Consider the following 72,089-nt stretch of genomic DNA (forward strand, 5'->3'; position numbering starts at 1 on the left):
ATTTGAGCAGACCTCGCTGCCCTTCCTGGGCTAAATAGTGATACTGGTCTGAAGATGGATCCAGATAAGCTGTCAGCCGTACTGAAGTGGCTCCGTCTGGAAGGGTTGAAGGCTATACAGAGGTTCTTGGGATTCGCCAACTATTACCGGAAATACATTCCACACTTCTCGTCTCTGGTGCGTCCCATATCCTGTCAAACCTGCTGTGACGACGCATCAATACCATCCCTATTGTGCCTCATCAGGAAACACCGGAATCGGACGTCTAAGAGACTGTACCTGGCCTTAAAGAGACTATCACTTCTGGTCCCTGGCTGAAGTGCATTTAGGCTCTTTGGGGAAAGCACCACACAGTCCCTGTATAGAGGTTTGCTGCTGGTCGCTTCCTCAGGGGAGTCCGGTGCACGGTCCAGTGGGTTCACTCCCGGACGCTTGTCGCCCCTCGGTGAGCGTAACAGTATACAGCGGTCTATAGGTATCTTATGTGATGGATATACAAAAGTCTCAGTGTAGTGTCTCTTATGTGATGTTTATACACCAGTATCAGTGTATCCTATCTGATACAGTTAGGTCCAGAAATATTTGGACAGTGACACAATTTTCGCGAGTTGGGCTCTGCATGCCACCACATTGGATTTGAAATGAAACCTCTACAACAGAATTCAAGTGCAGATTGTAACGTTTAATTTGAAGGTTTGAACAAAAATATCTGATAGAAATTGTAGGAATTGTACACATTTCTTTACAAACACTCCACATTTTAGGAGGTCAAAAGTAATTGGACAAATAAACCAAACCCAAAAAAAATATTTTTATTTTCAATATTTTGTTGCGAATCCTTTGGAGGCAATCACTGCCTTAAGTCTGGAACCCATGGACATCACCAAACGCTGGGTTTCCTCCTTCTTAATGCTTTGCCAGGCCTTTACAGCCGCTGCCTTCAGGTCTTGCATGTTTGTGGGTCTTTCTGTCTTAAGTCTGGATTTGAGCAAGTGAAATGCATGCTCAATTGGGTTAAGATCTGGTGATTGACTTGGCCATTGCAGAATGTTCCACTTTTTTGCACTCATGAACTCCTGGGTAGCTTTGGCTGTATGCTTGGGGTCATTGTCCATCTGTACTATGAAGCGCCGTCCGATCAACTTTGCAGCATTTGGCTGAATCTGGGCTGAAAGTATATCCCGGTACACTTCAGAATTCATCCGGCTACTCTTGTCTGCTGTTATGTCATCAATAAACACAAGTGACCCAGTGCCATTGAAAGCCATGCATGCCCATGCCATCACATTGCCTCCACCATGTTTTACAGAGGATGTGGTGTGCCTTGGATCATTCCCTTTCTTCTCCAAACTTTTTTCTTCCCATCATTCTGGTAGAGGTTGATCTTTGTCTCATCTGTCCATAGAATACTTTTCCAGAGCTGAACTGGCTTCATGAGGTGTTTTTCAGCAAATTTAACTCTGGCCTGTCTATTTTTGGAATTGATGAATGGTTTGCATCTAGATGTGAACCCTTTGTATTTACTTTCATGGAGTCTTCTCTTTACTGTTGACTTAGAGACAGATACACCTACTTCACTGAGAGTGTTCTGGACTTCAGTTGATGTTGTGAACGGGTTCTTCTTCACCAAAGAAAGTATGCGGCGATCATCCACCACTGTTGTCATCCGTGGACGCCCAGGCCTTTTTGAGTTCCCAAGCTCACCAGTCAATTCCTTTTTTCTCAGAATATACCCGACTGTTGATTTTGCTACTTCAAGCATGTCTGCTATCTCTCTGATGGATTTTTTCTGTTTTTTCAGCCTCAGGATGTTCTGCTTCACCTCAATTGAGAGTTCCTTAGACAGCATGTTGTCTGGTCACAACAACAGCTTCCAAATGCAAAACCACACACCTGTAATCAACCCCAGACCTTTTAACTACTTCATTGATTACAGGTTAACGAGGGAGACGCCTTCAGAGTTAATTGCAGCCCTTAGAGTCCCTTGTCCAATTACTTTTGGTCCCTTGAAAAAGAGGAGGCTATGCATTACAGAGCTATGATTTCTAAACCCTTTCTCCGATTTGGATGTGAAAACTCTCATATTGCAGCTGGGAGTGTGCACTTTCAGCCCATATTATATATATAATTGTATTTCTGAACATGTTTTTGTAAACAGCTAAAATAACAAAACTTGTGTCACTGTCCAAATATTTCTGGACCTAACTGTATATACTGCACACATCCCATTGCTTGAGTTCTATAAATGTTTTGTGAGCAGTGATGAATTTCCCACTTCTGGTAGACTTGTATTGAAACATGCATCTGTATTTGGAACAATCTTTTAATTTTTTGCTGAAAGTAGTCCTTTTCAAAACTTTTTGCATATATATGGGTATATAACATACATATATATATATATATATATATATAAAAATATATATATATATATAATTGCTTTATTCTGTCTGTCTGTCTTGCTCCAAAATTGTGTCCTTACCGTGACATGTCCTTACGGTGACAAACAGCGGATTGGCCGCTGGCCTCGCCATGGCCCCGCTCGCCTCACCTTGGCTCCTCCCCCGCACAGATTGGCCGCACGCCTCGCCTCGGGTCCGCCCCCCCGCATGGATTGGCCATGTCCTTACGGTGACAAACAGCGGATTGGCCGCTGGCCTCGCCATGGCCCCGCCCCCCCGCACGGATTGGCCGCTCAGCTTCACGGATTTGCCATGGCCCCGCCCCCCGCACGGATTGGACGCTCGCCTCGGCTCCTCCCCCCGCACGGATTGGACGCTCGCCCAGGCTCCGCCCCCCACACGGAATGGCCTCTCGCCCCGAGGTGAGCGCATTAAGGTCCTGCAGCGGCGGACACACACACACACACACACATCAGATCACACTCACTCTCACACACACCTCACACACACATCAGATCGCATCCACGTCCTGCAGCGGCGGAACACACACACACGCACACACATAAGAACAGACACACACACACATCAGATCACACTCACTCTCACACACACCTCACACACACATCAGATCGCATTCACATACTCACAACATCCCGTGATATCGCTTGCTTCTCGGCAGCGATCCTGTGCGTGCAGTGATCTTCCAGGACCTGCCGGAGGATCACATGGCCGGAAGCATGTGGTATCTCCGGATGCTGTGATTGTGTCCGCGCGTATGTGCGATATCGTCAGTGTGTGTGTGTGTGTGTGTGTGAGTGTATGCGATCGGATGTGCGTGAGTGTGTTCTGATGTGTGAGTGTGTGTGTGTGAGTGTATGCGATCGGATGTGCGTGAGTGTGTTCTGATGTGTGAGTGTGTGAGTGTATGCGATCGGATCTGTGAGTGTCGGCAGAGGAGCACGGCGTGCAGCACAGCTGCTGGGACCGCACACCGGTGGGCACAGGGAGAAGTGGGGTGTGTGTGTGAGTGTATGCGATCAGATGTGTGCGTGTTTACTGTCTGATGTGTGACTGTGGAGCACGATGGGGGTGCGCAGCATGGGGGATGGAGTACGATGGGGGGTGCGCAGCATGGGGGATGGAGCACGATGGGGAGTGCGCAGCATGGGGGATGGAGCACGATGGGGAGTGCGCAGCATGGGGGATGGAGCACGATGGGGGGTGCGCAGCATGGGGGATGGAGCACGATTGGGAGTGTGCAGCATGGGGGATGAGGCACGATGGGGGGTGCGCAGCATGGGGGATGGAGCACGATGGGAGGTGCACAGCATGGGGGATGGAGCACGATGGGGAGTGGGGATGGAGCACGATGGGGGGTGCGCAGCATGGGGGATGGAGCATGATGGGGGTGCACACCTACCCCCCAAAACACACACACACACACATGTGGCGCCCCTGACCTGGTCAGGCACCACTGAGTACTGCACCCATGCTGGGGACAGTACAATACAGGTAATCCAGAAGGCTGACCGAGGTGTGACTACACAGGCGCATAGTGATCAGGTCTCACACATGTACCTTTGGGAGGACCCCTGGGGATCCCAGGAGGGGGCAAAGCCTTCACCTCCACTGGAATAGTGGAGGGGGTAAAAAGCCTCCATCTCCACTCAAGGGGTGTGGTGGAGAGCCTGGTTGCTAGGTGGCGTAGGCAAGAACAGGAGAGGAGGAGCAGTGAGCCGGTTTAGTGCAGAGTCCAGGGAGCTCAGAGGAGAGCAGACCCCTGGGGCTGTTGCAGTCTAACAGCGCCCGCGCAGTGGCTACCGACGGGGGAGAACGGTCACCTAGGAGTGCTACCCGAAATCCATCTTCAGCTAAAGAGAGAGCACGGAGTGGGAAGTAAGGAGACTGCTAGGGAGTACCAGGCCCAAACGGGTGGCAGATCCCGGAGCGGGGATAGATCCACCTTTCCTTGCTAAACCTGCCGGTGTGGGGCCCTCAAAGCCCACACCACAACACCCAAAAGCCGCAGCCACGTAGCCACAGTTAGGGCCCATAGTTCACAGGAGGCAAGCAGCTGGAGTGATCTGGTCCAGGCGACAAGCAAACGGCAACCAAACGAGGGGAGCAGTTACTTCCCTGGGTGACCCCCATAGGGACTAAAAGTCGGGGTTACCCCAAACCACCAAGGGCTAAGGAAGGCGAGTCGGTAGTCACCCTCATCAGTCAGCTTGAAGGATACCTGGTTCCAGCCTGGTTCATCCCAGCTACGCCCGGGTTACTCACCCTGCCATCAACTGTGAGTAAAACCCCTGAAAGACATTCTGCTTGTGTGGAGTTATTCTGCGCCTTGTGGTTCTACACACCTACACAGGGCCCTGGGGCTTGCCTCACTCTCAGGAGGCCATTACAACCGACTGCACCCACCATCAGCCCCAGGCATCCCTTAATCTGCAGTGGCGGTCCCCACTGACCGCAATTCTGAGAGTGGCGTCACGACAAAAAGAACATCTCCTACCTGTGACAAGATCCAGCCGAGTGGAGTCCCTGAAGGTAATGCACCGACACTGCACTTGTGGGGCTTCACATCTGGCGTCACGAACAGGATAAGGACTAGACCTGTCCAGACAGGTGACCATGTGCCTGGGCGGTCCGCTTGAAAAATTGGAAGCGCCGCCATATTGCCACCATGAAAAGCGCGCTGAAAAACAACAGCAGCCCGCGCTGGGAGAAGTTACCGCCCACGAAGAGGTGTGGCTACCCAGAGATCCCCTGCAGAGTCCTGACCTCGCAAGTGAAGAGAGCGGAAGCGTTCAGAGACGTCGGGACAGAAAGGGAGCCAGAAGTCTGCTGTTAGAGGAAAAAGACGCAGAGGAAATGGCGTCTGAACACAGAGACCCAGAGCCAGGCTCCGCTGCCTGGTGGTGTCGGGAGCTTGCCGAGTTCTGCGATCAACTGGAAGCCAGGGTCGGAAGGCAGATCAGAGAGGGACGTGCGGAGTTTCTGGAAATGACCGCGGCGGTTCAGGCCTATGAGGGGAGAGCCGCGCGCCGGGTGCCAGACCGGGCGGTGACGACTCAGACCCCGATGCTGCCAACGATGGGTGAGTCCAGTGTTGCCCCTGCCAGCGCGAGTGCCCCGATCCCTGCTGCCATGCCCGCGGTCCCTGAAGAGGCGTCCGGCGCGGCGACGCTGAAGCAGGCCGCAGCCACGCCAGGTGCAGCCCGCCAAGCCCAGGCCGCCGCAGCGATGCCCTGCTCGGCCCACCGAGACCCGGTCCCTGCAGCAACGCCCAGTCCAGCCCGCAAAGATCCGGCTGCCACCGCGACCCTCATCCATGCCGCGGGTGTGACGCTGACCCAGGCCGCCGCCTTGCTAGGCCCGGCCCGCCAAGACCCCACCGCAGCAGCGACGCTCGTCCGCGCCGCAAGTGAGACGCTGAACCAGGCCGCAGCCACGCCAGGTGCGGCCCGCCAAGCTCCGGTCGCTGCAGCGACGCCCAGCCCAGCCTGCACAGATCCCATCGCAGCTGCGACGCCAATTCAGGCCGCCGCCATGCAGGGCGCGGCCCGCCAAGACCAGGCCGCCGCCATGCCGGGCGCGGCCCGCCAAGACCAGGCCGCCGCCATACAGGGCGCGGCCCGCCAAGAAAAGACAGACGTACCATTGTTTACCCCGGCCTGCAAGGCCAGAGCAGACACCGCTCCCCAGTCTAAGGAAGTCCCTGCTAGGAAGTCCCTGATAGGTGCGGACCCCGAATACTGGAGACTGAAGGCTGACCTGGAGGCCAAGTTCCCACAGGAGATGGTGGACCGGTATCTGCTCCCTCCGCATACCCCCAAGGCGACTCCTGCAGCGACCACGCCAAAGAGTCCCCCGCCCGGGCCTGCTGATGAAAGTCCATCCCCAGCACTGCCACGACAGGAGTGTTCAGAAGAACTAAGGGGGAGGGGAGGCCAGAAGGCTGAGGAGCTGACTCCGGAGCCATCAGCAGTGGATTCATACCCCGAGCCAGAGATGTTGCCCTACTCCCGCTGGGACGAAGAAGACCCGATACCCTCCGCTGAAGAAGATCTGCCCAAAAGCCTCACCTGGGAGCTTGTAAGCTGTACCCCGCAGAATCCAGTCCGCAAGACACGGCGCCGTAGCAGATCCAAGTTCACCCCTGCACCACCGTCTCCAGAACAGAAAGACGAAGTCATGGCCAGAGACTTGGAAGAGAAACGGTTCCTGAGAAGGGCCAAATCCCAGGTTAGAGGTCCACTTTGTCGTGGTGTAGTAGAGGATTTCAGTTTGAAGAGTGGATATGGCTTCATAGTAGCTCCTGGTATAAAAGAAGGCATATTTGTGAATAGAAGGGATGTTAGAGCCCATTTGCCCAGAGGACATCCAGGAAGGAACTTACAGATGGGAGATACAGTGGAATTCACAATGCATCAGGGAGAAAGAGGATGGTATGCACTTAACGTTACGCCATGTACCAGAGATTCCTATAGAAACCCAGTTGTCTCCATACCACAAGAAAAAGAAACAGATACAGAAGAAGAAAGGAAAGATAAAGGACCCACTGATGAGACTACCTCCGATGATGAGAGAAATGAAGAAAACAACAGGTGCCGCAGCCCTACAGGCCCAAGCCCTGGTAAGGAGGAATCTATGTAAAGTAAAGTAAGAAGTACAACAAGTTCCTGTTTTGACCAGTTTGAAGTTTTGCAACGTTACTGTTTAAGCAATGTGCCCACATAAACTAATGTGAGAAATGAACCTTAAGGCTATGAACTGGCTATAGCCACAAACTCTCGCAGTGTAAATAGTTACACCAGAGGGTACCACCACCAGAGCCAGCCTGTTTAGGGGCTTGGCTCGTCTGCAACCAGGGAGCACGTCCATTATGGGGCCTTGGCTTACCTGCAACCAGAGAGCATGCCTGTTTATGGGGCCTGGCTCTCCACCACAAAGAGGGTACCTGGTCAGCACCAACTGTGGAGGCCGCCTCTACATCCTGCCAGAAGAGGCTGAAGGCGCGGATCCACCAGGCCAGGTATACCCTGAAACCACCAGACACTGAAAGCCGCCTCTACATCCTGCCAGAAGTGGCTGAAGGCGCGGCCAACGGGAGAGGCAGATTGGAGGAAAGGTCTGGGGAAGTAGATGGCCCAGATCTGGTTACCAAAAGGACCGGTGACCTGCCTCCTGAAAGGGTTTGGGTGGGTTAACGGACTTGTGGGTGGAGGGTGGTGATGTATGGTACCTGGTGGTTTTAAATGTTTTACCATGTTTTAATGTTTTATGCATTTTAAAATGTTGTCTTGCAGCCCGAGGACGTGCTGGTGATAACTAAGGGGGAATGTGGCGCCCCTGACCTGGTCAGGCACCACTGAGTACTGCACCCATGCTGGGGACAGTACAATACAGGTAATCCAGAAGGCTGACCGAGGTGTGACTACACAGGCGCATAGTGATCAGGTCTCACACATGTACCTTTGGGAGGACCCCTGGGGATCCCAGGAGGGGGCAAAGCCTTCACCTCCACTGGAATAGTGGAGGGGGTAAAAAGCCTCCATCTCCACTCAAGGGGTGTGGTGGAGAGCCTGGTTGCTAGGTGGCGTAGGCAAGAACAGGAGAGGAGGAGCAGTGAGCCGGTTTAGTGCAGAGTCCAGGGAGCTCAGAGGAGAGCAGACCCCTGGGGCTGTTGCAGTCTAACAGCGCCCGCACAGTGGCTACCGACGGGGGAGAACGGTCACCTAGGAGTGCTACCCGAAATCCATCTTCAGCTAAAGAGAGAGCACGGAGTGGGAAGTAAGGAGACTGCTAGGGAGTACCAGGCCCAAACGGGCGGCAGATCCCGGAGCGGGGATAGATCCACCTTTCCTTGCTAAACCTGCCGGTGTGGGGCCCTCAAAGCCCACACCACAACACCCAAAAGCCGCAGCCACGTAGCCACAGTTAGGGCCCATAGTTCACAGGAGGCAAGCAGCTGGAGTGATCTGGTCCAGGCGACAAGCAAACGGCAACCAAACGAGGGGAGCAGTTACTTCCCTGGGTGACCCCCATAGGGACTAAAAGTCGGGGTTACCCCAAACCACCAAGGGCTAAGGAAGGCGAGTCGGTAGTCACCCTCATCAGTCAGCTTGAAGGATACCTGGTTCCAGCCTGGTTCATCCCAGCTACGCCCGGGTTACTCACCCTGCCATCAACTGTGAGTAAAACCCCTGAAAGACATTCTGCTTGTGTGGAGTTATTCTGCGCCTTGTGGTTCTACACACCTACACAGGGCCCTGGGGCTTGCCTCACTCTCAGGAGGCCATTACAACCGACTGCACCCACCATCAGCCCCAGGCATCCCTTAATCTGCAGTGGCGGTCCCCACTGACCGCAATTCTGAGAGTGGCGTCACGACAAAAAGAAGATCTCCTACCTGTGACAAGATCCAGCCGAGTGGAGTCCCTGAAGGTAATGCACCGACACTGCACTTGTGGGGCTTCACACACACACACACACTGCCACACACGCACTGCACAACACACCACACACACACTAGGAAACACAAACACTGGCCTACACAGACACCCACACACACAGACAACGCCGCACACACACAACAAACAAACACCGCGGCACACACAAATATACGCACATACCGCACAACACGCACATTGCACAAAACATACCTCCCCCCAAAACACACACCCCACACCCACACAAACCGCGCAACACACATACACAACGATACAGACACCCAGCACTCCACAAATAACGACACACAACGCAACACACAAACAACACCCCCCGCCACACCCAGACAACACCCAGAACATGTACAGCTCCTACACAAACACTTGGTAACTACAGACAACAACATCTATATATATATATATAACAAAAATCATACATTAACTACACAATACGTAAATTCTAGAATACCCGATGCGTAGAATCTGGCCACCTTCTAGTATGTATATATATATATATATATATATATATACTGAGAGAGAGAGAAAGACAACTGCTCTCTAGGCCGACCGATGCAAACTAGGAAAATCGGGTGCAAGTTGCCAAATTATTAATCCCACCTAACTCCGCACAGCTCATCAAAAAGGAGCAGTTACAGCCATCAAATTAGGGGTAAGTAATGATATGTTTGACTAAATATTGATAGGTAATTTTTAAATTGATAGTTATGTACAGCCCTAAAATGAGATTATAAATAGCCATATGGCCCATGGCTGAAAAAGGGTTTCCCACACCAGAGCTACACAGTAGTTGCAGAGAGCAGTGAAGAAAGGATGGCGCTTTCTTTTTTCCCCTGCTTAGTGCTGCCTGCTTATTATCAGCCATTCTCATTCAGGGGAAGAAGTGCACACCTCCAGAAACAAATCTCTGATAACACCCAGTTGAAATATAACATAAATTATAACCTAAATTTTACAAGCTAATATCTCTGCCTGCAACAAAGGTGAGCAATTAAAAACTAAGAAACAATTTTTTTTACTCATCTCTATAGCCATATTCCATGTTGTAGCCAGTTTAAAGGGACTCTGTCAGCCGGTTTCTGCAATGTAATCTGAAGACAGCATACTGTAAGGGGGGCTTTACACGTTGCGACATCGCTACCGATATATCGTCGGGGTCACGTTGTTAGTGACGCACAACCGGCGCCGGTAGCGACATTGCAACGTGTAAATCCTAGGTGCGATGATGAACGAGCACAGAAGCGTACAATATCGCTGATCGTTCATTTCCATAATGTCGGTTCGACCGCTGGTACGATGTTGTTTGACATTCCTGCAGCTCCACACATCGCTGTGTGTAAACCCGCAGGAGCAACAAACATCTCCTTACCTGCGTCCCGACGGCAATGCGGAAGGGAGAAGGTGGGCGGGATGTTATGTCCCGCTCATCTCTGCCCCTCCGCTTCTATTGGCCGGCCGATTAGTGACGTCGCTGTGACGCCGAACGCACCTCCCCCTTGAAGGAGGGATTGTTCGGCAGTCACAGTGACGTCGCCGAGCAGGTATGTGCGTGTGAAGCTGCCGTAGCGATAATGTTCGCTACGGCAGCAATCACCACATATCGCATGTGCGACGGGGGCAGGTGCTATCGCGGTGGACATCGATAGCAATTGCTAGCGATGTCGCAGCGTGTAAAGCCCGCCTAACAGTTAAAACAGGGAATTCAGCCCTGTGTCTCTTATCTCAAACTCTGTTTTTGTTTACCTGCATTGTTAGTTTAAGCCTCTTTATCTTTATCATTAGTGCATCTCAGCAGCAGTGAGTTGTAGTCCAACTCTGCCCACTTCTGTGATTAGCAGCTTCTCTTTATGGAAATGTACACTGACAGCCTGATGTGGGCAGGGACAGCTCTGCAATCACTGCTACATACAAAATCTCCAGTTCTCAAATCTTGGCTTGTGTCAAAACGGTTGCTGTTATGGATGGTGTTTCTGTTGGCTTGGCTGTTGCTGGTTGGGAAGAGGTTAAGATTCTTCCTGATGATGCTTCTGGGCTCCCTCTAGTGGCCAGTGCTGAAAGTGTGTCAGGTTCTTTGCTTGTCACAAAGACAGGTGCAGGGCCTGGCTCTAATCCCAGTGGGCCAATCATTTCCAGCCCTTGTGTATAAAGGAATGAATTCTGCCTCAGACTGACAACAGTGATATCATTTTCATGTGTCAATCTAGCTCCAGTGAACATGTCTTGAACACTTGGTCCTCCTGTCATGTCCGCCTTGTACCTGTGTCCCGCCAGATATTTCTCCAGTGTGCTCCAGTTTTTTTGTTTTCCTTTGGAGATCTCCAGTGCTGCCTGCTGCAGTGTCTGCTTTTTAGATGCAATTTTTTGTCTTTGTTCCTAGTCATCTTGATCTTTCATTTTGGAGCCTTTGTAGTACTTTGTCTTTTTTCCTGTGACTGAATGGTTTTCATGCATTTTTCTCTTGTGTGCAATGTTTATTTTTTAACTCTGTTTCAATTCATTTTCAAAAGCTATGGAAACTGTTCATTCTCAGTGAAAAAAAAGCATAGTGGAGTTTTTTTCACTCAAATATACGTTTATGTTCCATTGTGTTTCCACTGATGATCTTTATCAGAAGGACATTGCTGAGAATCCAGTGAAGGCTTTTTTCCACCATTTTTGCATACTCACTTTTTATTGTATTTAGTATTCCACTTCTATGTACTGCTCATTATTAGTCGTGTTGGACATTGAATATTTTTCTGTCTATGGTAGTTGCTACTAATGCGGGCGTCACACGGTACTATCTATCGTGCGATCGCACGAGGAAACGTCGTTTGTGCGTCACGGGCAATTAGTTGCCCGTGGCACACAAAGTCGTTAAACCGCCGTCACACGTACTTACCTGCTGAGCGACGTCGCTGTGGGCGGCGAACATCCACTTCCTGAAGGGGGTGGGACGTTCGGCGTCACAGCGACGTCACACAGCGGCCGGCCAATAGAAGCGGAGGGGCGGAGATGAGCGGGACGTAAACATCCCGCCCAACTCCTTCCTTCCGCATAGCCGGCGGGAGCTGCATGATGCAGGTAAGCTGTGTTCATCGTTCCCGGGGTGTCACACGGAGCGATGTGTGCTGCCCCGGGTACGATCATCAACCGGCGCAAAGAAAAATAAACGATTTTTTTAAAAATGAGCGACGTGTCAACGATACACGATTTATAACCGATTTGCGAACGTTCAGAGTCGCTCGGAGGTGTCACACAAAACGACGTTGCAAACGATGCCGGATGTGCGTCATGAAAACCATGACCCCAACGACATATCGCACGATAGATCGTCTCGTGTGATGCCCGCATAAGCCATTTTTGTGATAACCTCCTTTAGATGCTAATCCTGCCTGGTGCCCTGCATAAGATTTCCCTGATGTAGTGGGTGGAGGATCGTGTGGTCCTAAGGGAATTTTCATCATCAGGAGTTGGCATATATTAGAGTTTTGCTGGCTGCACACAGTGATCTATCCTATCCTTTGTGTCTTAGTTAGCAGGGCCTCTCTTTGCTTAAGTCTACTCCTAACCAACTGTGTATTGTTTGCTTCTTATATCATCGTCAATATATGTTGGGGGCTTTGACTATCCCTTTGGAGCTCCTCTGAGGCAAGTGAGGATATCTTTCTTCATCTTTGAGGCTAGCTAGTTTCTTAGGCAGTGACGAGGCGTCTAGGTAGAGTAGGCTGACAACCTGCTGACAGATTCCCTTTAACATGCACAAAGGATAACTGTTGCTTTAACAATGTGCGTACCCTTTCCCATGTATATTTTATACTTCATACATGGAGTTACATTTTAAAACATGCTGACAAAGATTTCTATTTTATAAGACTAATTTATAAACAGCAGCAAGAACAGGTAGATAATGCATTTTATTAATTTAGGAACGATCTTGTCAAATGGACCAACAAAACAATGTGCTCTCTGTAAAGTAAGCAACATAAAGGGTCATTAATAAGTGTAGTCATAGTAGGTTATTGTGAACGCTACGAGAACCCTTAAAGGAAACACTTAAGCGATAAAAAGTAATAAGTATACTCTGCATGAATGCTGAGTCACATCGAGTGTATTTATTACTAAATATTATATTTGCTTAATGCGCAAGTTCTTTCAGGTTTGGTAATTAAAGTTGTCAGTGTGATAAACACCAGACAGTGCTCTTTGAGCTTAAGGGAAACCTGTCATCGGATTTATGCTGCCCAAACTGAGAGCAGGATGAATCATAGCCTTGCTGCCATACTCCGGGATTTAAAGGGAACCTGCCAGGTGCAATATGTGTGGCGCTGCTGAGGCTTCAGTCATCACAGGGTACTGCACCTCACCAGAGGTGCAGTATTCATCCTGGGTACAGAGGAGGTCATTGCCGGTAATCCACGACAATCCACCAAAACACACAGTTAGTTGCTCTCTCACCAGGACTGGGTTAGGGTAGGGTCATTTGGATGGTCACCACAAGGTATGGGACCTCCCACCCACTAGTTCAGGAGTCCGGGAATGGGGCTACAGAACGGGGAGAAAGCAACACATCTACACACACACAATAGTCAGTGACGGCCAGTTAGGAACGAGGGAACAAGTGAGACGTGAGGAGAACATGGTCGCTGAGGGGAGAGCTGCGCCATAGCTCCGTCAGGACTGAATGCACAGAACAGGGTGCGGAATCCTAGGCTGCTGGGCACTGCACGTCCCGCCAGCAGAACCCGCCGAGCAGAAGATTTGAAGTCTTCTGGCCCACACAATATAAAGCGAATGGCTACACACCAGTGACAGTGCAAGGGGTGCATAGTTTCATTTCTACATATAGCTGTATTGTTCATGTCAGTACTCACACAGGATTTTCTGCTTTACATTTATTCCCCTTGCACTGTCACTGGTGTGCAGCCCTTCTCTCTATATAGTGAAGGTTTTTTAGGGGTTTTGCACCCAGTTCAGAGTTAGAATGGTGTTCCAGACATTCTGGCCCACACAAAGCGCCTAGGGCACAGCAGCATATAGAGTCAGGAGTCGTGACAACAGAGCGGCACCAGTAACGGACTCGCGCTGCCACCACACGGGTCAGAACTGAGCCCATAAAAGGACTCGGGTCCCAGTGCAGCTTCAAGTTGCAGGGACTCACACCACACAGCGCAAGTAGGAAGGGCTCACGGAAAGAAACACCGGTTCTGACCTTTGAACTATCCGGGGTCGGCTGGAGCCCATGGCAGCGGAGTCCGGCAGTCCAAAGGTGGTGACATCTCAGTGAGTGAAGAACTTTAACTGCAACCCCTGTGTCATCCAATTCTTCCTGCGCCATAGCTGCATAGCAGCAGGAGACTACAACTCCCAACCTCCCTGTGGGCTAGAGTTCTGCCTGTGGAGAGCTGTACCAACATAGCTGCACTACCATCTGCCCTCAGAGGAAACCTCTTGCCGAAGCAGCTCCTATTTTAGCCGCACATCACAGGTGGCGTTGTTAGGGTGAACTCCTAATCAGAGATCACTAGTTGCCTACTGCCTAGCCTAATTGGTGTGGATCGAGTGCATGCTTGAAAAATGAGATCAGACACAGTCGGATATTCATCTTTCCTCGACAGACGTCAGCCCATGCTCTGCCTTTATTACAACTGAGCTTGCTCTGATATAACCTTGCAAAGGGGCATGTCCGGATGTGTTCATTGGTCAGTGGGTCGAACAATGTGTTAGTCCATGAGCTGATTGGTGGGCGTCATTGTAGGCGGGTCTATGACATCATTGGATGGATCCATGGTGATGGTGATGGGAGGGATGTCATGTGGTGGATCCATGCTGATGGTTTGGTCTGTGATGTCATCGCAGGCCATCTTTGCTTCCTCTGAAGAGTGACTGGCTTATGTATAGAGAATTCATTTAATTTAACACACTTCTCACAATGCTCTATGTCCAGAGGTTAATCAAGTATTTCATCTTATGGCTCTCCTCAACAGTCCCCCTAAATACTTTATTAACCTTCTGCCCCTACCGTGGTCCTCCTGACCCTACCGTGGTCCTCTAACACATCAGCTTTAATGCTTTAACTGCAACTTTTTTCATTTTGCTATCCGCTAAACAAGCAATGCTAAGCCTCTGCCCCCACTAGTACAGACTGTTGATCAGAGAGTTGATCACATCCCGCGCACACAGTTCACAGAGGCACAGGTAATGTCCCAGTCCTTAGAACAGACTATTTAATGCCAAAGAGCTCACCCAGATTTTGAGATTAATCGATTTAGAAAGAGTAAGGCAATTGTAAGAATAAGCTTCTTACCGTTATGCTGCAGCTTTTAGCATTACTTTTTCTGAAAGACTGATTCTCAGTCAACATCTGAGTGCTGTAATATAATATAATTGTACAAAATAATTGTATTATAACTCTAATAAATCTCTTCTTGTCTCGGGTACATAATCTATCACCAAGACGCCTTTAACAAGATTTCCCTTGCGCATGGATCCAATTACTTTCAGTAACACAGAGTAGCACTTTTACGGCTTCAAATACCAACAAATAAGACAATTCCAGTTACCTACAAGTGTATGTTATCCTTAAAAAGTCACTTAAACCCTTAAAATAATTGGTTGGTTCAGGTCAGATAATGTTTTTCCCACCATGAGCCCTTCTTTAGGCCCCGTCACACTAAGCAACATCGCTAGCAACATCGCTGCTAACGAACAACTTTTGTGACGTTGCTAGCGATCTTGCTGTGTGTGACATCCAGCAACAACCTGGCCCCTGCTGTGAGGTCGTTGGTTGTTGCTGAATGTCCTGGGCCATTTTTTAGTTGTTGCTGTCCCGCTGTGAAGCGCAGATCGCTGTGTGTGACAGCGAGACAGCAACAACTAAATGTGCAGGCAGCAGGAGCCGGCTTCTGCGGAGGCTGGTAACCACAGTAAACATCGGGTAACCAAGAAGCCCTGTCCTTGGTTACCCGATATTTACCTTTGTTACCAGCCTTCGCCGCTCTCACTGTCAGTGCCGGCTCCTGCTCTGTGCACATGTAGCTGCAGGACACATCGGGTTAATTAACCCGATGTGTGCTGTAGCTAGGAGAGCAAGGAGCCAGCGCTAAGCATTGTGCACTGCTCCCTGCTCTGTGCACATGTAGCTGCAGCACACATCGGGTAATCACACATCGGGTAATTAACCCGATGTGTGCTGTAACTAGGAGAGCAGGGAGCAGCGCTCAGTGTGCGCTGCTCCCTGCTCTCCGCACGTGTAGCTCCGTTCGCTGGTAACCAAGGTAAATATCGGGTTGGTTACCCGATATTTACCTTAGTTACCAAGCGCAGCATCTTCCACGCGGTGCTGGGGGCTGGTCACTGGTTGCTGGTGAGCTCACCAGCAACTCGTGTAGCCATGCTCCAGCGATCCCTGCGAGGTCAGGTTGCTGGTGGGATCGCTGGAGCGTCGCAGTGTGACATCTCACCAGCAACCTCCTAGCAACTTACCAGCGATCCCTATCGATGTTGGGATCGCTGGTAAGTTGCTTAGTGTGACTGAACCTTTTGTGTAATGTTCCTGTACCCATTGTTCCCTTATCATGGTTATTTCCCATGTTTCATCCCCAATCTAGAATTTCTCCATAAGGTTCTATGTGAGATAATCCAGCACTATGTGTGTTGTGACCCTCATTCTGCTGGTACTATGGACTCTTTACAGCGGTTGTTGTCTCCAGATGGGTTTTCCCTCAAGCTTCATGGAAGTTGCTGTGGTTGGGGAAAGCTGGATCGGCCCATCTGATTCTGACTCATGGCTCTTTCTAACTTGTCTTTTTAGGATCACCCAGTCTCCTGGCTTGAGACCACGTGCTCCTGACACTGATTTAGGATCTGGAATTGGAGGATACACATGTTTAACACACTATACAGGCAGTTGTATAAGGCTCGTACATCACTGATCAGGATATCACACTATCTGAAGTATCTATGAGAAATATAATCCCATTGTAGGTGCTAAACCAAAAATATCTTATGTAAAAGATCTAATTATTAAGAAAAAGGAAAACGAACATTTGTTACATGATTTGCCAGCGTCCACCATTATCTTGTAGATCCTTACATTTTTATGTTATAATCATTAAAATTCCAAACAACATACACCCATGTGAGTAAATATAGACACAATTAAATATTCCAATAAAGGAGGGGGCAGGGATTGGGGCAATAGCCCTAAACTCTCCCTACCTCGCAGTGGAGGTCGGCACCCTATAAGGCGAATTGGTGCCCCCGCTCACCGCTCACCGACGGCTCACCTTCCCTATTGTCACGCTCCCCGGGTCCCCTGCGCTGCCCTCCGGCTCACCTGTCACGCTCCCCGGCTCCCCTGCCTCGCTTCCCGGTTCCTCGGTCCGGTCACCGCCGCTCCCCGCCCTCCAGCATCCATTGCCGGCGCGTTCCCGGGGTCCTGGTCCCCGCTCCCGGCGCCCGTCGGCTTCTCAGCCCCAGCCCGGCCCTGCTGCTTCCTCCTCGCAGCTTCCTGCTCTGGCTTCTGGCACTCGGGCCGCGCGCATGCGCATTAGGGCGCGCACACGGTCATTGACCCTTTCTTAAAGGGCCAGCGTCCATTAACAGGAAATGATGCAAACAGGTACAGGGTATAAAGGGGTTTAATGTCCAAGGGGGCGGGGCCTGATCTTCGTGTTTCTTAAGCTAGGAGTCAGGTCTCCTGGTGTCTCTGTGATATACTCACCTATCTCTCTTGTAGAGCCGTGCCTGCCTCGCCATCCGGTCCTGCCGAATCCCGAACCACGAACGCTGTCCATCTGCCATCCTGACAGTCCGTACCATCTCGGATCCCTGCGGTGACCCGTCATCTCGCTCCAAAGGTTCCGGACCCCGCCTGACATCTTCTCGGCTTCCGAACCTGAGCTGCGTCACCCGGACTACCATCAGTGACTCCGTGGTCCCAGGGACTTCTCCGTTATACTCGTGTGCACGGACTGTTCTGCTGCCTATAGTGCTTCAGCTACCGGACCCCTTACCACCATCTAGGAGTTCGGCCCAGTGGATCCACCTCCTGGGTCTGCCCGTCCACCTGGCCCTGACAGTAAGATCAGGCCATGGATCCCGCTGCAGCACTAGCAGCCGTACAGGAGGAACTGCAACGCCAGCGTGAGACTCAGACCCGCATGCTGCAATTCATGTCTTCTGCGGACGCCCGCCTGAACACGCTACAAGCGGCAGTTACGTCTTCAACATCCCGGGCTTCCACTAGTCAATCCACGGCTCCAGCTCCCGTGGCGACTTCTTCAGATACTTCCCGACTTAGTTTGGCATCACCACCCCGGTACGCCGGAGACCCCAAGACCTGCAGGGGATTCTTAAACCAATGCTCCCTCCATTTCACGCAGCTGCCGCATTTGTTTGCCTCCGACCAAGCCAAGGTCGCCTTCATCATGTCCCATCTAGAGGGTGAGGCACTGGCGTGGATGAACCCCTTGTGGGAGAAGGGGGATCCTGTGACCACGAACATCCAAGAGTTCCTGCAGGCATTCCGTGGCACCTTTGATGAGCCCGGACGCGCCTCCGGGTCTGCTTCGTCTCTTCTCCGGTTACGTCAGGGGACTCTGACGGTGGGTCAATACGCAATCCGGTTTCGCACCTTGGCTTCGGAACTCGGGTGGAATAACGAGGCCCTAACCGCTGCCTTCTGGGAAGGACTCTCGGGGCGAATTAAAGATGAGCTGGCGGGTCGTGACGTACCGACCACCCTGGATGCCCTGATTGCCCTAGCGACTCGAGTGGACATTCGCTTTCAGGAGCGATCCAAGGAAGTGTCCCGTGAGAGACGTCCGGTACGGCATTCCTCTCCTCCGCAGAAGCCCTCCGTACTTCAGTCATCGACAGCTGGGGCCCCCGTCCACGAGCCCATGCAGATCGACCGAGTGCGGCAGTCTGAACAACGTCGAGCAGAGCGGCTCGCCAAGGGTCTCTGCTTTTACTGCGGAGAGGGCACACACCTGCTATGCTCCTGTCCAGAGAGGCCGGGAAACTCCAAAGCCTAGGGTTGGTAGGAGAGGCCACCCTAGGTGCTGGGACTCTCTCAGACCCGGTTACGTGGACTGTGCAAGTGACAACGGGAGAGACGCGGTTCACGGCTGAGGCATACCTCGATTCCGGGGCAGCAGGCAATTTCATCCAGCAGGCCACGGTGGACAAGTACCAGGTGCCTGTTACTCCACTCGACCATCCCCTAGTGATTGCCTCTGTGGATGGGAGACCCCTCTCTGACACCATCTCGTGGATCACCAGGCCGGTCGAACTGCGTATCGGTGCCCTGCACACCGAGAACATCGCTCTCTACGTCCTCCCACACATGTCCCATCAAATCCTGCTGGGACTTCCCTGGCTGCGGACACATGAACCATCAGTCAGCTGGGGCACTGGCGAAATCACCCGATGGGGCTCTTCGTGCCATGAGAAGTGTCTGAAGACCATATAACCCATCCGACGACCTCCGGTTCCAGAGAACCTACCAGGACTGCCCTCGGCCTATTGGTCCTTCGCAGACGTCTTTGATAAAAAGGAATCTGAGGTACTTCCGCCACATCGTCCTTACGATTGTGCCATCGACCTGCTCCCAGGAACAACACCACCTCGAGGACGGATATATCCATTGTCTCCAGCCGAAACAAGGGCCATGTCTACTTACATCACAGAGAGCCTGGCAAGGGGATTCATTCGGAGATCCTCCTCTCCTGCTGGAGCAGGCTTCTTCTTCGTCAAGAAGAAAGAGGGCGACTTACGCCCATGCATAGACTACCGGGGATTGAATCAAATCACCGTAAAAAACAAGTACCCTCTGCCGCTCATCCCCGAATTGTTTGACCGGCTTAGAGGAGCTTGTGTGTTCACCAAGCTGGATCTTCGGGGTGCTTACAATCTGGTACGCATCTGCTCTGGGGACGAATGGAAGACCGCGTTCAATACTCGCGATGGTCACTATGAATACTGCGTGATGCCCTTCGGCCTGTGTAACGCCCCAGCCGTCTTTGAAGAACTGGTGAACGACGTTTTCCGGGACCTTCTCTACGTCTGTGTGGTAGTGTATCTGGATGACATCCTTGTCTTCTCTCCGGACCTCCAGACCCACAGAGAGAACGTACAGCTGGTTCTACAAAGACTGAGAGAGAATCGTCTGTACGCCAAGTACGAGAAGTGTGTCTTTGAGCAGTCTTCTCTCCCCTTCCTGGGGTACATCATCTCTGATACCGGACTGCAGATGGATCCAAAGAAGGTCTCCTCCATTCTCAACTGGCCTCCTCCTTCTGGACTGAAGGCAATCCAACGCTTCCTGGGATTCGCCAACTACTACCGCCAGTTCATCCCTCACTTCTCTGCTCTGACTGCTCCTCTCTCCGCTTTGACCAAGAAGGAGGCTAATCCAAAGGACTGGTCACCTGCGGCCGACGCCGCGTTTGGCTCTCTGAAGCGGGCATTTGCCTCCTCTCCTGTACTCCACCGTCCGGAGTTAAACCGCCAGTTCACCTTGGAGGTGGATGCCTCCTCCTCGGGAGCCGGAGCAGTGCTCATGCAGAAGTCCTCCTCCGGGAAGATGGTGACTTGCGGTTTCTTCTCCAAGAGCTTCCCAGCGCCTGAACGCAACTACACCATCGGTGACCGAGAGCTATTGGCAGTCAAACTGGCTCTGGAGGAATGGCGTTACCTTCTGGAAGGAGCAGTGTACCCCGTGATTATTTACACGGACCACAAGAACCTGGAATACCTGCGGTCCGCTCAGCGACTGAACCCACGGCAAGCCAGGTGGTCCTTATTCTTTGCCAGGTTTGATTTCCAGCTCCATTTCCGACCCGCGGACAAGAATGTACGCGCTGATGCCTTGTCCAGGTCTTTCATGCCCATGGAGCATGAGGAGGAGACTATCCAACCCATCATCTGTCCTAGCAAAATCATTCCGGTGGCCCCTGTCACCCTGGCCCAGATACCGCCTGGGAAGACCTATGTCTCTGAGACTGACAGGCAAAAAGTGTTACACTGGGGTCATGCCTCGAAAACAGCCGGTCATGCTGGTCAGAAGAGAACATGGGGTGCGATTGTACGTCATTACTGGTGGCCATCCCTTCGCACGGACGTCGCTGCTTTTGTCTCTGCCTGCTCCTCTTGTGCCAGGAACAAGACGCCCAAACACCTGCCATATGGCCGTCTTCTGCCTCTGCCGATACCCTCAGTTCCGTGGCAACACATAGCGATGGACTTTATTACGGACTTGCCATTGTCCTCCGGACACACAGTCATATGGGTCGTGGTGGATCGGTTCTCTAAAATGGCTCATTTCGTCCCTATGGCTGGACTGCCCTCTGCTCAGGAACTCGCGGACGCCTATATACATCACATCTTCCGCTTGCATGGCTTTCCATCACACATCGTATCCGACAGAGGAACTCAGTTTACCTCCCGCTTCTGGAGGGCTCTCTGCAAACATCTGGGAGTGACTCTGAACTTTTCTTCTGCCTACCATCCTCAGTCTAATGGCCAAGTGGAGAGGGTCAATCAAATCTTGACCTCCTTCTTACGTCACTATGTCAACGCCCATCACGACGACTGGTCCACGCTTCTTCCTTGGGCTGAATTCTCCCATAACCACCACATCAGTGAGTCGTCCTCCAGCTCTCCCTTCCATGTCGTTTACGGACTTCAGCCCTCCGTCCCATTGCCTGTATCCCCTTCGTCGGATGTCCCTGCTGCTGATACTGTAGCCCGTGACTTTGCAACCATTTGGGACTCTGTCAAGGCGTCCCTTGGGCGTGCTTCCCTGCGGATGAAGAAACACGCAGACAAGAGACGTCTGGACCCTCCGTGTTTCTCTCCTGGAGATCTAGTCTGGCTTACTTCCAAGTACGTCCGATTGAAGATACCATCCTACAAGCTGGGTCCTCGCTACATCGGGCCGTTTAAAGTCCTCAACAAGATCAATGAGGTCTCCTACAAGCTACAGCTCCCGGCCACGATGAGGATACCCAACTCATTCCACGTCTCCCTGCTCAAGCCGGTTGTCCTTAGTCCCTTCTCCGCTGCTGCCAGTTCGGCTCCTCCTCCTATTGCCGATGACGACATCTATGCGGTAAGGGATATCGTGGCCATGAAGACCGTACGGGGTCGACAGTTCTTCCTGGTGGACTGGGCAGGGTATGGTCCTGAGGATAGGTCCTGGGAGCCCCGGGAGAATGTGGGTACTCCGCTGATCCGTGCCTTCCTGTCCCGGTTGCGGGGAGGGGGGCGTGGGGGGGGGGGTACTGTCACGCTCCCCGGGTCCCCTGCGCTGCCCTCCGGCTCACCTGTCACGCTCCCCGGCTCCCCTGCCTCGCTTCCCGGTTCCTCGGTCCGGTCACCGCCGCTCCCCGCCCTCCAGCATCCATTGCCGGCGCGTTCCCGGCGTCCTGGTCCCCGCTCCCGGCGCCCGTCGGCTTCTCAGCCCCAGCCCGGCCCTGCTGCTTCCTCCTCGCAGCTTCCTGCTCTGGCTTCTGGCACTCGGGCCGCGCGCATGCGCATTAGGGCGCGCGCGCGGTCATTGACCCTTTCTTAAAGGGCCAGCGTCCATTAACAGGAAATGATGCAAACAGGTACAGGGTATAAATGGGTTTAATGTCCAAGGGGGCGGGGCCTGATCTTCGTGTTTCTTAAGCTAGGAGTCAGGTCTCCTGGTGTCTCTGTGATATACTCACCTATCTCTCTTGTAGAGCCGTGCCTGCCTCGCCATCCGGTCCTGCCGAATCCCGAACCACGAACGCTGTCCATCTGCCATCCTGACAGTCCGTACCATCTCGGATCCCTGCGGTGACCCGTCATCTCGCTCCAAAGGTTCCGGACCCCGCCTGACATCTTCTCGGCTTCCGAACCTGAGCTGCGTCACCCGGACTACCATCAGTGACTCCGTGGTCCCAGGGACTTCTCCGTTATACTCGTGTGCACGGACTGTTCTGCTGCCTATAGTGCTCCAGCTACCGGACCCCTTACCACCATCTAGGAGTTCGGCCCAGTGGATCCACCTCCTGGGTCTGCCCGTCCACCTGGCCCTGACACCTATCCCTACACTGCTAAGCTAATACGTGCTGCTAATGTCAGTGAGGGAATATAGAAACCGTGAGATACAGGGGATAAAGACGCGTCAATATGCAAGTATATATATATCCAATTCATTCCCAAAGATTACATATTCAAACTCTGTATTTTACATAGCTGTTTGGTAGCTTAAATCAATATGATACAGCAAATTCAAGGACCAAACCCTAAAATAAATTGAATATCTCACATGTATAACGTACCCACTGTATAAATATAATAATAATGTACGTTGTACGTATACCCTCTTTCACTTGTAAAGCGCCATGGAATAAATGGCGCTATAATAATAAATAATAATAATAATAATAATAATAATAATAATAATAAGGCCAGGTAAAGTCATGATGAGATCTTGTCCAATCACAGACCCTCCACTGTCCAATTCACACTCAGGCTAATAAAAATAAACGCAAATTTGTCAAACACTTAGCATGAAAGAAGCCCAACGCGTTTCTCCCTTCTTCGCAGTGGCAGACAGGGGTTCATCAGGGGCATCCTCAGGTACTGTAAGATCTCTATAATGACCTCTGCTATAGAATATGCACTTTTACCACTTTTTGGAACTCCATTCTTACATACCACCAGCATCATGTGATTTTCAGCAGTAATGTTTTCCAAACTGGATATGTTTCAGAGCAGGCCTGAAAAGAAATTCACCCAACACACACAATACTCATATAAACCTACTCATGGTAGATGTATATGACTAATCTGCAATCACCGGAGCAGTAGAGCGGATGAGGGGGGTGTTTCTACGAGCTCTTTACAGTTTTTTCTACCTTAATAGGCACACGTCTTACAAGACTGAAGGTGTCTGGCCACCTGGGTACTGAAGTAGTGGTGCTGCCCATATCTTGTCCATCCCAACACCTTTGTCACATGTGTTACCTGGGCCATTATTGAGTAGAGCGCTCATGGCAGAGAAAGCTTACCGACCTTGATACACAGACCATCCTCAGTCAGCTGGCTTCCTGCGTCTCACACTCTGTCCCTTGCTGAATCGCTTGTTCCTGTAGGGATTTAAGAACACAAGGAGTGACAGATGTCACGGACGACATGACAGGAGCCATCGAGGTACTGGTACTGGTCATTGGTAAAGGACTCTCAACTCTAGGCCCATTCACTGCTTCTTTGTTGTTTTGCACCTGTACGAGCATCTTCTCTGGCTCCATCAGTCACCGGCTCTTTTGATAACAGGAGAGCGCCTCCACCTGGGCTCATACACATTCTCTACGGTCTTTATAGATTTATCACGTCACACTAGAAAAGATCCGCTGCCTATATGCACATTTTTCTATCTTACCGCCCCTCCGCTCTACGAACCAAAGCGATCGCAAATCTTCATCTCGTTCTCCTATTCCGATGGGAGAGGAGCGAGTGGTTTGATGTTTATTACCTCATGATGTTTAACCTCAGCATATCCAGTGCAGAATCAACCAGCATCTTGGTATCTGGATCCATCTACAAAAAAACTCAAAATCTGCATTAGCAATGGGCTCATCTGTGACCTGTTCAAAACCTGACAATTCTTGTTACATCAGAGCAATCATGAGATATATGTATGTCTGCTGTATCCTCCTCACAGATAAAAATATAAAGACAACTTAATAGAAAAACTCAATTTGATGAACAAATTAAAACCTTAAATAATATGTGTGATTTTTCCCCTTCATCTGTGATTTTCTCCATCATCTTCCCCCCCTTTTTGAATCTATTATCCAAAACATAATTAGATTCAAAAAAGTGTGTGGCCCCGGAGCTCTACATTTAGGCATGAAAGTCACATTGTATAGATTGTGCTTAATCGGGAACACCATAAATATCATGGTATGTGTAACCTTATAATAGAAAACTATTTCAATGGCTTTTTTAACCTTCGCTTGAACCACAGAAATCTGCATTACAATCTTTCTTTCTATAAAAAAGAAAACAGATGATTCAATACATTATATATCAAACACAGAATGCCATAAATCATCCACATACTTTTAAACCAAATTATTGTAATTATTAATAAATATATTATTAACAAAGATGATTATTATTATTATTATTATTATTAATAAAAACAATAATAACGTAACACAACCTCTGGATAACAGACTTCTATGCTCGAATATCTATCAATAAATCTAAACATGTCTGCAGTTAATTTGTATTCATTTGGGATTAAATTAGTAAAATAAACTTTATGCAATTACTTTTTCCACTATAATTTACAATGAATTAAATGTGGAAACCCCTTTTTTTTTCTTCTTCTTTTGGCCTTTTTATGACAAAACAATAGATAGGACGAACCCCCCTTGTAACCTGAAACTAGTGGAGAAACCTGTATTTCCCTCCTCCCTCTGATCCCTTTGAAGCCATAAGCACATTTTTTTTCCTCTCTCTCTGCAAGATACAAGTTGGGGTCCATCTCTTTCCTTGGATATATTATTATTATTATTATTATTATTATTATTATTATTTTATTTTAATTTAATTTATTTTTTTTTAAAACATGCAACTCTCAGGATCAATCTATCTGATCCATAACTGGAATATTTATTTATTTTCATCAGATCTGTTTTAAGGTACATTTATTTTAAGGTTTTTCTCTTATTCTTTTATTGCCTACTAATTAATAAGATATTGCTCCTTGTGACTGTCCTGACTCAATCTAACCTGCACACCGGATCTATATTAAGTGTCTTCCACAACTACCCAATCATTCAATATTCCATCTTTTAGTACTATAAACATTTACTAACACTTCATAGGTTATTCAGTGAGAGCAGTTTTGTCAACTTCACTGGAGGGCTCCATACAGATTTACTAACAAAATGGCCACTGCCAGAATAGCACATGGCTTCTTTGTGTAAGGGCGGTTCAACCACATGAGAGGGGGAAGGGAGAAACTGATTTTACTTCTGCTAAACTTGCAAGTTTAACCAATTATCCTTCCTGCCTATATTCCATACTCTATACATATACACACAGATTTACATATCCACAGTCCTGGTCCAACTACAGTTAAAAACACTAATTTTTCTGTCTAAGTATGTACTACTCCATTCAATCCATTGTTCAGACTTTCATACAACCTATGGTCTTCTGGTTAATTTACACATCCCCCTACTCACTCTCTGTCTTTGTCTCAATCATGCCTCAGCCATGTGCTTCATCCACCATTTTAAAATCTGTAGGAACATGTGGCAGAGAAAAGGGAAAACTGACCTCACATCTGCTCAAACTCTTTCTCCCCTCTTCTCTATAGTCTGTACTTATACATATATATTTATACACACACACACAAACACACACACACACACACACACACACATGTCCCAGATCTAAGTCTAATTATAGATAAAAACACTTATTTTTCTGTCTAAGTATATAGTACTCCATCCAATCCCTTGTTCAAACATTTACAGAGCACATGGTCTTCTTGACACATCCCCCGACTCACTTCCTTTTCTTTGTCTCAATCATGCCTCAGCCACCATGTGCTTCATCCACCATTTTAAAATCTGACCTAAAATGGCTGCCTCCATGACTAGCACATGGTTTATCACAGGATTGCGGCCTAGAGTCCCCACATCCCAACAAAGTCCACTCTCATCCGGATTTTTCCGGCACAACTAGACACAACATCAATTTCTCAATCTTTCTTTCAAGATAAACAACACCAACAAAACCAACAAACACAGGAGTAGATGACTCACAACTGACACACAATTTGAACACTAAGTAAAGTTTTTGTTAAGTCTGCAGCAGGCGCCTCGTCACGGTGTCCCTGCCCAGTTTCTACATGGTCCGTAATTCATAAAGACAAAGGTGCCCGTACCAGCCGATTCACGTCCAGCGCTCTTTCTAGACCCCAAGACACCTCATACCAATTATATCACCCAAGCTTGCGCTAAGCCCCAATGTTATCCGTACCAGCCATTTCACGTCCGGCGTTAGGCCCCAAGACTACCACGTACCAGCCACAACGCGCAACTTAAACGCTATGCCCCAATGGTATCTGTACCAGCCATTACACGCTACACTGCGCTAGGCCCCAAGATTACCACGTACCAGCAGTCCCACGTATTTCCTCACAGAGCCATAAACTGTACCACAGGCGACAACCGTATACTATACCACAGACAATATCCTTTACCATATCAACAAATTTGAGAGCCAGTGAAAAAACACGTGCCTAACCTGACCAATTAAAATCTGCGCTTTATCTCCAGTCATTACATACTAGCCTCTTATCTAGGCCTTGTACAAAACAATATCAACAAATTTGAGAGCCCGTGAAAAAAACACGTGCCTAACCTGACCAATTCAAACCTGCGCTTTATCTCTAGGCCTCTTGCCGAGTCATTCACTCTAGGCCTCGAGCCACAACTCTATTTAAATCTCCACCAGAACCGCAAAACATATGACAGGCAACAACCAAAAACCGTACCACATGGAGCGACCTCCACGTTTCCAAACACTGCTCAAAAACCCACATGCTCTCTTAACTACCAGTCAATCTCCCCTCTTCACAAATACACACAACAGGCAGCAGGCAACTGAACATGTGACGTTCTTCTGAGATTAATATGGCCAATAGCCGTGAGACCCGTCTGCCCATCAACAGATACCCCAACAAACCGGACACAGTCAGGCAATCAGTGCTACACACCCCACCAAGACCACGGGAAGACTACAGATTATGAAAAATCAGCAGACCTACCGTACTCTCGTTAGGAGATGCTCAAATTCCTGGGGTGTCCAGCACGTCATGCCATTCCAGTTGCCGGTTCATCAGGATTTCAGGTGTCTCCGTCTATTGGCCCCACGTTGGGCACCAATAATGTTAGGGTGAACTCCTAATCAGAGATCACTAGTTGCCTACTGCCTAGCCTAATTGGTGTGGATCGAGTACATGCTTGAAAAATGAGATCAGACACAGTCGGATATTCATCTTTCCTCGACAGAAGTCAGCCCATGCTCTTCCTTTATTACAACTGAGCTTGCTCTGATATAACCTTGCAAAGGGGCATGTCCGGATGTGTTCATTGGTCAGTGGGTCGAACAATTTGTTAGTCTATGAGCTGATTGGTGGGCGTCATTGTAGGCGCGTCTATGACATCATTGGATGGATCCATGGTGATGGTGATGGGAGGGACGTTATCTGGTGGATCCATGCTGATGGTTTGGTCTGTGATGTCATCGGGGGCCATCTTTGCTTCCTCTGAAGAGTGACTGGCTTATGTATAGAGAATTCATTTAATTTAACACACTTATCACAATGCTCTATGTCCAGAGGTTAATCAAGTATTTCATCTTATGGCTCTCCTCAACAGCGTTACAAATAACTACTATCCCCATCATCCTCCCCCATTTATTGACACTGACGGGGTCATGGAATCAGGACTGGCCGCTGTGACAACCCCAATCCTTACACCGACCCGGTGACGAGTAACCCCCAAAGACCCCGTGGGCGCGTCAACTTGGCATCACAAACAGGATTTCGTGTTTGCAACCTCGGGTACTGTGCACCTAAACAAACTGTGTATATAACGTTCACTCACAACAACGGTCACCATTAGCTGCGCAGCGCGGGAAGAAAAGGGGCAAGTCATCATGGGTGGAGCCCAGGGAAGCGCACAAAGAGAAGCCTCACTGCCATAGATAGGCGAGTTGGCCGGATATGTCATCCGGCGATACTGATTGCTTTTGAGCAGCATAAGGACCTGTGATGCTGTGCAGTGGAGCTCCAGGACCTGTGGATGCAAGGAGGACCCTGTGGCACGCATCATAGAGACAAGCGAGCAGAGAGTTCCCTGCTGGCTGGAAGCAAGTGGTATCACCGGATGTGGTGAGTGTGTGTGCACGCGATTGTATGTGCAATCTCATGAGTGTGTGTGGGGGTGTGTGTGTATGTATGTGATCTGATGTGTGAGTGTGTGTGTATGTGATCTGATGTGTGAGTGTATGTGTGTATACAATCTGATGTGTGAGTGTGTGTATGTGATCTAATGTGTGTGTCAGCCAGAAGGAGGGGAGGACAATGTGTTGCATACCTGCTGGGAGCGCCCGCCGGAGATCACAGGAGGATCTAGGAGCCACGCAGATACCCGGAGTCTGGTAAGTATGACGATCCTGGGAAGGGGGAATCTGCATTTTTTGGGGGGTAAACTTACACCCAACAATGTCTCCCCAAGAATAAGCCCTCCCCTGAAAATAAGACCTAGTGCTTTTTTGGGGACAAAAAAAAAATCTTTATCTTATTTTTGGGGAAACAGGGTATATACGATTAGGGACAAAGATAAAAGCATAGGATAGAAACGTTTTGTGCTGAGCGAGAGGCTCTTTCTCTCAGCACCCAGCGTTCCCATGCTCTGCTATACATCTTTCCCACAGCACCCAGCTTTCCCATGCTCTGATATCATGGGAAAGCTGGCTGCTGAGGGAAACATGTATATCAGAGCATGGGAAAGATGCTTGCTGAGGGAAAGATGTATAGCAGAGCAAGGGGAAGGTGCATGCTGAGGAAAAGATGGATATCAGAACATAGGAAAGCTGAGTGCTGATATAAAGAGGGATTTCAGATTATGGGAAACATGAGTGCTGAGGGAAAGAGCCAAATGGCAGAGACACTATCCTGTTCCCCGAGTATCGGTGTCATTATCCCGTACACCGAGTGTCGTGTACAGTTGGGGGGGGGGCAGGTCCAAACTTTGCAACAGGGCCCATCAAACTCTAGTTACGCCACTGGATGCAAGTGAAATATTGGACTGCACTCAGATGACAACCAAGTGCAGTACGATATATGCATAGCCTGACAATGGAGGAGATGGAGAGATTAATCAGCTGTGATCCGATCGCAAGATCAGATCACAGTATAATAACACTCGGCTCAAACTCACAGCAGAGTGGAAACCGAGGGGCATTAGCATATCACATTCAATGCTCCGCATGAGATGCCATACGCTCATTTGGCTAGTTTCTGTGTTGAGACTCCTAACAGGGGCTCCACGGACTTTTTTGATTTGCATATTTACCAGGGGGCAATGCACCTAGGATTTCACTGTCTTGAGCGCCCTTGTTGGCTGCTGGCAGTGTTTTCTTTGGCTGGTCTCCCCGAGATCAGTTATTGTTTTGTCTTGTTGGTCTACTAGGCATTGCTCCCATCTGGGCAGAATCCTACTGTACACTGATGAGGCGCAATACCCCAAAACAGCTGTCTGTGGATGGATACCTGGCCTTGGTAATTCCCTTGTCATATCTTTAAACTTGTCAAAGAGTTGGATATTGACTGAAAGGGCCACTTAATATGGTGGTTATGGTGGTTTCCTAAAAAGAGCCACTCCTTGGCTAGGTCCTTCCCAGAGGGATATCTGGCTAGTTTCTGTGTTGAGACTCCTAACAGAGGCTCCATGGACTCTTTTGATTTGTATATTTCCCAGGGGGCAATGCACCTAGGATTTCACTGTCTTGAGCGCCCTTGTTGGCTGCTGGCAGTGTTTTCTTTGGCTGGTCTCCCCGAGATCAGTGATTGTTTGACCTAGTAACTGAGGAGCCCAGCTCCTAACCTCCTCCAACTAACTTGTGACCTCTCCTCTCGAGAGTCACCACTCAACTGACTACTCCTGACACTCATGACCCTCCCTAACCAACCCCCCAAGTGGGCGGCCCTATTACCTTCAGGCTACCCATTGGTGTGTCTGGTGGGTGTGGTGCAGAGTGTTTCTAGGATTTTTGATTGGCTTGATCTTAGCAACACCAAAGGCCAGGGACCCGTAAGCAAGGAGGAGATGGATACCACGCAGAAGGGCAGATTGCACAATGTCCTGTAATGACCTGATAGGCCAGGGCGTCACATACACAGACAATGGAGTAGATGGAGAAATTAAGTACTTGTGCTAGTATTCTGTCATTTGAGGGAATCGGATCACACTATTTTGACACTCTGGTAAGAGTATGATCGGAGTGTTATAATCAGCCTGCTTCTTTTGCTTGAGAGAATCTACGGCCATGTGAGTGAACCCTTAGGATAGGTCATTAATACCAGATTGGTTTTGGTGTGACATTGTCAAGCTCCCGGGGCCACGGCGCCGCTCGTCACAGCGCCGCTTATCTCGGTGCCACTCCTCACTCACCAAACCAGTCCTTGTGCGCTCTGACCGCGGCTGCTGTCCCCCTCCTCAGCCTCCTCCGTGCTCCCTGCTCCCTGTCCCCGCCGTCTCGCTGCAGACCGGGACTCTGCCTCCAGCTCTTCTCCTGCATCTCCTCCTGCACTGATCTCCGGCTCCCGGGTCTCGCACATGCGCACTAGGGTGTGGGCGCACTCACTCACCTTCTCTTAAAGGGCCAGCATCTCTGAAACAGGATATGGCTGAATACAGGTACAGGGTATATAAAACTTCCTTTTCCATATGGGCGGTGCCTGTTCAACGTGTACTAGTAGCCTCGTCTCTTGTGATAGGTGTTCAGGTCCCTCTGTGTCACGTACCCAGGTTAACCCTGTCTCTACCCACAGATCCCGACTGCCAGCCTGTGTGTGTCCAGCACACCGGGATTCCATCACCTTCCGTCAGCCTGTACCCGACGACTGTTCTGGACTCCACCCGGTATCATCTGTCTGCACCTTGGCTGATACTGGACTCTGTCTGTGACCACCAGTCGGCACCTGTACCCGGTTCCGCTCATCCATCTCGATTTCCTTAGCCTACTTCCACCCTCGGACCAGCCTCCCTATCCTGCACGGACATCTTAAGGATCCTAACCCGTGTTCCTGTCGTATCTCGGTTGCTGTGCATCTAGGCCTTCTGGGGTGGCCGCCAGACAGCCCCTGTATAGGGGTTCGCTCCTGGTAGCCTCCCTGGGGGAGTCCGGTGCACAGTCCCGTGGATCCTCCTTTGAACCGAACATTACAGACATTTGGCACCTCCACCGATCATCTGTTCTCACCGATCAGTTGTGTAGTGAAATAATACAGCACCATCCCTCTATATTGGCTGTGGCTGGGATCTGCAAAACCCCGCTATGGCCACTATGCATGTCTGCTGTTCTACTATGCAACTGATCACGTCTAGCCGGCATCAGGAACAGCTGGTGTTGAGGACTAATCCCAATATTAAACTACTGGACAACCCTTGTAAATAATCCTTTACAGATATCTAGTAAGTAAAAAAAAGGTAACATCCCCCCCCTCAAATAAGAAACATTTTGTAGAATCCTAATAAAGGCGCACCCATGATTCCGCGACTGTAATCACACTCATGTTATGTGCAGCCATTCTTATAATGGAGCTGATAGTCCACACAGGTCTTATTGTTGGTCATGTGGGGTCTATATGGGAAGCTGAAGACCCTTTTTATAGACCAGTGTCACTTGTATCTCACCAACATTTTGTTTTTCTATTGAATGTTATCTGATGTGACCTTTCAGTAGCTCTGAGTAGTTTTCTGATTGTTTTCCATGCATCTGTGACGCCCTGGACTAGCCAGGTAGTCACATACATACCAACACACACACCCCCACCCTAAGTAGTTACAACAGTCAATCAAAAATCGTTGTTGCCTCCCTCCAGAGTCTGATGTCCACACCAGGTGGGGCGGAGCCAGGCAGTTGGCCCCACCCACCGAGGAGTTCACAGGCCTGGAGGCGGGAAAAGTTTCAGTTTAGTCTTGGAGGTGAAAGTAGGAGGACATGAACTGCAAGTGTCTGGGTTGGAGCCCAGACACTGACAGCAAGGTTGGCAGATGGTGGTGGCCATCTGCAGGAGTTGGTGGAACTCCGAAGAGCCGTAAGGACCAGGGTCAGGCGTCGGCCCGCCGGTACCGGACTGGGGAACAGAGTGAAGCTAAGCACACAGGCAGGGCCATCGGACCCCGACCAGGCTTGGAGCCACCGTTAATAGTCAAATCCGAATGTGACAGGAACCCCAGGGGTTTCCCAACTACTAAGTCCCGATTAAAGGCAACCGTCCACCCAGAGAGGATATACAGCCACCGCCACAGGCTAGAGATCCAAGGGCCAGCGCCTGCGGGCAAAAACGGGCTCCTACGGCACCTATACGCCGGGGAGCGGACTACCGGTGGGCAACCACAGGAGTCAAGAACATTCTCAAAGGTGCAGGGAAAGACAGCCACCATCAGCCATCCGGGGAGAGCACAACAACAACACTGCGGCCGGCTGCGGGACCCGTCCATCCAGCCGTTTTGGTTTACCTACGACTCTGTCAGTGATTGTCTGAGTGGGTACACCAGTGCCGTCCTGCACCGCGCCACGCAGTCCCTGCACCCCAGCCATCCAGCCTCCTGATTACACCATCGGGCCCCGGGATCACCAACCCCCTACCCACGGAGGAGACAACATCTCAGCTGCACCCTACCATTTTTCCCGGGATCCCCGTTACCAGCAGCGGTGGTGCCATTATCACAGCTGCTAGACTCCCCGGGTCCGGTCCCACTCGAGCTTCTTCCCCGAGCAGGGAAGGCGCGAAAGTGAAGCCCCTCCCCCAACAAGCGGAAGTGCTAGAAAGAACCAAGGGGGGACGGGAAAAAGATGTCTGTGCCCGACGGAGCCATTAGAGGAGCGGCAGTCGCAGCCGCAGCAGCGCCCGTAGATGGAAACGGGATAGCCCGTGCTCCGGCCGCAAGAGCGGGAGAGGCCGCGGGTCCAGCGGTCACCCAGGTAATGCCGTTCTTCCTGCCCTATGTGCCTGGTGCTACCTGGCTGCCGCAGTACGATGGGAAGCCTGATGCTTTGCAGGTGTTCCGGAAAAAGATTAGCCCGGTCCTCGATTTATATCCCTTGACTGATGGGCAACGGGCAGCAGTAGTGCTAGGGCAGCTAACCGGCGCGGCTGAGCAGGAGACGGAGACCTGGACCGACGCGAATCGGGCCTCGGTGACAACCATTTTTGAGAAACTCCAAATCGCTTTTGAGACCCGCACGGAAGCAGAATTGCGGATGCAGTTCTATCAGTGTCGACAGCGGCCTGCGTTTAATATAACAGACTATGCCCTGTGCCTGAAAACAGCCCTCCGTACGCTGAAGTGGGTGGACACTATTAATGATGCAGACAGTAATAAGATGCTAGTGGAACAATTCCTGCAAGGGCTGGGGTCTGCGGTAGACCGCAAGCAGCTACAGCTATGGGCCCTAGAACACCCCACTCTGGATTTTGCAGTGCTGAAGGAGCGGACCATCAAGGCCCTGCAGGCCCCAACGCCAGATGCTCCTTAGGCGGCCCCATGGCCGGCTTAAACCGCTCCCATTATGGTGGCACCTCCTCTCCCGGCTCTACCGGCCCCTGCAGCGCCTGTCGGGATAATGGAGGAGCTAGCTGCCCAGGTCCGCCGCATGGATGGAGACCTAGCCAAGATCCTCGCCGCACTCCAGCTTCTGGCGAGAGTCAAGCCCCCAGGGAGGATCCAGCTCGCCGACAGCCCGGAAGACGTCCCCTGGATGCAGCGGAGAAGGACCAATGACTCACGGTATGGGCCTCCTATTTGTTACAGGTGCAGCAAGCCTGGCCACTACTCTAGGCGGTGCCCGTTAAACAAGCAACCCCTGGGGCCAAGGGCCAATCCTCAGGAGTAGACACAAACGCCCCCCCACCCCGAGACCGGTACGTCGGAGCTCGCCCCATCATCCCCCTGGCAGTGGACGGCGTCCCGCTCATGGCCCTCTTGGACACAGGATCACAGGTAACCACTATCCCATATACACTGTACCAGCAGTATTGGGGTACTGACGAACTTGCCCCCTCTGATGATAGCCTGACCCTTGTCACAGCCAATGGACTCCCGCTAACCCAGGTGGGATACAAGCAAGTGACCCTGACTGTGGGACGTGCGGAGTTAAAGAATCAAGGGATGATTGTGGTAATGAATGAACCCAGTGATCATACCCCGAAAGTAATCTTAGGGACCAATGTGATGGAGCATTCTATGAGTGAGGTGCTGAATCTGTTGCAGCAGTTGGCCACCACAGCAGGAGGAGGCCGACAGAGGGCTGTGCAGCGTGAGATCCGGGCCCTTCTGTATCGGCAGCAAGTGAACTCAACTGGTGGAGAGATTGGTGGAGTGAGGGTGATGGATGTGGCCCCCTTGGTAGTGCCACCCCGAAGTGAGATGATGATTTGGTGCAGGGCAGCAGTAGGCCCCCAGGGGTGCGACTACCTGGCAATGGTGGAGCCCACGCCTTCCGAACACTGGCCCACGGTGATGGCGGCCAGAGGAGTGGTTGACGTCAAAAAGGGGAGAGTGCCTGTGAGAGTGCTGAATTGTGGGGAGGAAGAAGTTAGGCTCCCCCGTTACGCTACCCTTGCCAAGTTGCTCACCCTAGACACTCACACCATTCACGAAGCCGTCCCTCCTACCTCAGCATCCCCTGCCAGTAACCATACACCCCCTGAACAGTTAGAGGAGTGGTGCCAGGAATTACATGTAGGCACTGACGCCACACCCACGCATCACAAAGAAGGGGTATACAGGGTGGTGCAAGAGTATGAACAGATTTTCAGCAAGCACCCATTAGATTTCGGGAGGATTAAGGGGGTTCAACACCACATACCTACAGGTGTACATCCACCCATTAAAGAAAGATATAGGCCCATCCTGCCAGCACATTATCAATGCGCCAAAGACATGTTGAGGAACATGAAGGAGGCAGGGGTCATCCGGGATAGTTGTAGTCCCTGGGGAGCCCCACTGGTACTGGTAAAGAAGAAGGACGGCACCATGCGAATGTGTGTGGATTACCGTAAGATCAACCAGATCACGCATAAAGATGCCTATCTTCTCCCCCTTATCAAAGAGTCGCTAGCTGTGCTGAGAACTGCTAACTTCTTCTCTACCCTTGACCTTACCAGCAGGTACTGGCAGGTAGCGGTCGCACGAGAGGACCGTGAGAAGACTGCATTCGCAACTCCCATGGGACTCTGTGAGTTTAACAGTATGCCGTTCGGGCTGTGCAATGCCCCCGGAACCTTCCAACGGCTCATGGAGTGTTGCCTGGGACATCTCAATTTCGAAACAGTCCTACTATACCTGGACTATTTGATCGTATACTCCCAGACGTACGAGGCCCACCTGGAACATCTGGCTGAAGTGTTTGCGTCCCTAGCCAAGTATGGGATGAAACTGAAGCCCTCCAAGTACCACCTGTTGAAGTACCTTGGACACGTGGTGAGCGCAGAAGATGTCGCCCCAGATCCCGAGAAGATCACTGCTATCCAGGACTGGCTGAGACTGACCACAGTGAGAGAGGTGAGACAGCTCCTGGGCCTGGTGGGCTACTACCGTCGCTTCATCAAGGGGTACACGAAGATGGCCGCCCCCATGCAAGACCTCCTCGTGGGACAGACCAAGGGTGGCAGGTCCCCTGGATCTCCGTTTGTGTGGGAGAAGAAGCATGAGGAGTCCTTTCACCAGATGAAGACGGCCTTGACGAGAGAGGAAATCCTGGCGTATCCTGATTACAGCCTCCCTTTCGTCCTCTACACTGATGCCAGCAATGTGGGCTTGGGAGCGGTCCTGTCCCAAGTCCAGGACGGGCGAGAAAAGGTGATCGCCTATGCCAGCAGAAAACTCCGGCCCACAGAAAGGAACCCCGTAAATTAGCTCTTTCAAGCTTGAGCTCCTGGCCCTGGTGTGGGCAATCACCGAGAGGTTCCGACATTATCTCGCAGCGGCAAAATTCACAGCCTACATGGACAATGATCCGTTAACTCACCTGGACACGGCCAAACTGGGCGCCCTGGAACAGCGGTGGATGGCCAGGCTATCTAATTATGACTTCACTATCAAATACAGAGCCGGCCGCAAGAACACCAACACGCATGCATTGTCTCGGATGCCCCACCTGCCGGATGGGGGGTCAGAAGACGATGACCTCGAAGAAATTGAGTTGCCCGCATTCCATCGGCCACCGGTCGAAAAATTCCATGTCAAACAACAACAGGCGAACCTGGACCCGCTACCCAGCCAGGGGTGGCGAGAAGCCCAAAACCAAGTGCCTGCCATCCAGTTGGTCAAGACCATGATTGAGCAAGGCTCCTCCGGAATGGATCCGGCAGCGCCTCCTGAGGCACAGCGGCTGTGGAAGGAATGAGCCCGCCTGTACCTGCACGAGGGGAAGGTGTATCGAGGGCTGATCAACCCGAAGACTCATGAAAAGGTTTGTCATCTGGTGGTCCCTCAGGCCAGCGTGCCCAAAGTTCTCCGGGCATATCATGATGGCGCTGGGCATTTCGGCTGGAAGAAGCTAGAGATGTTGTTGAGGGAGCGGTTCTATTGGAGTGGGATGCGAGAATCTGTGGAGGCTTGGTGCCGAGAGTGCGGCCCCTGTGCACTGAGAAGAAAGGATGAAGACAGCCAAAGAGCCCCTCTACAGCCGATCATCACCCATCAACCGCTGGAGTTGGTTGCCTTGGACTACGTCAAGCTTACACCCAGCCGGAATGAGTATACCTATGCCTTGACCATCGTGGACCACTACTCCAGGTTCAAGGATTTGACCAGCCGTACCGCAGCCAGGGCATTCCAGGCCTACTTCTGTCGACCGCACGTATACCCGGTGAGGGTGCTCACGGACCAGGGTTCAGCCTTTGAAGCGGAGGTGTTTCAAGAGTTCTGCCAATTGTACGGTTGTAAGAAGATCAGGACCACGCCATACCATGCCCAAACTAATGGGATGTGCAAAAAGATGAACCATCTGGTCCTAGATCTCCTCAAAGTGATACCGTTGGAAGAATGGAACCTGTGGCCAGACAAGCTGCCCGACCTGGTCGACATGTTCAACAACATCCCCAGTAGTTCTACCAAATGCACCCCGGCGTATCTGATGAGAGCCCGACCGGGCCGGCTGCCGGTGGACCTAGAAATGGGCTTGGAAGCTCCTGAGGCCCTTCATTCGACTGCTGGCTTGGATTCTCGGCGGCAAATCCAATACCGGCAAGTCCAGGAGTATGTGGAGAAGAATCTCGGTCAGAGCCGAGAGAAACAAGTGCAACACTTCAATAAGCAAGCGTCAGCCGTCCCCTTTGGGCCGGGAGATGTCGTGCTGAAACGGAAGAGAAGGACCCATAAGCTGGATGACCAGTGAGAAAGGACCCCGTATTTCATACAGCCCACTGAGTGGGAGAACGAGAAGGCTTATGTGATCAGTCGCGACCAGGGGAAGACTGCCACTACGGTTTCCCGGGACCATCTGAAAAAGTGTCCTCACCCCTTGAGAGTGACAAACGAAGTTCCGGTTCCTACGCCGAGCGGAGAAGAGGAGAAGAAGGTGATCCACACAGTGATGGGTGATTTTCCAGCAGACTGGCCTATGCAAAACGGTGCGGTGATTGTTCCGGTGATAATGTTCCCACAACACGTGGAAGAAATGGAGACGGAAACGCCCGCCAGTGAACCGCTCGAACAAGCGCCCAGGGATGCACCTATACCCCCTCCCTTTGGGTCTCCACTTGCTATACCTGCCATAAGGGAAGAGGAACTGACTGTTTCCTCTGTCCCCTTGCCCTTCACTGATGACATTGGGCCCAGAAGATCCACACGCCCCAACCTAGGTCGACCCCATACCATGCCCAAACTAATGGGATGTGCAAAAAGATGAACCATCTGGTCCTAGACCTCCTCAAAGTGATACCGTTGGAAGAACGGAACCTGTGGCCAGACAAGCTGCCCGACCTGGTCGACATGTTCAACAACATCCCCAGTAGTTCTACCAAATGCACCCTGGCGTATCTGATGAGAGCCCGACCGGGCCAGCTGCCGGTGGACCTAGAAATGGGCTTGGAAGCTCCTGAGGCCCTTCATTCGACTGCTGGCTTGGATTCTCGGCAGCAAATCCAATACCGGCAAGTCCAGGAGTATGTGGAGAAGAATCTCGGTCAGAGCCGAGAGAAACAAGTGCAACACTTCAATAAGCAAGCGTCAGCCGTCCCCTTTGGGCCGGGAGATGTCGTGCTGAAACGGAAGAGAAGGACCCATAAGCTGGATGACCAGTGAGAAAGGACCCCGTATTTCATACAGCCCACTGAGTGGGAGAACGAGAAGGCTTATGTGATCAGTCGCGACCAGGGGAAGACTGCCACTACGGTTTCCCGGGACCATCTGAAAAAGTGTCCTCACCCCTTGAGAGTGACAAACGAAGTTCCGGTTCCTACGCCGAGCGGAGAAGAGGAGAAGAAGGTGATCCACACAGTGATGGGTGATTTTCCAGCAGACTGGCCTATGCAAAACGGTGCGGTGATTGTTCCGGTGATAATGTTCCCACAACACGTGGAAGAAATGGAGACGGAAACGCCCGCCAGTGAACCGCTCGAACAAGCGCCCAGGGATGCACCTATACCCCCTCCCTTTGGGTCTCCACTTGCTATACCTGCCATAAGGGAAGAGGAACTGACTGTTTCCTCTGTCCCCTTGCCCTTCACTGATGACATTGGGCCCAGAAGATCCACACGCCCCAACCTAGGTCGACCCCCACTTAGGTACAGGGAAACTACCATTTAGGGGTACCGTATGTTAAAAGTGTAAATAGCTGAATGAATGAATCCGAATCAACCGAAGTTTTCACCTGATTGTCGACAGTGATTACCCGGCCGTTGCCGGCAAGTTGTCCCCGGGGGGACTCTATGTGTTTTACCACCCACATGAGAAACTGCTCATGAACATGGCCGAGAACTTGCAGGCCACCCACGAACTAGTGGGTTTGTAAATAGTTTGGTGGGCTGGTTTCCGTCCGTGCCACCTCCGGAGAGGCAGATTGGAGGAAGGGCCCGCAGCAGAGGAGGCTGGGGCCCGGCCACCACCAGGATCAGTGGCCATCCTCCGGGGGTCAGGGGTCCCCCTGGACGTGGGGTCCCCTGAAGTGACTGCCGGGTGCAAGACACCGTACCCGTTCCCGCTTGGGTAACCTGGACCAGGACTGGGGGTAAAGGGGTGCTGCCTGTTTCTTAGGGGCAGCATCAAGGATCAGGTTATTTGGGTGGGAGAGCGGATGACCGTGAACCCGTCCGTTTAATAAAAATGTTTGAAACGTTAAAAGTAATGCACCTCCCGTAAGGGAAGACTTGAAAATATGCGTATGTTGAAGTTTTAATATGTTATTTATCTTTTTACAGTTCGAAAAATAAAACCGGTGATGGACGGGCAGCCCGCGGACGGTCTGCATTTTACCAAGGGGGAGTGTGATGCCCTGGACTAGCCAGGTAGTCACATACATACCAACACACACACCCCCACCCTAGGCAGTTACAACAGTCAATCAAAAATCCTTGTTGCCTCCCTCCAGAGCCTGATGTCCACACCAGGTGGGGCGGAGCCAGGCGGTTGGCCCCACCCACCGAGGAGTTCACAGGCCTGGAGGCGGGAAAAGTTTCAGTTTAGTCAGGGAGGTGAAAGTAGGAGAACACGAACTGCAAGTGTCTGGGTTGGAGCCCAGACACTGACAGCAAGGTTGGCAGATGGTGGTGGCCGTCTGCAGGAGTTGGTGGAACTCCGCAGAGCCGAAAGGACCGGGGTCAGGCGTCGGCCTGTCAGTACCGGACCGGGGAATGGAGTGAAGCTAAGCACACAGGCAGGGCCATCGGACCCCGACCAGGCTTGGAGCCGCCGTCAATAGTCAAATCCGAATGTGACAGGAACCCCAGGGGTTTCCCAACTACTAAGTCCCGATTGAAGGCAACCGTCCACCCAGAGAGGATATACAGCCACCGCCACAGGCTAGAGATCCAAGGGCCAGCGCCTGCAGGCAAAAACGGGCTCCTACGGCACCTATATGCCGGGGAGCGGACTACCGGTGGGCAACCACAGGAGTCAAGAACATTCTAAAAGGTGCAGGGAAAGACAGCCACCATCAGCCGTCCGGGGAGAGCACAACAACAACACTGCGGCCGGCTGCGGGACCCGTCCATCCGGCCATTTTGGTTTACCTACGACTCTGTCAGTGATTGTCTGAGTGGGTGTGTAACGGGGTGCCAGGGGCGCCTCTGGGCTTGTAGTCGTGGCCCCTTCTGTCAGGCTTACCCCTGGCTCCGCCGTCACTATCGGGACGGGAGATGTCTTGGTGGGGCAGAGTGTGGTGGTGCAGATGTCGTCCGACGTATAAACACTCTCCAGGCATGGTTCAATGCAAATAAAAGACATTCTTTATTTCACAACTCTTTCCAAAAACCGTCAGTTACAGACGACTTCACGTTCTTTTCTTAGCTGGGGAAAGCCTGCCCTGACGTCTCCTCCAGTGGGGATGTGCCCGGCTACTCTACTTCACCTGGCTCCCACTTATGGCTACCCACAGCCCGGACCCACACCGGGACTGCTTCGCACTATGAGGTTCCGCCCGCTCCTTTTCTCTCCGGCTTCCCTGTTCTTCCAGCTCCCTTCTTTCTTTCTTTCTTTCTGCCCACTCAGCTCCACACTCTGCCCCTGGCTGTTTCTTCTCTCCCGTCCCGGACACAACTGCCTTCAGTACACACTTCCTTTCCCCCTAAGCTGCCGGCTCCTCCTCCCTCCTCTACAGTTTCTATGGGGACAGTATTAACCACTTCAGAGAAAACCTGTGATTCCTTGTAAGGGGTCTGCCCACCCCTTACATACCTCCCCTCTTTAAGCCTAAGCCTCCCGGCAAGTCACAAATCTAAAATCACATTTTAAAACTAAACAAAGTCATTTTAATGAAACTGCGAACATGTTCACCTGAGGGCACCCGCAAGGGCACACCAGTCCAGCGCCCGGAGTTCCTCCTGGAAGCTCCCGGTCTTAGTCGTGCCCGGAGGCCGTCGGCAGGCACTCCCGGTCTTAGTGGAGTTTCTGCCCGGAGGCTTTTGCAGCACTCCCGGTCTTAGACGTTAGCTGGCAGGAACACAACTCGGCAAAAATCTTCTTAATGACGCGGAGGGAGCCCCTGGCTCAGTCCAGCATCAGGCTCTCTTCCGGGCTCAACAACTTGAACGGTTACAAACAACACACCTTCTTCCGGCTCAAAACAACGCCGGTGTTAAACAAAAACAGGCCCACCATCTTCCGGTCTTGAAAAGTCACTCCGGATGATATGCACGTTGCCATTCGGCTCGTTGGGCCTGCACGTACTCCGACAGGGACTATCCGGGCAACCGGCGCAGCCTCCGGAAGGGCTCGTAGTTGGCGGGTTGCTCCAACGTCTCGGGTGGGAGAGTTCAGCTAGCACCGGTCTTTGCTGCGACCACCGCCGGTATTGGCATTCCTCCCACTCGATTTCCTGTTGCCACTGTGCGGCCTCTTGTGTAGTGGGCCGCTCCGGTCCTCCTGGCACAGCCGGTAGGTTAAGGGTGGGTCCTTCCGCAGCCGCAGTCTGCTTCGGGCGTCCTCTGCCCAGGCTAGTCGCTACTAGTGCGGCTACCGCAGCTTGCTGTCTTCCTGGAGTCTCCATCTTGCTCGGAGTCAGCGTTTCTGGTAATGGCGTCGGGGTCAGTGGAGATGCTGGAGGAAGTGGAGGCGGGCTTACTTTTCCCGCTCTTGGGTATACTCCACCCCCAGTCTCACACATCAGGTCGACCCCTACGCGGCGGTTCTTCTTTTTCTCTGGAACACCGCCCACTTCACATATCTTCCTTCGTGCCCTGGGACCGGCACCTCCCCTCTTTGGGCGGAGTACTCCGAACTTCTTTTTCGGCACCGGCCAGCCCCAGGCTCTTCTTTTGGCGCAAATTCTGCGCACGCTTTCTGTGTCTTCACAGACAACGGCCATCTTGCCGCCATCTTGTGCCCGGTCCAACGCCTTAGGCACTTCTTCCTCTTCCCACCATGGGATCGGGACTCTTTTCCAATAATCTGGATCCAGTGTCCTCGGCATCACTTGATCTCCTTCTTCTTGGAGCGGGACCCCTTGCATATGATCCGGATCCTGCCGACTACGCCACATGTAACGGGGTGCCAGGGGCGCCTCTGGGCTTGTAGTCGTGGCCCCTTCTGTCAGGCTTACCCCTGGCTCCGCCGTCACTATCGGGACGGGAGATGTCTTGGTGGGGCAGAGTGTGGTGGTGCAGATGTCGTCCGACGTATAAACACTCTCCAGGCATGGTTTGATGCAAATAAAAGACATTCTTTATTTCACAACTCTTTCCAAAAACCGTCAGTTACAGACGACTTCACGTTCTTTTCTTAGCTGGGGAAAGCCTGCCCTGACGTCTCCTCCAGTGGGGATGTGCCCGGCTACTCTACTTCACCTGGCTCCCACTTATGGCTACCCACAGCCCGGACCCACACCGGGACTGCTTCGCACTATGAGGTTCCGCCCGCTCCTTTTCTCTCCGGCTTCCCTGTTCTTCCAGCTCCCTTCTTTCTTTCTTTCTTTCTGCCCACTCAGCTCCACACTCTGCCCCTGGCTGTTTCTTCTCTCCCGTCCCGGACACAACTGCCTTCAGTACACACTTCCTTTCCCCCTAAGCTGCCGGCTCCTCCTCCCTCCTCTACAGTTTCTATGGGGACAGTATTAACCACTTCAGAGAAAACCTGTGATTCCTTGTAAGGGGTCTGCCCACCCCTTACAGGGTACACCAGTGCCGTCCGGCACCGCGCCGCGCAGTCCCTGCACCCCAGCCATCCAGCCTCCCCGTTACACCATCGGGCCCCGGGATCACCAACCCCCTACCCAAGGAGGGGACAACATCTCAGCTGCACCCTACCATCTCTCCCGGTATCCCCGTTACCAGCAGCGGTGGTGCCATTATCACCACGACCCGTGGGTGGCGTCACGAACAATCTCCCTAAACATACCATCCCCATTTCACTCACGGGTGAGGAGCACTGCTCGAGTCCCCGGGTCCGATCCACCGCTCGAGCCACCGAGCAGCAGAAGCCCCGGACCCGAGCATGGCGAGCGTGGCGAGCGCGTCCCCTCCGCCCGCGATACATCTATTGTACAGAATACAGTATAGCGAATTATGGAGGATTCTCCACTAACTGTATTGGAGCGTTATATTTGCATATTAAAATATCTCTGCAATATCTACTTTGTGTGAAAACAGCTGAAGCGTATGTTTAGCCTGGACTAATTTAAACTGTCACCATTTCTCCTCTTCACAGATTTAATGGTTGAACCCTGTGTGTAGTGACACATGTTTTTCTCATAGGAATAATAACACCCAGTTGTCAAATTGTTAAGGCTGTTTTTACAAGTCGTTTTCACAATTTGTTTTTTTGTTTTTTTTACGCCGTTAAAGCAAAAACACACTGTCTTGACATAATTTTCAAAAACTGCAGCAAAAAACAGAGAAATATGTGAATGCAGCCTAAAATTATTGCTCACTTCTGCATCAAGAGGTGAGTAGTGCTGGTAATGTCATGTCTGTGTGACGCCCTGGCTTAGCCAGGTAGTCACAGACACAACATCATACACCCCCCCTTCCCTGGACAGGTCACACCAGTCACACATTAAATCCTTGTTGCCACCCTCCAGGGTTGATGTCCACAATAGAGATGAGCGAACCGGTCGCGGTTCGGCTCCAGTTCGGTTCGCCGAACCGAGGTCTGGTTCGCGTTCGGTTCGGCGAACCACTCGAACCGCATAGGAAACAATGGGAGGCAATCACAAACACATAAAAACACCTAGAAAACACCCTCAAAGGTGTCCAAAAGGTGACAAACAACTCACAACACAACACAAACACATGGGAAAGTGACAAGGACATACAGTTAGGTCCAGAAATATTTGGACAGTGACACAAGTTTTGTTATTTTAGCTGTTTACAAAAACATGTTCAGAAATACAATTATATATATAATATGGGCTGAAAGTGCACACTCCCAGCTGCAATATGAGAGTTTTCACATCCAAATCGGAGAAAGGGTTTAGGAATCATAGCTCTGTAATGCATAGCCTCCTCTTTTTCAAGGGACCAAATGTAATTGGACAAGGGACTCTAAGGGCTGCAATTAACTCTGAAGGCGTCTCCCTCGTTAACCTGTAATCAATGAAGTAGTTAAAAGGTCTGGGGTTGATTACAGGTGTATGGTTTTGCATTTGGAAGCTGTTGCTGTGACCAGACAACATGCGGTCTAAGGAACTCTCAATTGAGGTGAAGCAGAACATCCTGAGGCTGAAAAAAAAGAAAAAATCCATCAGAGAGATAGCAGACATGCTTGGAGTAGCAAAATCAACAGTCGGGTACATTCTGAGAAAAAAGGAATTGACTGGAGAGCTTGGGAACTCAAAAAGGCCTGGGCGTCCACGGATGACAACAGTGGTGGATGATCGCCGCATACTTTCTTTGGTGAAGAAGAACCCGTTCACAACATCAACTGAAGTCCAGAACACTCTCAGTGAAGTAGGTGTATCTGTCTCTAAGTCAACAGTAAAGGGAAGACTCCATGAAAGTAAATACAAAGGGTTCACATCTAGATGCAAACCATTCATCAATTCCAAAAATAGACAGGCCAGAGTTAAATTTGCTGAAAAACACCTCATGAAGCCAGCTCAGTTCTGGAAAAGTATTCTATGGACAGATGAGACCAAGATCAACCTGTACCAGAATGATGGGAAGAAAAAAGTTTGGAGAAGAAAGGGAACGGCACATGATCCAAGGCACACCACATCCTCTGTAAAACATGGTGGAGGCAACGTGATGGCATGGGCATGCATGGCTTTCAATGGCACTGGGTCACTTGTGTTTATTGATGACATAACAGCAGACAAGAGTAGCCGGATGAATTCTGAAGTGTACCGGGATATACTTTCAGCCCAGATTCAGCCAAATGCCGCAAAGTTGATCGGACGGCGCTTCATAGTACAGATGGACAATGACCCCAAGCATACAGCCAAAGCTACCCAGGAGTTCATGAGTGCAAAAAAGTGGAACATTCTGCAATGGCCAAGTCAATCACCAGATCTTAACCCAATTGAGCATGCATTTCACTTGCTCAAATCCAGACTTAAGACAGAAAGACCCACAAACAAGCAAGACCTGAAGGCTGCGGCTGTAAAGGCCTGGCAAAGCATTAAGAAGGAGGAAACCCAGTGTTTGGTGATGTCCATGACTTAAGGCAGTGATTGCCTCCAAAGGATTCGCAATAAAATATTGAAACTAAAAATTTTTTTTTGGGTTTGGTTTATTTGTCCAATTACTTTTGACCTCCTAAAATGTGGAGTGTTTGTAAAGAAATGTGTACAATTCCTACAATTTCTATCAGATATTTTTGTTCAAACCTTCAAATTAAACGTTACAATCTGCACTTGAATTCTGTTGTAGAGGTTTCATTTCAAATCCAATGTGGTGGCATGCAGAGCCCAACTCGCGAAAATTGTGTCACTGTCCAAATATTTCTGGACCTAACTGTATACTCATGCGAAAACAAAAGAGCTGGACAATGAAAAAGAGGAGGAGACATAGATATAGGCATGGCACGCCCTTCTAAAATGATGTAAAACACTGCAAGGTGACTCAAAGCGGAGTCTCCCTTTTTTCCAAAAATTGGGCCACACAGACACCCACCCCTTCAGTGGCAGCACTTGTGCCCCAGTTGTACACTTCACAGGTAGATTTGCATCAAGCACATAAAAAAATATGCCATCCTTAACTGTCCCCAGGATGGCACCGGGGTAGGTAGCAAAGTCTTTGCTGAAACATGACTTGTTCATCTTGGCTCCTTTTTAAAAACACAGCAAGCAAGGGTTACTCCAAGCAGAGTCTCCCTTTTTTCCAAAAATTGGGCCACACAGACACCCACCCCTTCAGTGGCAGCACTTGTGCCCCAGTTGTACACTTCACAGGTAGATTTGCATCAAGCACATTCAAAAATATGCCATCCTTAACTGTCCCCAGGATGACACCGGGGTAGGTAGCAAAGGCTTTACTGATCCCAGATCTGTTCATCTTGGATCATTTTTAGAAACACAGCAAGCAAGGGTTACTCCAAGTGGAGTCTCCCTTTTTTCCAAAAATTGGGCCACACAGACACCCACCCCTTCAGTTGGAGCACTTGTGCCCCAGTTGTACACTTCACAGGTAGATTTCAAGCACATTCAAAAATACGCCATCCTTAACTGTCCCCAGGATGGCACCGGGGTAGGTAGCAAAGTCTTTGCTGAAACATGACTTGTTCATCTTGGCTCCTTTTTAAAAACACAGCAAGCAAGGGTTACTCCAAGCAGAGTCTCCCTTTTTTCCAAAAATTGGGCCACACAAATGTGGCGCCCTGGACTAGCCAGGTCGTCACAGGTACTACAACACACACCCCCACCCCGAGACAGGCACATCAGCCAGACACAAAATCCTTGTTGCCTCCCTCCAGGGGCTGATGTCCACACCAGGTGGGGTGGAGCAAGGTGTTTGGCCCCACCCACTGAGGAGTTCACAGTCCTGGAGGCAGGAAAAGGAAGTCAGATCAGTTAGGGAAGTACAAGTGAGAGGAGTGAAGTAGTGGTGAAGGAGTAAACTGACCGTGTCTGGGTGTGTGGCCCGGGCACTAAGAGCAAGGTTGGCAGACGGTGGTGGCCGTCTGCAGGAGAGGCAAATCAACGTGGAACCGTAGGACCGGTACCGAACCGGGGAGCGAAGTGAAGCCAGCACACACCGGCAGGGCCTGCGGACCCCGACCAGGCTTGGAGTCGCCGTTAAGAGGTCAAATCCATCAGTGACCGGAACCCCCGGGGTTTCCTAACATCCAAGACCCGATAGAAGGCAACCGTCCGACCAGTAGAAGGAAATACAGCTACCGCCACAGCTAGAGTTCCAAGGGCCAGAGCCTGTGGGCAAAAGGGCTCCTCCGGCACATATACACGCTGGGGAGCGGGTTACCGTTGGGAAGCCATCGGGACCGAACATACACAAAGGTGCAGGGAAAGGCAGCCACCACCAACCGTCCGGGAGAATCCATCCAGCCGTTTGGTTTCCCAGAGACTTTGCGTACATTTGTGGCTGAGTGAGTACAACTGTGCCATCCGGCACCGCGCTGCGCAGTGCAGGCGACCCTGCACCTTGCCAGCCCTGCCTCCCCGTCACCTCACCGGGCCCCGGGACCACCAACCCCTACCCACGGAGGAGGAAAACAACATCCCAGCTGCTCCCTACCATCGCTCCCGGGATCCCCGTCACCAGCAGCGGTGGTGCCCAACCTCACCACAACCCGTGGGTGGCATCACGGACTAAAATCCCCCAAACCAACCACCCCTTTCACTCACGGGCGAGGAGCGCCGCTCGAGTCCCCGTATCCGGCCCACCGCTCGAGCCACTGAGCAGCCATCGCAGCAGCGCGGGACTCGAGCGTTAGCAAGCGCAGCGCAGTGGCGTCCTCCCCGCCCACGACAACTTGGCGTCACGAACAGGATCTTACCGTTCTACCAACTGGTAGAAGTGCGCCTTGTGCCCCGCCGGCGGTGTCCGGACGAAAAATTTCAGAATCCGCCATCTTGGGCGCGAAGATTTTCCCGCTCGAGCGTCTTCTCGGGCAGTGGAGGCGCGAAAGCCGAAATCCCGCCCCTGAAGAGGAGGTGCCGAGAAAAGACCAAGGGGGGGTGGCAACAAGATGTCTGCTCTCGACGGAGCCGCTGGAGGAGTGGCGGTCGCAGCCGCAGCGGCACCCGTGGATGGAAATGGGCCAGCCCGTGCTCTGGTCGCACGAGCAGGGGAGGCCGTGGCCCCCGCCGTTGCTCAGGTGATGCCGTTCTCTTTGCCCTATGTGCCCGGGGCTACCTGGCTGCCGCAGTACGACGGAAAACCTGATGCTTTACAGGTCTTCCGGAAGAAACTTAACCCGGTCCTTGAACTGTATCCTCTGACCGATAAGCAACGTGCAGCGGTAGTGCTGGGGCAGCTAACCGGCGTGGCTGAGCAGGAGACGGAGACCTGGACTGAGGGGGACCAGTGCTCCGTGGCCACCATCTTTGAAAAGCTTCAGATTGCCTTCGAGACCCGCACCGAAGCCGAGCTGCGGATGCAGTTTTATCAATGTCGACAGCGGCCTGCAGATAGTATTAGAGACTATGCCTTGCGCCTGCAAACTTCCCTCCATACACTGAAGCGGGTGGATACCATTAATGATGCAGACAGCAACAAAATGTTAGTCGAGCAGTTCGTGCAGGGACTGGGATCCCCGGAGGACCGCAAGCAGCTCCGGCTGTGGGCCCTAGAACACCCTAACGTGAACTTTGCCGTGCTGAAAGAAGGGCCATCAAAGCTCTACAGCCCCCAGCGTCCAACGTCCCTGAAGCAGCCCCATGGCCAGCTGAGACGGCTCCCATCTTGGTATTCCCTCCTCTCCCAGCTCCCTCGGCCCCTGCAGCCTTTGGCGGAATGATGGAGGAGCTGGCTGCCCAGGTCCGTCGCATGGATGGAGACCTCGCCAAGATCCTCGCCGCACTCCAGCCTCCGACGAGATCCAAGCCTCCGGGAAGGATGCAGCTCGCCGACAGCCCGGAGGACATCCCCTGGATGCAGCGGAGAAGGGCCAATGACTCACGGTATGGACCTCCAATTTGTTACAGGTGCAGCAAGCCCGGCCACTACTCCCGACGGTGTCCGTTAAACGAGCAACCCCTGGGGCCAAGGGCCAATCCTCAGGAGTAGAACCCAGTGGCCCCCCAGACTGGCGGGACCGGTACATCGGAGCCCGGCCCATCATCCCTCTAGCAGTAGACGGCATCCCGCCGATGGCACTCCTGGACACTGGATCCCAGGTAACCACGATACCATACACACTGTATCAGTGGTATTGGGGGGATGATGGACTTGCCCCTCCAGACGGTAGCATGACACTGATCGCAGCTGATGGACTCCCCTTGACCCAAGTGGTATACAAACAAGTGGCCATGACCGTGGGACGGGCTGAACTGCAGCACCAGGGAATGATTGTGATAATGAATGAACTCAGCGACCATAACCCGAAGGTAGTGCTAGGGACTAATGTGATGGAGCACTGCATGAGTGAGGTGCTGACCCTACTGCAGCAACTGGCCGCCACCGCAGCAGGAGGCCGACAGAGGGCTGTGCAGCGTGAGATCCGGGCCTTGATGTATCGGCAGCAAGTGAACTCAACAGGAGGGGAGATTGGGGGAGTGAGTGATGGATGCGTCCCCTTTGATTGTGCCTCCCAGGAGCGAAATGATGATTTGGTGCAGGGCGGCGGTAGGTCCCCAGGGGTGTGATTACCCAGCCATGGTAGAGCCCATGCCCTCCGAACACTGGCCCACAGTAATGGCCGCCCGAGGGGTAGTAGACGTTAAGAAGGGGAGAGTGCCCGTAAGGGTGTTAAACTGTGGGGAGGAGGAGGTCAGGCTTCCCCAGTACGCTACCCTTGCCAAGCTGCTTACCCTAGATCCCCACACCATCCAGGAGGCTGTTCCCCCGACCTCACCGCCTTCTGCCAGTCACTACACACCCCTTGAGCGGTTAGATGAGTGGTGTCAAGAGTTACATGTAGGCACTGATGTTACCCCCCACACATCACAAAGAAGGGGTATACCGGGTGGTACAGGAGTATGAGCAGGTTTTCAGCAAACATTCACTAGATTTTGGGCGGATTAACGGGGTCCAACACCACATCCCCACCGGCGAGCATCCCCCCATTAAAGAGAGATACAGACCTATCCCACCCGCACACTACCAATGCGCCAAAGACATGTTGAGGAACATGAAGGAGGCGGGGGTTATTCGGGATAGCTGCAGTCCCTGGGCTGCCCCACTGGTGCTGGTAAAGAAAAAGGATGGCACCATGAGGATGTGTGTGGATTACCGGAAGATTAACCAGATAACGCATAAAGATGCCTATCCTCTGCCCCGTATTGAAGAGTCACTGGCCGCACTGAGAACCGATAACTACTTCTCTACCCTGGACTTCACCAGTGGGTACTGGCAGGTGGCCGTGGCGCCCGAAGACCATGAGAAGACTGCCTTCGCTACACCCATGGGACTCTGTGAGTTCAACAGCATGCCGTTCGGGCTGTGCAACGCCCCTGGAACATTCCAACGGCTGATGGAATGCTGTCTGGGACATCTGAATTTTGAGACCATCTTGCTGTACCTGGACGATGTAATTGTATACTCACAGACGTATGAAGCCCACTTGGAGCACCTAGCTGAGGTGTTCGCGTCCCTTGCTATTGAAGCCCAGGGTGCAGTACCTCGGACATGTGGTGGGCGCAGAAGGCGTCGCCCCAGATCCCGAAAAGATCACTGCCATTCAGGACTGGCCGAGGCCGACCACAGTGAGAGAGGTGAGACAGTTCCTGGGCCTGGTGGGCTACTATCGCCACTTCATTAAGGGATACACGAAGATGGCCGCCCCCATGCAAGACCTCGTCGTGGGACAGGCCAAGGGTGGCAGGTCCCCTGGAACCCCGTTGGCGTGGGAAGAAAAGCATGAAGAGTCCTTCCGCCAGCTGAAGACGGCCTTGACCGGGGAAGAAATCCTGGCGTACCCCGACTACAGTCTCCCATTCATCCTCTACACCGATGCCAGTAATGTAGGCTTGGGAGCAGTCTTATCCGAGGTCCAGGACGGAAGGGAGAAGGTGATTGCTTATGCTAGCCGGAAACTCCGACCCACGGAAAGGAACCCTGAGAACTACAGCTCTTTCAAGCTTGAGCTCTTAGCACTGGTGTGGGCCATCACCGAGCGATTCCGCCATTACCTAGCAGCAGCCAAGTTCACCGCTTATACGAACAATAACCCGCTAACCCATCTGGATACAGCTAAGCTGGGTGCATTGGAGCAGCGGCGGGTGGCCAGGTTGGCTAACTATGGCTTCACCATCAAGTACCGAGCCGGCCGTAAAAATGCTAATGCAGACGCACTCTCCCGGATGCCCCACCTGTTGGGAGAGGGGCCGGACGATGATGACCTCGAAGAAATCGAGTTGCCTGCATTCCACCGGCCGCCAGCCGTGACGTTGCATGTCCAGCAACAACAAGTGAACTTAGACCCGCTGTCCAGCCAACGTTGGCAAGAAGCCCAGGACCAGGCACCTGCTGTCCGCTTGGTCAAGACCCTGGTGGAACAAGGCTCTGCCTGAATAGACCCTGCCGCCCCCGCCGATGCCCAACGACTGTGGAGGGAATGAGCCCGGCTGTACCTGCTCCAGGGGAAGCTGTATCGGGAATTGATTAACCCGAAGACCCATGAGAAGGTTTGCCAGCTGGTGGTTCCCCAGACTAACGTGCCCATTGTTCTGCAGGCATACCATGATGGTGCCGGGCACTTTGGGTGAAAGAAGCTGGAAATGCTGTTGAGGGAGCGATTCTATTGGAGTGGGATGCGGGAGTCTGGGGAGGCCTGGTGCCGAGAATGTGGTCCCTGTGCACTGAGAAGAAGGGACGAGGCCAGCCAGAAGGCCCCTTTGCGCCCAATCATTACGCATCAGCCGTTGCAGCTGGTCGCCCTCGACCACGTGAAGCTCACCCCTAGCCGAAGTGGGTACACCTACGCTCTGACCATTGTAGACCACTATTCAAGATTTATGGTGGTTGTCCCAGTCAAGAACCTGACCGGCCGTACCGCCGCTAGAGCATTCCAGGCCTATTTCTGCCGACCGCACGGGTACCAGAGGGTGCTTACCGACCGGGGCCCGGCTTTTGAAGCGGAGGTGTTTCAAGAATTCTGCCAGTTGTACGGCTGCAAGAAAATTCGGACCACGCCTTACCATGCGCAGACCAATGGCATGTGTGAAAAGATGAACCATCTGGTCCCGGGTCTCCTCAAGACGTTACCGCTAGAAGAGCGGAACCTGTGGCCAGAAAAGCTGCCTGACCTGGTCGATATGTACAATAACATCCCTTCCAGCTCTACCAAATGTTCCCCAGCGTACCTGATGAGAGCTTGGCCAGGCCGGCTGCCAGTAGACCTAGAAATGGGTTTGGAAGCCCCAGAAGAACTCCCTTCGACTGCTGTATGGGACACTCGGCGGAGGACGCAGTACCGACAGGTCCAAGAATACGTAGAAAAGAACTTGTGCCAGAGTTGGGGACAGCAGGAGCAGCGCTTCAACAGGAAGGCTCCTGCAGGTCCCTTCCAGCCCGGGGATGTAGTACTGAAGCGAAAGAGAAGAACCCATAAGCTGGATGACCAATGGGAGAAGACCCCGTATGTTATACAACCCACTGAATGGGAGAATGGGAAAGCCTACCAGATCAGTCGTGACCAGGGGAAGACTTCGGCCATGGTTTCCAGGGACCACCTGAAGAGGTGCCCACCACCGTTGAGGGTGGCAACTGAAGTTCCGGCCCCCAGACCGGCTGGGGAGAAAGAAAAAGAGGTAATCCACACCATGATGGACGATTTCCCGGCAGATTGGCCTATGCAGAACGGCGCAGTGATTCTTCCCGTGATACTGTTCCCACAACCTAGCAACAACCGAGACAGTTACAGCAGACTTATATAAGGTAAAAGGCAACAACTTCAAGAACATATTAAAACAGCAGAAAAAAGAAGTCTTTGAATTTGCCTTATATTACATCATATCCCATGGCCCAAGAACCACCAACACCGAAGCAGATTGCACATAGAAAAACTTTAATTGGTTGGGTCAGGCAACACCAAGCAGATTGCACATAGAAAAACTTTAATTGGTTGGGTCAGGCAACCACAACCACATCCTGTGGAGGAAAAATAGATGGAAGTAGCCGCCAATGAACCAGTGCCCAGGGATGCACCTGTACCCAGCCCCCCTGCGTCTCCGCCTGGCCCACACGATAGACGGGAAGGGGAACCAGTTGTTTCCTCCGCCCCACTGCCTGTCACCCCTAACATTGGGCCCCGAAGGTCCACACGCCCCAACCTAGGCCGACCCCCGCTTAGGTACAGGGAAACTACCATTTAGGGGTGTTATACGTTGAGTGTGTAAATAAGTAAATGAATGAATCAGACCGAGCAAATAACCTGATAGACACCGTGATTGACCCGGCCGTTGCCGGCAAGTTGTCCCCGCAGGGACTCTTTGTTACCGTTGGCATGAGGAACTCTTCATGGACATGCCTGAGAACTTGCAGGGCATCCACGAACTGGTGGGATTGTAAATAATTTGGGGGCATGTTTTCCGTTGCCGCCTCTGGAGAGGCAGATTTGGAGGATGGGCCTGGAGGGAAGTGATGGCCCAGGCCCGCCACTATCGCAACCAACCGGTGGCGATCCTCCGGGGGTCAGGGGTCCCCCATGGACGTGGGGTCCCCTGAAGTGACAGCCGGGTGCGAGGCACCGTACCCTTTCCCGCTCGGGCAGCCTGGATCAGGACTGGGGTCAAGGAGTGCTGCCCACTTCTTAGGGGCAGCATCAGGGCTAGGTTGCTTGGGTGGGAGAGCGGAAGCCGTCCATCCGTTATTATTAAAAATGTATATATATATATATATATATATACAATGTGTTTTGCAACGTTTAAGTGACATGCCTCCCGTAAGGGAAGATTTGAAATCCATACTGTGTTGTTTTTATATCTTTACAGTTGAAAAGAAAAATAAAACCGGTGATGGACGGGCAGCCTGCAGACGGTCTGCATTTAACCAAGGGGGAATGTGGCGCCCTGGACTAGCCACGTCGTCACAGGTACTACAGCACACACACCCACCCCGAGACAGGCACATCAGCCAGACACAAAATCCTTGTTGCCTCCCTCTAGGGGCTGATGTCCACACCAGATGGGGTGGAGCCAGGTGGTTGGCCCCACCCACTGAGAAGTTCACAGTCCTGGAGGCGGGAAAAGGAAGTCAGATCAGTTAGGGAAGTACAAGTGAGAGGAGTGAAGTAATGGTGAAGGAGTAAAGAGGAGTAAACTGACCATGTCTGGGTGTGGAGAGGCAAATCAACGCGGTACCGTAGGACCGGGGTCGGGCGGTGGCCCGCCGGTACTGAACCGGGGAGCGAAGTGAAGCCAGCACACACCGGCAGGGCCTGCGGACCCCGACCAGGCTTGGAGTCGCCGTTAAGAGGTCAAATCCGTCAGTGACCGGAACCCCCGGGGTTTCCTAACATCCAAGACCCGATAGAAGGCAACCGTCCGACCAGTAGAAGGAAATACAGCTACCGCCACAGCTAGAGTTCCAAGGGCCAGAGCCTGCGGGCAAAAGGGCTTCTCCGGCACATATACACGCTGGGGAGCGGGTTACCGTTGGGAAGCCATCGGGACCGAACATACACAAAGGTGCAGGGAAAGGCAGCCACCACCAACCGTCCGGGAGAAACCACAGCAGCCGGCTGCGGGACCCGTCCATCCAGCCGTTTGGTTTACCAGAGACTTTGCGTACATTTGTGGCTGAGTGAGTACAACCGTGCCATCCGGCACCGCGCAGTCCAGGCGACCCTGCAACTTGCCAGCCCTGCCTCCCCGTCACCTCACCGGGCCCCGGGACCACCAACCCCTACCCACGGAGGGGGAAAACAACATCCCAGCTGCTCCCTACCATCGCTCCCGGGATTCCCGTCACCAGCAGCGGTGGTGCCCAACCTCACCACAACCCGTGGGTGGCGTCACAGACTAAAATCCCCCAAACCAACCACCCCTTTCACTCACGGGCGAGGAGCGCCGCTTGAGTCCCCGGATCCGGCCCACCGCTCGAGCCACCGAGCAGCCATCGCAGCAGTGCCGGACCCGAGCGTTAGCGAGCGCAGCGCAGTGGCGTCCTCCCCGCCCGCGATACAGACACCTACCCCTTCAGTGGCAGCACTTGTGCCCCAGTTGTACACTTCACAGGTAGATTTGCATCAAGCACATTCAAAAATACACCATCCTTAACTGTCCCCAGGATGACACCGGGGTAGGTAGCAAAGTCTTTACTGATCCCAGATCTGTTCATCTTGGATCATTTTTAGAAACACAGCAAGCAAGGGTTACTCCAAGTGGAGTCTCCCTTTTTTCCAAAAATTGGGCCACACAGACACCCACCCCTTCAGTGGCAGCACTTGTGCCCCAGTTGTACACTTCACAGCTAGATTTGCATCAAGCACATTCAAAAATACGCCATCCTTAACCGTCCCCAGGATGGCACCGGGGTAGGTAGCAAAGTCTTTGCTGAAACATGACTTGTTCATCTTGGCTCCTTTTTGAAAACACAGCAAGCAAGAGTTACTCCAAGCAGAGTCTCCCTTTTTTCCAAAAATTGGGCCACACAGACACCCACCCCTTCAGTGGCAGCACTTGTGCCCCAGTTGTACACTTCACAGGTAGATTTGCATCAAGCACAGTCAAAAATACACCATCCTTAACTGTCCCCAGGATGACACCGGGGTAGGTAGCAAAGTCTTTACTGATCCCAGATCTGTTCATCTTGGATCATTTTTAGAAACACAGCAACCAAGGGTTACTCCAAGTGGAGTCTCCCTTTTTTCCAAAAATTGGGCCACACAGACACCCACTCCTTCAGTGGCAGCACTTGTGCCCCAGTTGTACACTTCACAGGTAGATTTGCATCAAGCACATTCCAAATCCACAAGCATTTACCAGGATGACACAGGGGTAGTAAATTCCTTGTGGATCCATGACTTATTCATTTTGATGAACGTTAGTCTGTCCACATTGTCACTGGACAGACGCGTGCGCTTATCTGTCAGCACACAACCAGCAGCACTGAAGACACGTTCAGAGACAACGCTGGCAGCTGGACACGACAAGATCTCCAAGGTGTAAGTGGAGAGCTCTGGCCATTTTTCAAGATTTGAAGCCCAAAATGAGCAAGCCTCCAGTTGCAAAGTCATGGCATCGATGTTCATTTGGAGATACTCCTGTATCATCCTCTCCAGCCGTTGACTATGTGTCAGACTTGTTGTCTCTGGTGGCCTTGCAAAGGATGGTCTAAAAAAAATTATGAAAAGATTCAATAAAATTGCTGTTACCAGCACCAGATACGGTGCTGCTGGTACGGTTAGACTGTTGAAGATGACGAGACCGTCCCATGTTTGTCGAGTTACAACTGGGAGATTCACTCCATGCACCACGGGTGTTTGGTGGAAAAGCCGAGCTAAGATCGAGTAACAGCTTTTGCTGATACTGCTGCGTACGTGCGTCCCTTTCTATGGCTGGAATTATGTCACAAAATTTGGACTTGTACCGGGAATCTAATAGTATGGCAAGCCAGTACTCATCATCACTTCTAATTTTGACAATACGAGGGTCATGTTGGAGGTAGTGCAGCAAGAAGGCGCTCATGTGTCTAGCGCAGCCATGCGGACCAAGTCCACGCTGTGTTTGTGGCATAGAGGTGCTAACCGTTCTTTCTTCCTCTGACATCTCCCCCCAACCTCTTTCAACTGAAATTTGACCAAGGTCTCCCTCATCCGCTGAGTCTTCCATGTCTACGGACAGTTCGTCCTCCATTTCTTCATGTTCACCTGCACCTTCCTCAACATTTTGCCTGCTACCATGCGCCCTTGTCGATCCCTGTCCCCCATGGTCCCATGCCTGCCGCCTTGGTGATGATGAACGTCTGGACCTTCGTGATGTTGTTGTCTCTTGCGCATATGAATCCTCCTGTAGTTCCTCCCCTTCCTGTTGTCCCACCCCCTGAGTCCGAATAGTGTTTAGCGTGTGCTCCAGCATGTAAATGACTGGAATTGTCATGCTGATAATGACATTGTCAGTGCTAAACATATTCGTCGCCATGTTGAAACTGTGCAGAAGGGTGCATAGGTCTTTGATCTGAGACCACTCCATCAGGGTGATCTGCCCTACCTCTGCATCTCGTTGGCCCAGGCTATACGTCATGATGTATTGCACCAGGGCTCGGCGTTGCTGCCACAGTCGTTGTAACATGTGGAGAGTCGAATTCCAGCGTGTCGGCACATTGCATTTCAGGCGATGAACCAGCAGGCCGAAAGACGTCTGGAGCGATGCAAGTCGCTCAGCTACGGCGGTTGAATGGCAGAAGTGAGCAGACAGTTTTCATGCCCTGTTCAGAAGGCCATCTAGGCCGGGATAGTGTGTTAAAAATTGCTGGACAACAAGGTTCAACACGTGAGCCATACAAGGCACGTGTGTCACCTTGCCCAGGCGAAGGGCCGCACCCAGGTTTGCAGCATTGTCGCACACGGCCTTACCAGGCTGCAGGTTGAGTGGAGACAACCATTTACCAAATTCAGTGTCCAGAGCTGCCCACAACTCAGCCGCTGTGTGACTCTTAGTTCCAAGACATTTCAAGACAAAGACCGCCTGATGCCGTTGCGCTCTGCTGCCAGCATAGTAATGAGGGGTGCGTGATTCCTTCTGCGCAGTTACAAAGCTGGTGGCCTGATTAGGCAGGCTTGGGGCGGAGGTGGAGGACCCAGATGAGGTGGAGGAGGCAGAAGCAGTGGAGGAACTTGGACAGGCAGAGGATTGACACACAAGTAGTGGGGACGGCAAGGCTTGTGCAGCAGACCCTTCACCATCTATCAACATAGTTACCCAGTGCCCAGTCAGCGACATGTAACATCCCTGTCCATGCTTACTGGTCCAAGTATCGGTGGTGAAATGCACCCGTTCACACACAGAGTTTCTCAAGGAAGCGGTGATGTTGTGTGCGATATGCTGCTGTAGCGCAGGCACACCTTTCTTAGAGAAGTAGTGGCGACTGGGCATCTGGGGCACAGCGACAGACATAAGGTCTCTAAAATCCTGTGTGTCCACCAGGCGGAAAGGCAGCATTTCGGTAGCCAAGAGCTTACAGAGGGATAAAGTCAACCTCTTAGCTTTGTCATGGGTCGCAGGAAATGGCCTTTTATTTGTCCACATCTGAGGGACAGAGATCTGGCTGCTGTGTGTAGACGGTGGTGAGTAGGGTGTCCCTGGAAAAATGCAGGTTTGTGAGGAAAGTGCAGGCGTAGACATGATGTTGCCTTCATCCAACGTTGGTGCTATCGATGTCTGAGAGAGCTGTACACACGCACTTGTTTCCCCTTCCAAACCAATTGACAACCTACCAAGCAAACTGCCTATTGCGGTTTCTGTGGTGGAAGTTGTGCGTGGAAAACCAGGTGTGACAGCTGTCCCCACAGTCCTAGAAGATGAAGAGCGCGCGGATGCACTGGAAGAGGCAGGCGGTGGATGGTCCGCTCCGCTAGGCCACATTGCAGCATGGTGAGCTTCCCACTGGGACATATGATATTTATTCATGTGATGATTCATGGAAGAAGTTGTCAAACTGCTGAGGTTTTGCCCTCTACTAACAGAATCACGACAAATTTTACATATCACATGATTTGGGCGATCTTTTGCTGTGTCAAAAAAGGACCACGCTAGGCAAGGCTTAGAGGGCATGCGACCTGCTGAGCCACCCCGACTAGTGCTCAGAGGCAGAGTGGTGGCTGAGGATGCAGTTGTAGACGTGCTACCAGTACTCCTCCTTTGTCCAGGAAGGCGCAAGGTAACTTCGTCGTCAGTAGCATCCTCCTCCACCGCCTCTGTTGACCTCCTTGAGTGCCTGACTGTGGGTTGACAGTAGGTGGGATCTAGAAGTTCCTCATCAAGCGTTGTGTTTGCACTCCCCTCCCCCTCAGACCGAGCCTCTTCCTGCCCTGAACGAATATTTAAGTTGTCATCCCAATCTGGTATCTGCGTCTCATCGTCATCAGTATGTTCCTCATTATCTATTACAATAGGTGTTTCAGTTTGTGAATAAGGGTCAACATTATGCTCAAAGTTTACTAGCTCTAGGCCCTGGGGATTGCAATAGTCTATTTATACAACCAATAATCCCCAATATTGTGAAAAATCTTAATTTTTATTCAAGTAGAAATATTATTTATACATCACACCATTTGTGTATCATTACACAGATTACACAGATCAATTGCCTTACGCCAAACAATTGGCAACCCCTGATCTTGAATATCAAGACCAGGGTTCACAATGAAATAATAAAGACAAATTGATACAATTTAAAAACATATATCCAGTGACTGGTTCACACAAGGACACAGATTATAAGATCCAGACTTAACTTGGTGACTCCCCAAATGACTGTGTTTGCACTTTGGTGCTGACACTGCGGTCACAATCATGGATGTTCATCCAGGGGTATCCACACAGGGTATTGGAAATAGGTCCTTTAATCAATATCGTGAACCATCAGACATTTCCTATCATTAAGACGTCTCCACCTCGACGCGTTTCCCCACACGGACATGTGGTTCATCAGGAGGCTGGAAGGTAAGTATAGTCTTATCAGCTTCTCATAGAGCATATAAGGCCAACAGACATAACAATACAAACATAACAATACAGCAGGTGCACAAAATTCATCAATACAATAACAGAGTACACAGATAACTCACTTGTCAGATAGTAAAAATAGGGGATATGCAGGTCCATGGCGCCACACGAACAGATCAGCAGCACTTCAGTCAATACTGTTTAGATATCATGCTCCCGTCCTCCAGGCGTCATGGAGCTGCATGTTCCCTGCTGCCCTAAATAGCCCATGCTTAATGAGACAGCTGGGGAGAAATCCCGTCCTCCCCCAAACAGCGTCATCGTAATAGCGTAATAGGGGATCCTTTGTATATATATGTAAAAAATTGTATGTCTGTATGTGTATACATGTGATCCCTATATGCATATTTGCTGTGTATTCATGCTATATATGGGGGTGGTGTATCTGTGATGTATCTGGGATGGCCACTTCTGCATATGGGCGCTTATAGCAGCTCTGTATTTATGCTGTATTTAGTAGGCTCTCATTTACCTTTGGGTGTATGGGATCCTTTAATGCTGGGTCTATGTATAGCCCCTATGTTACTATGAACGCTGAAACAACCTCTGGATTCTGGTATGATTGCACAAGCATTTATACAGCCGGATCTCCTATCTCTAATATCGGTGTTTATATATACCTCCTGAAAGCCCTTGTATTATCTTAAATGCTGTGGATTATCTGTGTTTCTGAGCACGGCCGCATTATAGATGTTTTGTCTTAATCTACAGGCTGCGGACATCCCAGATCTAACAGTGCGGTTACATTTCCTATCTCTGTATACACGCCCATCCTTGCTCATGTGACTACGTGAGCTCACGACAAGGAGGGCGTTGCTTAGCACTGTGAAGGGTTTCCCTTCACATTACGTAGATGGGGCATGCGCATTGATCGTATTTGACGGCGCATGCGCAATAGCTATTACGATGACGCTGTTTGGGGGAGGACGGGATTTCTCCCCAGCTGTCTCATTAAGCATGGGCTATTTAGGGCAGCAGGGAACATGCAGCTCCATGACGCCTGGAGGACGGGAGCATGATATCTAAACAGTATTGACTGAAGTGCTGCTGATCTGTTCGTGTGGCGCCATGGACCTGCATATCCCCTATTTTTACTATCTGACAAGTGAGTTATCTGTGTACTCTGTTATTGTATTGATGAATTTTGTGCACCTGCTGTATTGTTATGTTTGTATTGTTATGTCTGTTGGCCTTATATGCTCTATGAGAAGCTGATAAGACTATACTTACCTTCCAGCCTCCTGATGAACCACATGTCCGTGTGGGGAAACGTCTCGAGGTGGAGACGTCTTAATGATAGGAAATGTCTGATGGTTCACGATATTGATTAAAGGACCTATTTCCAATACCCTGTGTGGATACCCCTGGATGAACATCCATGATTGTGACCGCAGTGTCAGCACCAAAGTGCAAACACAGTCATTTGGGGAGTCACCAAGTTAAGTCTGGATCTTATAATCTGTGTCCTTGTGTGAACCAGTCACTGGATATATGTTTTTAAATTGTATCAATTTGTCTTTATTATTTCATTGTGAACCCTGGTCTTGATATTCAAGATCAGGGGTTGCCAATTGTTTGGCGTAAGGCAATTGATCTGTGTAATCTGTGTAATGATGCACAAATGGTGTGATGTATAAATAATATTTCTACTTGAATAAAAATTAAGATTTTTCACAATATTGGGGATTATTGGTTGTATAAATCAACATTATGCTCAGAAACTTTGTCATCATGGCCTGAATCTGAGTCACAAAGGTTCTGGGCATCACTGCAGACCATTTCCTGGTCTGTACTCACTGTAGCTTGGGAGCAGACCTCTGATTCCCAGGCTATAGTGTGACTGAACAGCTCGGCAGACTCAGCCATCTCTGTTCCACCATACTGTGCAGGGCGGATGGAGACTTGAGAGGTGGGAGAAAGCAAGTGTGATTGGGATGACAACTCAGAGGACTGGTGTTTTTTGGATGCGGTAGTTGAGGTGGAGGAGAGGGCACTTGTTGGACCACTTGAGATCCATTCAAGCATTTTCTTTTTTTGGGCAACATCTGCCTTTGTTCCAGTTGTTCGTGTTCGTAAAAAAGGGAGCACATCCGATTGTCCACGGAAAGTAGTAGACATCTTACTTTTGCTGGAAGATGGCCTATCTTCAGCAGATGTTAATGGAGCTTTGCCACCTTCCCCACGGACACAAACTTTTTTTCCTTTTCCAACACGCCTGTTCCCCTTTCCACCAGCATCTGTTATTTTGCCACTCATTTTGCTAGCGACAAGATTGTCCACTTAAAATGTGGTAGTAAAAATTGAGAGGTGGTGTAGATTGCAGCGGTGGTCTACCTTTATTGACAGCAGAATAAACAACAATAACTATCCCGGACAATGAAACTATGGCCCTTAAAATGGCAGCACAGTTTGCTAGTATAATAGCTAGGTAAAAATGAGTTTGAGTGTGCAATGCAGAGGTGCTGCAAATATCTTTGCACTAGTGGGACACTAATGAAGTCCAACAGCCACTTTTAGGATGCCACTAAGTTTCCTCAGTGTTTGGTATTATAATGGTTTTGTAACAATGAGCTTGAGTGTGCAATGCAGAGGTGCTGCAAATATCTTTGCACCAGTGGGACACTAATGAAGTCCAACAGCCACTTTTAGGATGCCACTAAGTTTCCTCATTGTTTGCTAGTATAAGGGCTTAGTAACAATGAGCTTGAGTGTGCAAAGGGCAGGACAGTACAGTGGCCGGGTTGTGGGTCAGTATAGAGGAAAGGAAGCCTCACTTTCTATCCCTCCTAATGGTAAAATGCAGCAAGGAACTCCCTGACCTTAGCTACAGAGACACTCTTATCTGTAGTTGTTAAACAACGGTTTCCACGGACCTGACTGTCACCTATGGCTCTGAGCCTGCTGTAATTAGCCCTTACAAGGGCTGAAAGAAACTTCTATCCCTATTCTGTATAGCGCTGTGTGTAGAGCGTACACAGCAGTATCGGCGACAGGAGCTGCGTGACAGGTGACTGACACCCAGACGCAGATAGTGCCGTGCTGGAACAAAATGTCCGTTTTTATAATGCAGGGACATGTGATATGGACATCCTATCACACATGCCGTTGCTTCTCTGGCTAAAAGTCCACTTAGCTGTGTGTGTGTCTGGGATTGGCTGACATGCTGGCCCGCCCCACTACATGCGCACTTAGGAAGGGAAGGAAGAACAGAAAAAAAAAAAAAAAGCGATTGCCATTATCCCAGCAGCAGTGATCTGAACGCGCTGTTCCCGCACACTATACGCTGAAATTTCGTGTGAGTCACAGAGTGACTTACACTATTACAACGGAAAGCCAGCTAGTAATTAGCTTGACTTTTTGCTGCTAGAACCGTTCTCGAACGTAACTAGAACTATCGAGCTTTTAGCAAAAAGCTCTCGAGTTCTAGTTCGATCTAGAACAGCCCCCAAAATCACTCGAACCGCGAACTGGAGAACCACGAACCACGAACCGCGCTCAACTCTAGTCCACACCAGGTGGGGCGGAGCCAGGCGGTTCACCCCGCCCACCGAGGAGTTCACAGGCCTGGAGGTGAGAAAACACTGTAGTCAGTCCAGTTGTGGTCTGTAGAGAGTGAGGAGTGAAACTGTTGGTGTCTGGGTTGGAGCCCAGGCACTTCCAGCAAGGTAGGCAGACAGTGGTGGCCGTCTGCCGGAGTTGGTGACGGTCAGCGGAACCGTAGGACTGGGGTCGGGCGGTGGCCCACCGGTACCGAACCGGGGAGACGATTGGAGCCAAGCACCAGGCAGGGTACTCAGACCCCAACTAGGCTTGAAGCCGACCTTTAGTCAAATTTACTGATTGTGGTCTGGACCTCAGGGGTTCATTCCCACCCAAGTCTCGATTGAAGGCAACAGCCCAACCATTCCAGATAAGTGCCACCGCCAAGGGCCAGAGATCCATAGGGCCAGCGTCTGGAGTCAAGATACAAAACACAGGTGCAGGGAAACGACAGCCACCGTCAACCCATGCAGGGAGAACACTGCAGCCGACTGCGGGCCCCGTCCATACAGCCATTTGGTTTACCAGAGACTCTGTCCATCTGTGTCTGAGTGAGTACACCTGTGCCATGCGGCACCGCGCTGCGCTGCACCGTAACATTGCACCCTGCAAACCCATCCTACGGAATCCTCCCTCCTACTGGGCCCCGGGGGACCAACAGCCCCTACCTACGAAGGGTCAACACCTAGCTGCTCCCCACCATCGCTCCCGGGAACCCTGTCACCAGCAGCGGTGGTGCCCACCATCACCACAACCCGTGGGTGGCGTCACGAACTCTATATATCCCAAAAATCCAATTCCCCCTTTTCACTCGTGGGCGAGGAGCATTGCTCAAGCCCCGGGTCCGGCCCACTCGAGCCACCGAGGAGAAGGCACCGGACCCGAGCGCGATCTCCCCGAGCAGCCCCCACAACGGAGAAACTGGCGCCCGCCTCCGACAACTGCACACACCTACAAGAATATATGAAACTAATTCACTGCACTCAATAGTTGTTATGCAAGTTGAAGAATTTATTAACAAAGAAAAGCGACTGTGTAGTAATCCGACGTTTCGACCCACCTGGGTCTTAAGGGCGTTTTACACGCAGTGACATCGCTAGCGATGTCGCTCGTGAAAGCACCTGCCCCCGTCGTTTGTGCGTCACTGGCAAATCGCTTACCGTGGCGCACAATATTGCTAGTACCCGTCACACATACTTACCTTCCTAGTGACGACGCTGTGGCAGGCGAACAGCCTCTTTTCTAAGGGGGCGGTTCGTACGGCGTCACAGCGACGTCACACGGCAGGCGTCCAATAGAAGTGAAGGGACGGAGAGCAGCTGCATGAAAGTCACGCTCACCTCGTTGCCGGAGGACGCAGGTACGGTATTGTTCGTCATTCCTGTGGTGTCACACGTAGCAATGTGTGCTGCCTCAGGAACGATGAACAACCTGCATCCAAAAGAAGCAACGATATTTGGAAACGGACGATGTGTCAACAATCAACGATTTGGTAAGTATTTTGCATCGTTAGCGGTCGCTCGTACGTGTCACACGCAACGATGTCGCTAACGAGGCCGGATGTGCGTCACAAATTCCGTGACCCCAACGACAACTCGTTAGCGATGTTATTGCGTGTAACGGGGCCTTAAGTCAAAAGTCACTGCACAGTAGGTGACTGGAGGGTGAGAGATGAGGTGTATCTCTCAGGAGGGTCGAAACGTCGGATGACTACACAGTCGCTTTTCTTTGTTAATAAATTCTTCAACTTGCATCACAACTATTGAGTGCAGTGAGTTTGTTTGATATATGACTTTAGGGTCTCTGACCGAATCTTCACTTGCACCATCATCCTATGGGGTACTTTGTACACTACGACATCGCAGGTGCGATGTCGGTGGGGTCAAATCGAAAGTGACGCGCATCTGGCGTCGCTGTCGATATCGGAGTGTGTAAATCGTTTTTGATATGATTAACGAGCGCAAAAGCGTCGAAATCGTATCATCGGTGTAGCGTCGGTCATTTCCATAATTTCGGAAGGACCGATGTTACAATGTTATTCCTCGTTCCTGAGGCAGCAAACATCGCTGTGTGTGAAGCCGCAGGAGCGAGGAACATCTCTTACCTGCGTCCTGCGGCTCACGCCGGCTATGCGGAAGGAAGGAGGTGGTTGTGATGTTTATGTCCCGCTCATCTCCGCCCCTCCGCTTCTATTGGCCGCCTGCTGTGTGACGTCGCTGTGACGCCGCATGACCTGCCCCCTTAGGAAGGAGGCGGGTCGCCGGCCAGAGCGACGTCGCGGGGCAGGTAAGTCCATGTGAAGCTGCCATAGTGATAATGTTCGCTACGGCAGCTATCACAAGAGATCGCAGCTACGACGGGGGCGGGTACTATCGCGCTCGGCATCGCAAGCATTGGCTTGCGATGTCATAGTGTGCAAAGTACCCTTTAGTGTCTGTGTGCAGACCAATTTTCTGAATACATACTTACAAGAACACATGAACAATAGGGATGTCCTAGTCTGAGGAAAAGGACAGATAAACTATAGCTGCCAAATGTGCCCCTTTCCCGACAGGGATGTGTAGATGTGACGTCATTAGTGCTGATTACTTCCCCATTCAGAATTGCTAGACAGACCCTTTAGGAGAGTGGGGAGCGGTGTGTCAAAGAAAATTAGCCCATGGTTATGTTGAACTCTATTCTTGGGATTGCTGGTGGGGGCTGTTTTTCAGTCCCAGTCCAGCTCTTGCCACGATACCGCTATCATGGTGGTCATTATAGAATATGATGCTCTCAAAAATGCCCCCACACACACACATTCAGTATGGTATCCCCACAGAGAATCTTTTCTAAAAAATTTCCCCCACACGTCCTGTATGTAGCAAAGTTTGTTCTGCCCATAGTGCCATCACCATAGTACAAAACCCCCACAGCATGATGCCCCTAAAGTGCCCCCCACACAGTATCATTTTAATGATGCAGTATTATGTCCTGTTAGTATAAGGGTGCGCTCACAAGAACGTATGACTCATGCAAGTCTCACATCTCATCATCTGGCGTGGCTGCACAATGTCCTGACAGGAGCATCTCAGCCGCATAGAAACACATGCAGCTGACCCACTCCTGTCAGAAGAGTGTGCGGTCACACCGAGTGATGAGATGTGAGACTTGCATGAGTCATACGCAAGTGTGAGTGCACCCTAAAACACAGTATGATGCTTTCACTCAGTATGATACCCCCATACCATAAGGAGTCTCCCTCAACCCCCCACTCAGAATGATGTCCCCTCAGCCCCCCTCTCAGAATGATGGTTTCCACTGTCCCTCACTCAGTATGGGGTCCCCCAATGTCCCTGCTCAGTATGGGGTAACCCATTGCTCCTAACTCAGTTTGATGTCCCTACAGCACCCCTCGACTCATGGGCCCCATAGCAGCCGCGTGATGTGCCTCTATGGGCAATATGGCTCTGGCCATGCTGTAGACCATTAAAATAAAGTAAGCAGTCTGTAAGGAGTTAATAGGTAATTTTTAATTTATTCTTTTTAATAAAAAAATATAAATTGTGTTTAGCCAAGAGCAATATGTAAATCATTTCAGCTCACTCCAAATGTAATAATCACATTGTCTCTGTTGTTATTATAATAACTTGTAAATATTCTGGAGATAGAAGAATTACTACAAACGCTGTTCCTGGAGAAAAAGAAATCGTCGTAATGTTAAGATATAATATGTATAGTTAAAAGTTGGGGGTAATATAGTGCCAAAGACAAATCTTTTTTTCTGCTAAAACTGGTAGAAGGTTACCATGGCTTAGAGCTAGGATTAATGAAGCACTTTGACATATAAAATTAGATATAAGCTATTCTGGAAAAGGATTTGGTGACTGCATAGAAGAAAGGATGAGAGGTAGAATTTATAGAGAATGTCAAAGTTAAGTTTATGATTGTCACATTGAATATGCAAAATTACTGACAGCAGAGGGTCAAAAATATAAATGAGAGACTGAGGCTGGTTTGCTGCAAATTCTTAATTGGAAATTCAAATTTCATACAAACCCACCGCATTCATCTGATCTATCGGCCGCACTGAGAATTATCATATTTATCATGGGTTAATAAGGGGCTGTAAAATAGAGGTAAGGAAATAATCCCCTGTGTCAGTAAGACAGTCGTCGTTTGTGGGAATTTGCACATATTGACATAAATTACTGTGTTAAAAGTGAAACATTTGCCTTGCAAAATCATCTGTATGAATAGGACACGGAGGGATTATAGAAATAACGGTTCCCTGATTCAAGATGCAATACCTCTTTGTGATTAGATTGTTATAGACTGGCTAAAGGCTTATCTCTGGGTTGACAAGTATATTCATTAGATTAGGGATGAAGAAAAAAGCTCTACTAAGGCCAGGTTCAGACTGCCGTCGCAATATCTGGCTCCATGTGCGACTCTGTGCACTTATCATCATTGCAGACAAACGCAAGAGCTGCCTGCCATTACATGCACTATTCTGGTCTAGAAAATCAAATGGTAGACTTCAAAGTGAATATGTCAGGAGATTTTTGTTACCTCATCTGAGAGTTTCATGATGTAGGCAAAGAGGTCCTGAGTTCAATGATATATCACTTATATTTCTGTATGCAGCCATTCTGACACAGTGAAAGATTTTGTATTTTGTATGTAGCAGTGCTGGGAGAGCTAAACCCCACCCACACCAGGCTTTCAGTGTACGTTTCCATAGACAGAAGCTGCTAATCCCAGAAGGGGGAGGAGTCGGACTACAACTCACTGCTGCTGAGACCCACTAATGATAAAGATAAGAGGCTTAAGCTAACATTGCAGGTAAACAAAAAAAAGACTGAGATAACAGATGCAGGGCTGAACTGTCTGTTTTAACTATTGCAGCATGCTGTCTTCGGGTTACATTGCAGAGACCTGCTGACTGAGCCCTTTAAAAGGGCTTATCTGATGAAAACAAATTATCCCCTATCTGCAAGTCCTGCACCTATCAGTAGAACAAGCCACTTTCATAACTTTTAGAATGGAGCAGCACTCCACATGCTCCATACATTTTCTATAGGGCTGCTGAGCACTGTACTCAGGTTTTCTGTTAGACTCATAGAGAATAAATGGAGCTGAGGTCAGACATTAGTCCTGCCAAGGCATTTTGTAGTGGGGAGAGGCTAATAGTTGCCCATTACGAATAAAGATTCCATATTCTACTGATCGGTGTGGGTACCAGAGGTTAGCTGAACGAAAAGCATCTTGAAGCGCATTTAAAGTTTGCTCACCAACATTTAGAGAAGCCTGTGAAATACTGGGAGAATATAGTCTGGTCAGATGATACCAAAATTTAACTCTTTGGATGCTATAATACACACCATGTTTGGAGGCTAAAAGACACCCATAAAACACCATACCAACAGTGAAGTTTGGCGGTGGGAACATCATGCAGTGGAGCTTCTTTTCAGCACTAACAAGCTTCATATATTTGAAGGAAGAATGAATGGAAAAATGTACCGAGACATTCTTGATAAAAATAAAACTACTGGAATGGCCCAGCCAATCAGCTGACCTGAATCCAATGGAAAATTTATGGAAGGAACAAAAGCTGAGTTCAGAGAAGAAGCCCACGGAATCTTCAGGATTTGCAGAGTTTCTGTTGAAGAATGGACCAAAATTACACCTGAGCAATGCATGTGACTACTAGTTTCTCCATACAAATGTCGTCTTGAAGCTGTCATTACTAACAAAGGCTTTTGTATGAAATATTAAATATATTTCAGTAAGCGTATTCAATACTTTTTCCCTGTGTCATTTCTCATTATTACACATCAATAATCAATAATTTAGGAACAGATATGATTTTATGTCTTTGCCTGTGTGGATTAGATGGCTGTTACTGATAACTAGTGAGAAATTATTGTCAATAGCATATTTAGAAATATATTTACTTAGAAAATTGGTGATGCATTCAATATTTAGTGTCCATTGATCCCTTTAAAATAAATCAAGAAGATTCTTTCTGTATTTCATATTTAGTATATCATACTTGTCAACTTAAGAGCAGACACTCCAGGATGGTTTGAAGTGCAGCAGACAAAGAGCAGCACAATTTTTTTTAATGTAGTGTTAAGCGGGCTTTACACGCTGCGACATCGCTAGCAATTGTCCTGCAATTACTAGCGATGTCGAGCGCGATAGCACCCGCCTCCGTCGTACGGCGGATCTGTGGTGATCGCTGCCGTAGTGAAGATTATCGCTACGGCAGATTCACACGCACATACCTGCTCTGCGACGTCGCTGTGACCGGCGAACCGCCTCCTTTCTAAGGGGGGGAGTTCATTCAGCGTCACAGCGAAGTCACAGCAGCGTCATTGAACCACCACCCAATAGAAAAGGAGGGGAAGAGATGTGCGGCCGGAACATGCCGCCCACCTCCTTCCGTCCTCCATTTCCGGTGGACGGAGGGAAGGTGATGGTTGTCGCTCGTGCGGTGTCACCCACAGCGATGTGTGCTGCCGCAGAAGCGATGAACCACAACGCTACTATGCAGAAAAAGTAGATTTTGGGTACTCACCATAAAATCTCTTTCTCAGAGCCTTCATTGGGGGACACAGGAAACCATGGGTGTATGCTGCTGGCACTAGGAGGCTGACACTATGCAAATAAAAAAGTTGGCTCCTCCCCAGTAGTATACACCCACCGACCGGAGCTGAGGAGATCATTTTGTGTAAAAGCAGTACGAGGAGAAGCTTGAAATCCAGAACATTCCAGATCCACTGAAGTCTTAGAAAAGGGCGGGAATTGTGTCCCCCAATGAAGGCTCCGTGAAAGAGATTTTATGGTGAGTACCCAAAATCTACTTTTCTCTATCGCTTCATTGGGGGACACAGGAAACCATGGGACGTCCTAAAGCAGTCCCCAAGGGTGGGAAGAGAAAGATACAAATAGCCACTGGGTTTGTTTCACAATTATCAAATTCAGAACAGCAATGTTATTTTTAAGCATCAGGGTCACCACATGTGCAATAGAATTATTAAAAATTAACTTTTACTTGATTCATTAAAATGAGGATAGTCCCCACCAATAAAAGGACAAACAATACAAATCAGGTTTGGCCTGTCCTACTTTTCGAAGGGTTCAATGCAAACCATAGATAGGCTAGTACCACTATAAAGAATGGGACTTATCTCACCCATGAACTAGGTGCCAATTTCATCAAAAGTCCACTAATAATAGAAAAAATGGATTTATCTCACCAAATTCTTAAATACCACATATTAGATTCAAATGGGTTCAGGCATCCTCATGGCGGAACCTCATAATTAAGAAAATGTGCCTCCCAACGCGTTTCGTTCGAAAAGCAAACTCTTCAGGGGAGCTTATAACTGTGGCAATTCCATCTCAGGTCTCATTAAAAATGAGTCCATTATGTCCAAAATATGCAATAAACATAGACTCAATAGGGAGTCATGTATGCGGTAATTCCAATTCAGGTCCCATAAACCATGGACCTCACTCCTAATGAAATGCACGTGGCAGGAGCGGCCGTGCTTCTCGCTCTATCAGATAGAGTAGAGTACTAGGGAGTACTAAGATCTAGTATAAACCACATGTGCGGGGATTAGAATGATCAGGGATAAAGCTGCATCCTCTGAAATCTGCACCTAAGAATCTAAGGCGACTGACAGCAATAGGTCGGGACAAGACAAAAAAGCCCGACTGGCCCTGGTACTACGTTTGAGAGTGGAAGAATGAGGGAAGAGCTGGGGCACCTGGTATAGGTAGGTGCCAGGTAAGCAGAGGCCCACCGAGCCATGGCCCTTTACTGCCGTAGAATGACTAAAAGGGAACACCAACTGCCTGAAAGGGTGCAGGGGAGTTGGGCTGAGAGAAGAGTCGAGATACTCGAGAAGAGAGTAAGGGAACTCCGCCATAGGGGAACTTGACCTGTTGATTCCACAGAACTGAGGGAAGTGATCTGACCCTAGTGGATGGAACAGCCTGCAGGCGGGAAAAAAATACGGGAGATAATTCCCCTGTGTAAAGAGGTCCAGAAAAACTTGCGAAGTCCGGAGAAAATAGAGAAGGTTAAGGAGCCGAGGGAAATCCAATAATTAACTTCCACTATCACATGACAGACAGGGGAAGAGAGTCCGGGCATCTACAATGGCGTGACTGGGAAAACTGGAACTCCGGATTCGGGTACTAGATGGCGACTGAAGTGAATTACTGGAAGGAGAGCCCCCTATGGGGGAAGGCTCTTGTGACTGAAAATAGGCACAAGACCTGAGATGTACGACCTGGAATGGGAGAAGGAAAAAACCCTTCCAAGGGGGACGCAAGGAAGGGCTCGGACTATGTCACTGGCCTATGCGCTAGCCGACCAGAGGAGTGACGCCTATCCTGGGAAGGTGGCAAGGAAAACGGAAGAGTGACGCGAAAACGCGTTATCACGTCACAACTAGAAGTGACG

This window comes from Anomaloglossus baeobatrachus, chromosome 2 (assembly GCF_048569485.1).
Source record: "Anomaloglossus baeobatrachus isolate aAnoBae1 chromosome 2, aAnoBae1.hap1, whole genome shotgun sequence".
Classification (NCBI taxonomy): Eukaryota; Metazoa; Chordata; class Amphibia; order Anura; family Aromobatidae; genus Anomaloglossus; species Anomaloglossus baeobatrachus.